Source organism: Anolis carolinensis, chromosome 3 (assembly GCF_035594765.1).
Source record: "Anolis carolinensis isolate JA03-04 chromosome 3, rAnoCar3.1.pri, whole genome shotgun sequence".
Lineage (NCBI taxonomy): Eukaryota > Metazoa > Chordata > Lepidosauria > Squamata > Dactyloidae > Anolis > Anolis carolinensis.
In genome coordinates this window covers 249,072,775-249,144,863 of record NC_085843.1, presented here as the reverse complement: position 1 = coordinate 249,144,863, position 72,089 = coordinate 249,072,775, and the positions used below count along the sequence as shown (strand labels likewise).

The following is a 72,089-nucleotide window of genomic DNA, read 5'->3' as shown; positions in this document are numbered from 1 at the left end:
ATGGGCTGGATGAGGCCAAACAGGCTGAAGCTTAATCCCGACAAGACAGAGGTCCTCCAGGTCAGTCACTCATTGGATCGGGGTATAGGGTAGCAACCTGTGCTTGATGGGGTCCACTCCCCCTGAAGACACAGGTCTGCAGTTTGGAGGTCCTCCTGGACTCAACATTGATGCTTGATGCTCAAGTGTCAGTGGTGGCTGGGATGGCCTTTGCACAATTAAAACTTGTACGCCAACTGCAAACGTACCTCATGAAGTCGAACTTGGCCATGGTGGTCCATGCCTTAGTTACCTCCAGGATGGATTATTGCAATGCACTCTACATGGGGCTGCCCTTGAAGATGACCTGGAAACTACAACTACTCCAACAATCAGCAGCCAGACTGCTCACCGGAGCAACTTACAGGGAGCGGTCAACCCCTCTGTTTAAGGAGCTGCATTGGCTGCCGTTCACTTTCCGGTCCCAATTCAAGATGCAGGTGAGCCCTGAATGGTTTGGGACCCATCTACCTTCGCGGCTGCCTTTCCCCCCGTGAGTCTGCACAATCTCTTTGATCTTCTGGGGAGACTCTCCTCTCGTTCCCACCACTACTCAACAATCATCTCCATTTGGCAGAGACAGCCTCTATTAATCCTCTGTTGTTAACTTTTTAGTTATTTTTAAAATGTTAAAGTTTCTCTTACCTCCTCTAAGGTTTCTCTTTTAAAAAAATGAATTACAAGTGCAAAAGTAGTTTGCACTAAATTCATCACAGCATGGAGAGAAAATGAAGAAGGCAGAGTTGTGATCTTCCCAGTAGATTTACACAAAAGGAAACTGCTGCAGTGTCTCCTAGCTTGAGTGTTCTTCCTCATTAATAATTTTCCTTGTCTTGACCACAGTACAATGAGAGTAAACATCAAACCTAGGCAGCAGAAAGCAGCATGTACCACTCTTATCTGGGCGGGGGGAAGCAGGAAAACCCAGGAGGAACAGATGTGGCACTTTCTGGGTGCTTCCACACAGCCATAATACCCAGAATATCAAGACAGAAAATCCCACAATATCTGCTTTGAACTGGGTTATCTGAGTCCACACTGCCATATATTCCAGTTCAAAGCAGATAATGTGGGATTTTATTCAGCTGTGTGGAAGGGGCCTCCATCCCACTCCCACCACCCTCATTTGCTGCCTGAGCCAATTGTTTACTCTGGCTAATTTTGCCTCCTGGCTGCTACAGTTCTACCAGTTGCAGTTTCCAAACACTCTCCAAGGGCAGCTGCACAAGTGTATGGCAGTAATCTAATCTGATCACATTTCAGTCAAATGTTTATACAGAATTATACTAAATTACTTAATGCCAAGAAAGGATTACAGTATTATTTGCGTTCTTCCACTTCAGTGCTACTGAATTTAATTTTTAGAATAGCAAGGAATCTTAATTTTTAATAATATGTTATGATGCTATATTCAGAGCTTGGTAAAGTTACATGTGTTCCTCTTCTCTCCATAATCTCCTAGCCAGCATAGCCACTGGCCAAAGAGATGTCAGTTTATGGAAGTTGTAGTCCAAACATAATATTTTAAATGATCTTCTCATGCTGTCTGAAAATCATCAGGAAGCACTTCAAGCCTCTGTTCACATTCCATTCAAATATTTGTATTTGAGTTTGTGTGTGTATGTATGTGCCCATATTTCAACTATATAATGTACATATTTAAACTCTCTAGTTAGTGAGCTTTTCCCAAGGCTGCTATTCTCTAATTGTCCCACAAATGTACCGTGATGTACTAAGGACTGTAATCATTGAGTTTACTTTTGCTCCATAATTATGGATCTTTTGGTATTGTTCTGCATTCTCTTCCTCTTTGTTGCCTGAATTTTAAAGTCAATTTCAAAGTAACGTTTTATGTTATGGTTTTAAATAGGCAAAAAAAGATGCCATCTTCTGCTGCTGGGGGCATCAATCATCCTACACATATGCTTCTCGGAAACCATGCAGTCATCTGCCCTGTTTCCTTATATGATGCAGACATAAAGCACAATTGAATGCTATGCTTCATATGTTACCATTTTAATAGGCACTCAACATGTGGTCATTAGCAAGTGGTCTACAGAAACAGACGCTGTGCCGGTTAAATACTTGGTGCCCATCACCTTATGTTTTGTTTATACACAATGGGTATTTTAAAAATGTCAGTCATCAGCTAGAAATAAAACATAAACATTTTACAGCTATAATACCAAGACATTTATTCCACAAAAAGAAAATAAGCTAATTTTTTCTCAGTCATTAGGAAAAAGCCACCAGTGATGTGTGAGCAGCATTCCTCAGTAACACTGAGCTAGAAATCACATCAACAGATCATGGATTGCACCACGGGATTGTCTATTGGGAGCCAGGGAAACATTTCCTTTTTGCATGCTACCAGATGGTGTTGATACAAACACCTTTGCCAAGGCGCTTGATAGCTTGTAAGAGGAAGTTGAGCGAGGTTGAAAGGGGAGAAAGATCAAAGGAAAGAAGTAATAATGAAGAAAAAGTCTGCTGGCTCCCTACTAGCAAGGTACCGATAAGATTGATTGTTGCTCTAATGCAGTGCTTTGCCCAACTAGCTTACGGGTTGCTATTTAATAGGACTTAGCTGTTTCCAACAGGAAACCTCAAAGTTAATACTTTCAGTGTATTGCTGGCATTTTGTGACTGAAGACATACAAGGGTGTTTTATATAAGACTCCAAACTCAGGTCTCTAAACTTTGTTCTACCAAACAGGAGATGAGGTAGTAAATCTATATCTAGACATTACCACTCCAGACTTGCATACCCGCCTAAATGTTTCTTCACTGGAAAATAAATCCTCTCACCTAGAAAAGTAGCTATGAAGAATAAGGACTTCAGACTTTCTTACCAACACATGAATGTTTGGTATCTGGGGACAATGTCCTGACTACATACTTATGACTGCCTTTGCTATTTGTGAAAACTGGACCAGAATTTCTAGGTCTCAGCACTGAAATCTTTCTTTCATTACATTATAAAAATAAGTTGTGGTGCATTAGAACTTATGTTGACATAAAGTGATCCATTTGTTAATGTATGAAAATATTAAACAAGAGAATGAAGCAGTCTCCAAACAATTTTGCTCTATCTTTTACTGGCCCACACTTTTACAGAATTAGAATTGGGATACTTCGTGACCGTATCTCCTATTATAAACCAGTCCGATCCCTTCGATCGTCAGGGGAGACTCTCCTGTTACCATTGCCGATGTCTCAGGCCTGCCTTGTGGGTACAAGGGAGAGGGCCTTCTCCGCTGTGGCCCCCCGATTGTGGAACTCACTGCCCGGTGAGATTAGGCAAGCCCCCACACTAGCAGCCTTTAAGAAAGACCTGAAAACATGGCTCTTCCGCTGTGCCTTTGGAGAGTAATTGCTACATATATCCCTCTTGCTGCTCTCCTTCAATATCTGTCCTCCAGATTGCCCCACCACTCTATAACCCTGTTCCTTTCTCACCCTGAGTTTTAACCTAGTGTTCATGTGGCCCGCCCTTGGTTTTATTGTTCTACTGTTCTTTTGATTTTGTTTACTGTAGTGTATATTTTCTTTTATTGTATTGTTTAATGCATTATGATTTGTTGTTTTATATTGTATTGTTCTGGGCATGGCCCCATGTAAGCCGCCCCGAGTCCCCGTTGGGGAGATGGTGGCGGGGTATAAATAAAGTTTATTTTTATTTATTATTATTACTATTATTACTTTCACTGCCATGAAAGCAGAGTGGTTTTCCAGGATCAGGTTGAAAAGTTCCAACATCAGTTCCAGTCTTTCTTCTATACCCCAGCTACTTTTAATTTAATTTGAATGACAACAGTATTTACCCCTGGATGCCTGTGGTGGGCCACATTCATGTATTTCTCAAAAACCATCTTGAGTTCCTATATCAGGTGGGATAAAAAATAAAGTAAATAAATATAAATAAATGACCAGAAGTGATGTCATATTGTCCTGCTTTTACAACTTATTATTATTTTTCAAAGGGTTGGTCCTCATGAAAGGGAAGAAAGCTGAATTGTCTATATAGTTTATAGCTTGATGGTACAAAAATTCTGCAAATTTTATTTTTTATACTGGGTGAAGTCATGCAAACCAAAAAGAGTAGTAATAAAATCTCAGACTTTTCAATTTGTCTGGATGCACCCGATGTTATACAATAATATTCTGTAGTATATTAACAGGGTTAAAGTTGGATAAGGAGAGAACTTTAAAAGAAATTCAGGAGGTAAGAACAAAGGCATTTTCTGGGATTACTGGAAGACCAGGTAAATGTGGTCAACACATAACCAAGAACAAGGAAGTGTCACTTTGCAAGTTTGCAATGCTGTATAGGAGGAAAACCTTTTTCTTTATGATTATTTCCAAAAAAGTAGAATTACTAGACTATAATTAGATCCATTAATGATATTGCACACTAGTAGTTTTTATTCGTTTATTTGCAAGGCTGATCTAAGTGATGTGTGATCAAAAACTAGGCTTCTTTTAATCAAAATTTTGAGGATGTTCCATGTATTTGTTTTTCTTTTATTCTAAATCAAAGCAAGCCAAGCATAGACAGGATCAACATGGTATTAATTTTACTTGCACATTTTACTTATTAAAATTAATTAATCTTTCTTACTATATTTATATAAAACCACCCAATGACATTGTTCTCTGGGTGGCTTACACCATGCAAGAAATAAATAAAAGAACTGCTTCCATGGACATTCTAACATATTTTAGAAATGTTTCAAATGTCAGCCATTGATCGGCATTAGTGTCAACTGAACTGCAACAAACAGAAATCTGTAGACAGTTTCGGAGAAAGATTACTGGTTCATTGAGTGGAAATGTTCATTTCTCTTTAGGTTTCTACTGTACTTGAGTTTTTCAAGGTTTTGTATTGTCCTAATGCTGTTTAGGACAATACATTGGAGCCCACCGTGGTACAGTGGGTAATACTACTGAGTTGCTTAACTTTCGAATCCAGTGAGCAGGGTGAGCTCCTGCTGTTAGTCCCAGCTTCTGCCAACCTGGCAGGAAGATAACGATGCTACATGCAGTCACGTCGGCCATGTGATCTAGGAGGCATCTACGGACAACATGGGCTCTTCAGCTTAGAAATGGAGATGAGTACTACCCACCAGAGTTGGACACGATTAGACTTAATGTCAAGGGGAAACCTTTACCTTTTAAAATGCTGTTTAAAATCTGTTTAGTCCAGTGGTTCTCAACCGGGGGTCCCCAGATGTTTTTGGCCTTCAACTCCCAGAAATCCTAACATCTGGTAAACATAACTGATGGGGATTCACATTTAGGGTCATGGGCATAGGATCAGAACTCATCAGCATTTTGACCAAAGCATTTCTGAGCCACTGGAGATCATGATGCTGGAAAATACATATATGGCATGCATCTGATTATGGGGCACTTTGGGACAAGCAGTTGTGCAGGAACTTGAAGTTTCTCCAGCTGCCTATTTTTAAGGCATTCCATGACTGGAAGAGCACTGGGGACATCATTTCCCTTTGCCCTGATTGCTAGTTCCTCAGAAATGTTTCACTCACTAGACTGCTGGGTTGTGAAGATAGGTTTTGTAGGGGCATCATCAGCGGTACAGTGACAAAGTTCTATACTAACAATGATGAGGCAGGATCTTCACCATATTTTTAAAATCAGGTTGGGTGAAGATGAATCCTATATCCAGCAGCTTATTTTACTTGGTGAAGAAACTCAAAATAATTTTGTTTCACTTGTATAATCCTTTTTGTCTCCTTTAGGTAGACAAAAATAATAATCAAATGCATTGAGTACTTCAATATGTGACATTTTCTGACTACAAATGAAGTTCAATGTATTATTATTAAATAAATCCTAGGTTCACGGGATAAATTTGTCAAGCAAAATAAAAGCTATTGTATGGTAACCAAACACTATCTACATAGAGAGGATGTTTGTTTTAAACAGCTGATCCCCCTTTGTTTGAAAAAAAAATGTATTGAACACCAATTGTACTTTAAAAATACTAATATTTTATTTCCAGTTCAAAACAAACAAAGACAATTGTTTTCAATCCGCTAAAATTAGAGATAAAAATAAATCCTGAAAAAATACCTGCTGTTTTTGCAGGAAAACAATAGATTTGTGACCACAAGATAATATTCTAATAACATCAATTTTTTTTAATTCTCTGCTGAAGGAAATGCTGCAGGTTTTTCTTGTACCATGCCATCAATAAATGTTGGGCCTCTCTGACTGTTTCATGGTTTATGTGGTAAAGAATGCTTTCTGTGAAGAGCAGTTCTAATTTATAGCACTGATTCTTTTCTTATGTATCACTTTTTGACCCTAGAAATTCCTGCAAGCTGTCTCTGGCTAGTCAACAGAAACTCTCTGTGGATGTCTGCACCACATCCTTCCATCCTTGTTTCACATAACATCACTTTCTCCATTTCATCATTTTGGACAGGACTAGTGAGCATGAACATGTTGGACTCTTAGTTTTGAGTCTTCTGACCCTTGGATGACCACTACCATGGGATCCATCTCTTTCAGGGCACTTCAAAACAGTTAGACAGGCTGCTATTCAGATGCACTTGACAAAACCTTTGTGCGATTTGGGACTTTATAACAAGGCAAACTGGAATTGCAACAGGGTAATAGCATTTGTTGCCAATAGTTATCCCACAGTCATATGTCCTGCTACCCTTTTGCCTTCCATCAATTCCTGTGGAACTTCTTTTCATTGATGGGCAAAACCTTTAAATGGCTATCCATACTTCTGCCTCCGTATTACTTACTTCAGTGTAATAGATCCCTTCCACTTCTGTTTCAAGATGCCAGTTTTCAGCAGGTGTCACAGTGTTTTCATCTTCACTTCTTTCAATTGGCTTGCAGTTTCCTTGCACTTACACACTTCAGAATACAAACTGCACATCCAAATGATAGAATGCACAACTACAATGAGCGATCCTATTCATCATATTGAGCCATACAATCCAGAGCATAGTCAAGTAATTTTAAAATGTGTTCAAAAGTACATATGCTAATTGGGCAATCACAAAACTAAAGTCTGTTTCTCCCAGGTAATCCTGAATGCAATTTTTTCCAGCTACAAAGGAACTGGCATTACATTTTCACCTCCACAAACAGGACCTGTCGCTATTTTAATTAACATAGGTTTATGTAGGTAGAAGGGTTTCAAGTTACATTTGTCCTTCAATTTCTTCCTGTTTGGGTAACGGGACAGATAGTTTCTTGGTAAACTACTTTTTGACTAGAAATGGGATATGACTTCTTTATTGGCACAATATATTTTCTCTTTAGCTCTTTTCTCCCTGTGAAGCTCTGAGACTAGAACTGACCAGTGGAAAGCAAGGTGAAAAATGGCTGAAGAAAAGCAATGTTAGGGGTAAATTCCCTGGGGGAAGTTTGAACATATCTACATTACACTATTGAAAACAGTCCACCCCACACTATGGAAATTTTTAATACCTGCAGCATCACATTGACAGTCTCACCATTACTGTATGTTGGTCATATAAGCAGATCAACTGATGCATATATACTCTTGAGCAGCTATTGGAATTTAAAACAAAACTGAAGATCCATCTCTTCTGACAGGCACACCCAGTTGTGTATTTTAATCTACATTTTATCGGTGGATTTTAACTTGTATTTTAACTCTATGTATCTTGTTGTATGTTTTTAATAGTGTTTTATCTCTTGTTTTAGTGATGTATCCTGCCTCAAGCCACAGGGAGAGGCATGTAATTAATTCATATATATATATATATATATATATATATATATATATATATATATATATATCTCCTTATAATCTTAATAGGACCATCCATGGTCAGTGGCATGCTTACACATGAGAAGCTAGTTGTATCTGTGGCAAACTCTCACATCTGCCTAGCATATGGTATGCAAGTATCATCTTAAATGCCATGAAATGTCAATATTAATGCCTGGTGGCATTGCAAAAATATTTTTGAAGTCAAGCAAGGCTAAATCCCACTCAATGGCTTTGTTTATATTCTCTAACACAGAGATATGGGCTAAATCTCATACTGCCTTTTGACTTATGTTAGAGATATCTTTTCCATATCTCCTTTACAAACTCCCTTTGCTACACTCTTCTTATCGGCTCAAGAGCTAAGTCTAAAATTAACATTGTTTCCGTGTTTCCCAGCTGCCCTAGTGGCCTCTTACTAGAAAGAAGAAGCCATGATTTATGCAGGAAAATAATTTATGCTCTTTGGCATCCCATGAAAAAAGAAAATTAGTAACCAGATCCAGCTCTAGCAAACTTGAAAAACAAACTATGATTGCAAGCTGGTGGTTATACTGGGTGTGAACACATTTATGGTCGAGTAAGGGATAATCCTAACAGATTTAGTGAGACTAGTGAGACTGACAAGATACAATGTGACATTATGGGATCTTTTTACAATACGTTAACGGCTGGCAGGCCCTTCAAAAGGCCTTTTTATTTCCACCTGGCTGTGGATGAATAAAAATATACCCACTCGTTCCTGGGTTGCATTAGTGCAAAAATGATCAAAAGATGATATCATGACAAGGAGAAAGGGGGGCAGGACTAAGACAAATTGTGCCAGTTCACTATATTTTAACCCAAGGCTGGGGAGGGGGGAGAAAATGTCTTATTCCCAGGCCACAACATCTATATACTCAAACGATAACAGGGCTGCAACAGCAGTCCTATATTAAAAATGAGTCATAAGAATGATATTCAACATTATAACTAAAAATCAGCAGGAACTGGATCTATTACTGACATACAGAAAATTACCCAATAGATTTGTCAGGACAGGAGAGGTAGGTAAGAAATTATTTCCTTATAGATAGGGGCTTCAGAACTGGTTTTAAGGTTGGGAAAAAGGCTCAACATTAGCAGGCAGGTTGTTATTAATTCTCCCTATTTCCAGGTACTGAGAAGGGGAAGGAAAAGTTACTTTCCCCATCCTTTTATCTTAAATATGAAGGCTGCTATAACCCTTCTATTTAGAAGTTCCCTCCATGTGGGGCATTTAGAAGTAGCCCAAAACTTGTTGGGGCCAAATTCAGTCCTCCTGGCCCCCATTTCATAATCCAATCTTATAACATCAGGAGAGAATACTTCTGGAACATGGTCATACAGCCCGGAAAACATAAAACAACCCTGTGATCTCGGCCATGAAAGCCTTCGACAACACAATCTTATAAGAGTTTAAAATCAGAAGAATCAATCCAGAAATTGGACAAGGTCCCCCATGACCTTCTGGCAAACAAACTAGTCAAATGTGAGCTAGGCAAAATTACAGTTAGATGGATCTGTAATTTGTTTGTTGAATGAACCCAACGGGTGCTCACCAATGCTGTCTATCTCACAACCTCTGAGGATGCCTGCCATAGATGTGGGCGAAACGTCAGAAGACAATACTTCTGGAACATGGCCATACAGCCTGAAAAACACACAACAACCCTAAACTGCTTATTTATTGCTATTTGAGTCAAAAGGAAGCCAAGCCATGCAGAGCTGTGAGCGGCACTGAGAATCAGGGCCGGCCCCACTATAGAGGCACCTGACGCTGACGCCTCGGGCGCAGGTCCGGGGGGGGCGCGTCAGGCTGGGCGGGAGGTGGGGCACAGCCCTGATGGTGCCCCGCCTCCCGCCCAGTGCGCCCTGGCCCGTCTGGCCTTTTCTAGCTGGCCAGACTGCAGCGGAGGTCCCTCCAGGCCGCAATCGCAGCCTGGAGGGACCTCTGCTGCAGTCTGGCCAGCTAGAAAAGGCCAGACGGGCGAGCGGGAGTAGCGTGGGAGGCGAAGCCAGCTCTGGCCCCCCCGCCCAGCGTGCCCTGGCCCCACCTCCCACACAGCATGGGAGGCGGGGCCAGGGCACGCTGGGCGGGGGGTGGGGCCAGAGTTGGCCCCGCCTCCTGCGCTACTCCTGCTCGCCCGTCTGGCCTTTTCTAGCTGGCCAGACTGCAGCGGAGGTCCCTGCAGGCCGCGATTGCGGCCTGGAGGGACCTCCGCTGCAGTCTGGCCAGCTAGAAAAGGCCAGACGGGCGAGCGGGAGTAGCGTGGGAGGCGAAGCCAGCTCTGGCGCTGCCCCCCCCCGCCCAGCGTGCCCTGGCCCCGCCTCCCACACAGCATGGGAGGCGGGGCCAGGGCATGCTGGGTGGGGGGGCGGTGCCAGAGTTGGCCCCGCCTCTCACGCTACTCCCGCTCACCCGTCTGGTCTTTTCTAGCTGGCCAGACTGCAGCAGAGGTCCCTCCAGGCCGCGATTGCGGCCTGGAGGGACCTCTGCTGCAGTCTGGACAGCTAGATAAGGCCAGACAGGCGAGCGGGAGTAGCGTGGGAGGCGGGGCCAGCTCTGGCCCCGCCCCCCCACCTAGCGTGCCCTGGCCCCGCCTCCCACGCAGCATCCCTCACTATTCGCCTGGCCCCGCCTCCCACGCAGCGTGGGAGGCGGGGCCAGGGCACGCTGGGCGGGGCCAGGGCGTGGGAGGCGGGGCCGGTGGCGGGGGCACTTTTCAGCACCCCCGCTTCACATTCAAAAATATCTCCGGCCGGCCCTGCTGAGAATTTAGATCACTGATCAGAAGTCTGCTTGCAACAGAAAAATGAAGATCCAGGTTAGCTAAAAGACATTTAATGATTTTCTTCTGTTCTGATTGGCTCAACAGGCAGGGCTCAAAGGGAAACCTGTGTCCCCACCCACAGCTGCCTTTCCGTGCTTCACTTGTAGCCGAAAGAAATTGAAAGCAGCCATTTTCAGCAGCCACATGCTCTGTTGCAGCGAAAAACAAAATGGTGTTGGAGCCTATGCTATGACAGCTGGCCAAACTGGTCGAACCAGTTGAAACCCATTTTTTTCAAAACAGATCCATGCACAGTATCAAGCCATGGCAGATAAAGTGGTGTCAAACTGCATTAATTCTACAGTGTAGATGCACACTGATTCATTTCTCTTCCTAGGTAGGTTACCTTTCCATAATATGGCAGTAACTCTTCTCCACAATAATTGGACTATAATAAAAGGTCTTGTCTTTTAAGTAATTATGCATGACAAGAATCGCAAACAATTGCATATACATGATATGAGCAGAAAACATTTCTCTTCCTAAATTCTCATTATAATCCTGTCAGCCATCATAGTATTATTCGCAGTGGGGAAAGTTTAAAAAATGAAGATGGGCTTAAAGAGCTTACAGAAGAACAGGTTCCATGCTGAGGTGTGAGAAATGGAGCCACTGTTTTTCTATTTTGAAATGTCATGGCTATTCTTTAAAATATAGCCATTTGTGGCCTCACAACCTTGTAAGAATATTTATTATTATGTCATTATTTTATTAAAACATTTATATATCACCTAAAAGCCAAGGATTTCAGGCAGCATACAATAAGACAGTCTTATTTGAAAATCTATTTCACAAAGTGGTCTGGCATCTCATTTATTAGAAAATGTCACTTCACACATGTTTAGTGATTTGTGTTTTGGAGATATGGAGATCCTGGTACAGAAACGATTGCCATAATATTTCTCTGAAACTGTACTGCATAATGTTACCACCTGCATTATGTAATGCTGGTAGTAGTGCAACATTAGTCTTCTACTTCTCTGTTCTCACACTTAACTGGTAAAAAAGAAACATAGTTTTTGGTGCTTTTTTATTCTGATGTTCAAGTGAAAGAATATGTTTTTAATGTACATAATATGTCCTACTTGGAGCTAAAGTGATTTGCCTGTTACTGAGGTTGGAACATATAATTTTCACAATTTCTATTAGCTCCACGTAGTACATATTATGAACATTAAAAAAATATTCCTTCACTTGAACATCAGAGTCATACAACACCAGAAGCTATGTTCTGAAGTCACAACTATACACATTGTTACAATAGCATATGGACAAAGATTAAAGAACTGTTTTTAAGGTTATGGTTGTAAATCAACATTAGCAGATTGGTCATTAGCAATGTTAATTGCTTGGGGTTTTTTTTTCCACAAAACATGACAGCAGAAAACATTAAAACAAACATTATCATCAACACCCAGCTGAAGCTGTAAACAACCAGAGTACCATGAAATCAATGGCAAATTAATGATCACATTGAACATTTCTGATTGATAATTCCTGCAAGGATTCAAGTACACTAGTCTTAGGATTACATCACATGAAAGCGGGGAAAATGGAGGTAACCATCTTCTTTTGTTCCCTGTTGTCAAGGTCCTGTGCCTTTCCATCTTCAGGGATGGCAACCATCCCATGTCCTTTTCCCATCTCTCCCTGCTTTTCTCCATCTTCTCTCCATCTTCTGTTTTTGGGAGTTGGGTAGTGAGCAGAGCCGGCCCTAGGCAATTTTCAAGTGTAAGCAAGCAGCATTTTGGTGCCCCCCCTCCTGAAACCAATCACTGAAAAATAAAAGGTAGAGGTGAATAGAATATATATATGTGTGTGTGTGTGTGTGTGTGTATAATATATATACATACACATACACACAATGTGGAGAATAAGTGGAAAGGTAGATAGATAAGTAGGGAGCCACAGTGGAGGAACCTTCCCAGGAGCAAGGCCTAATAATAATAATAATAATAATAATAATAATAATAATAATAATAATGTGTTGTCGAAGGCTTTCATGGCCGGGATCACAGGGTTGTATGTCTTTCGGGCTGTGTGGCCATGTTCCAGAAGTATTCTCTCCTGACATTTCGCCCACATCTATGGCAGGCATCCTCAGAGGTTGTGAGGTATGGATAAACTGTTTATGGATAAACAGTTTATCCATACCTCACAACCTCTGAGGATGCCTGCCATAGATGTGGGCGAAACGTCAGGAGAGAATACTTCTGGAATATGGCCACACAGCCCGAAAGACATACAACAACCCAATAATAATAATAATAATAATAATAATAATAATAATAATAATAATAATAATATAAAAAATCATCCCTTGCAATATCCAAGATGGCTCACTGCTACAGAATCTTGGGAGTTGTAGTTTGGTATGGTACCATTATTGGCAAAGAAAGCTAAGCTGTAGGAATTGAAATCCAATCATTTATCCTCCCTATAGAATCTATTTTATATGCACTTTTAGCTATGATTTATTTGCTATTTTATTGTGTTGTGTTTTTATTATTGTATGTGGCATTGAATATTTGCCTTTGCATTTGGAAACTGCCCTGAGTCTTTTTGGGGAGAGAGGGCAGGTTAGAAATAAAATAGAATAACTATTATTATTATTATTATTATTATTATTATTATTATAAAATATCTGGAAGACTAAAGTTTGCCCATGCCTACTCTATACTGCACTTTCCAGAACTTTCCCATCACAATCTGCTATTGAGCTGGCTACATGATTAAGACATTATTTCCAGCTTACTGAAGTTGGCTGTATATGTTTTGGCTGAGGGGGCAGAAATTACCTTAAAGCCATCTTGTGCAGCTTCCAAAGCCCAACACTTGAGACCATTTTGCACTATAGCCAGATATTTCCAAGGTCATACCCAAAGGGCTTGGCAAATATACCCTTTTTTGAGATGGATCTAAATCAGGCATGGGCAAACTTTGGCCCTCCAGGTGTTTTGGACTTCAACTCCCACAATTCCTAACAGCCAGTATTTGAGAACACAGAAATGCTGGACCACTCTAAAAGCCACCATGTCAGACTACACAGATAAGCCATTGAAATCCACAAGAAGCACATGGACAATTTCAACAGAAAAGAGGAAACCTTGAAAATAAACAAAATCTGGCTACCAGTATTTTTTTTAAAAAAGCTAAAATCAGGACAGTAAATAAAGAACAACACCCAGAAAATGGGAATTTCAGACAGGGAACAATCAGGGCCAGCTAATCCCTCCCAACAAAGGATTTCCCCAGGCAGGAAGCAGCCAGGCTTTGAAGCTGCAAGGCTATTCAATGCTAATCAAGGTGACCAATTGCAACATTCACACTTGCCTCCCACAGACAAGAGTTCTTTCTCCCACCCTGGACCTTCCACAGATATATAAACCCCACTTGCCTAGTTTCCAACAGACCTCATAACCTCGGAGGATATCTGCCACAGATGTGGGTGAAACGTCAGGAGAGAATGCTTCTGGAACATGGCCACAGAGCCCGGAAAACTTATAGCAACCCAGCTAGTAGGTTGTTGCTGAACAACCTATGCACTTTTAGCATTAAAAGGAAAAATGCCCAGGATTTTCTCAATATACAAACTGTTGCCATGTCTAGAGAAGAAAAATAGAATGCTTCTATACCAGGCAAGGGCAAACTTTGCCCATGTCTGGTGTTAGGAATTGTGGGAGTTGCAATCCAAAACAAACTGACAGAAAATTAGGAGTTGTAGTTTGGCATGGTACTGGCTCTCTTCTGCAGGGAAGGCTAGGGACTTTGTAAAACTACAACTCACATGATTACATGGCACTGAATCTATTGCAATTGAGCTGGTGTCATAATCCTTTCCGGGAGCAGGAGCCGTTTTGGATTTGGCATCTCCTCCTGGAGATATCTCTTAAAGGGATATCCTCTGGCTCTAAGGATTCCCATTAGAAAGGCTCACCTGCCTCTGGTGTTCCCCTTTAAGGCTAACTGGCTCCTGGGTGAAGTCTGGAGGGAGATACTTTTTTTCTTAGAGGGAGAAAGAGGCTGTTTCTGGTTCCCTTCTCTCTTTCCTTCCATCCCTCCCTGCTTCTCTCTCTCTCTCTCTCTCTCTCTCTCTCTCTCTCTCTCTCTCTCCCGACCTTTCAGAGAAGCCTTCCACCTTCCGGCAGTGGGCATGGCTCTCTCTTCCCTCTCTGCTTCTCTCTCTCTCTCTCTCTCTCTCTCTCTCTCTCTCTCTCTCTCTCTCTCTCTCTCTCTCAGAGAAGCCTTCCACCTTCCGGCAGTGGGCATGGCTCTCTCTTCCCTCTCTGCCTCTCTGCCTCTCTCTCTCTCTCTCTCTCTCTCTCAGTTGAAGCCTTCCACCTTCTGGTGGTGGGCATGGCTCTCTCTCTCTCTCTCTCGCTCTCGCTCTCGCTCTCGCTCTCTCTCTCTCTCTCTCCCTCTGCGACCTCTCAGAGAGAGAGAGTGAGAGAGAAGCAGAGAGGGCAGAGAGAGCCATGCCCACCGCCGGAAGGTGGAAGGCTTCAACTGAGCCGGTGGTCCCCGGTGGGGGGGGGGAGACGTCTCAACGGCGCCCCAGGGGACCCTGCGCTCCAAGCGGGGGCCTCACTGGCCTCCATGTTGGACCGGGCCTGGTAGTGAGTTTCCCCCTCCATACCCCCTTACCACTCCAGACTGCAGATGTGTGCGGGGAAGCATATATTAGCCCTTCCTCTTCTATTGCCTCTTATTCTGTAATGCTGTTCCACAAGAGGCATACTGGCCATCAAATTTTCTTGGGTCCCTCCCCCCACCCCTCAATGCCAGGATACTTTTTCACCTAGACATTTACAAAAATGAATGAATGAATAACTCCCAAAAGAAAGATGCCACTTTTTCTTAGGTTCTATGAGTGTTCTATTCCTATTAGTAAACATCAAACCAAGTGATGGAAATCATGTGACCCTCCAGATATTGTTGGATTGCAACTTCCAGTATTCAATACCATTTATTTTGGTGCTTGGAGTTACAGTCTCAAAGCATCTGCTCCAAAACTTTGTATTGGCTCAGTGCGATACAGTGCACACATCAGTACAAATTCATCCATTTGCAAATTTTGAGAGACTTGTGAGAAATAAAACAAGCACAAATTCAAGTTCATATTTTAAGTTATTAATAGGCAGATGAATAAGTAGATGTATGCATGCAGCTGAAATATGCTTTAGTCAATGGGAAAATACATTACAATTTTTATGTTAGAAAAATGTATACAAAATAAATGTATTATGAAAAAGGTGGGGAAACTTTAGAAGTTTTCCTGCAAGATGAATGAAAGAAGTCTTGTGACTTGACAGAAATGCATGCATTATGAAAAAATGCATAGATAAATCTTTAGAAGTTTCCCTGAAGGATGAAATGAGGAAGTTCTGTGACTTGAAAAAAACAAAGGGCGAGTAAAGAAGACAAATGGGATATAGACAATTACAAATGAATGATGAATGACCGAATGGGCCAATGAATATAAAATCAAGAGATTTTTGTAATCCAATTTATTCGTCTCATCCAATTTGGTTCCCAATGTTTTTAATGTAAATGGCATGCCTTTGTCCCAGACACATAGGTAGAGGCAGACAGGCACCTGATTGTCTGTGAATGTCTGTGATTGCCTTTAGCTTCTCTACCTTTCAGTCACCCATCTATCTAGATTGCCTGAATATATATAAACACACACACAATAGCAAAAGTAATAATATTGATAATTAGGTTTTTACCAAATAAACTCCACATTCCCATCTAAAGTGTGTAATTGGAATCCTATCAGCTCTCCTGGTGATGGAACTATATCAGCTGAGCTGACATTGATTACAGGGATAAAAACACGGTAACAAGGTAAGGAGGCAAAGAGTTACAATGATATCAGCAAGAGCTCCATGTCTTCTGTTTCTCAAATACCTGACTTTTATGAGAGGCCATGGAATCAAGGCAAATGGAAAGGATTGGTTGAATAATTGCATGTCCAGTGGTGCAGCTAGTAATCCAAAACCAGTTATCTTGTACTGCCTTGGCTATGTGGACAAAAGTTTCACATGCAATTGTTTCCAATAAAGTTAAAGAAAAGCAGAAAGATTCTGTAAACTGACATGAAAGCCAGTCATGGAAGAAACTAGATGGAATGGAAATGGCAGCTTTTTCCCCCTCCTGGCTTAGTTGCATGATGTCATACAAGTGTAAAGTACTCAACATGGTTCTCCTTTGAATGGTGTTGGTCCCCGAGCCATTGACCCTCCAGATCAATGGTTAGAAAGTTTCCAGGAGAAAAACAAACAATTGTAGCCTGCAAGCACAAATATGGTTCCAGTCCCAGGCACACCGGCGAAAAAAAATGCTGGCCCCTTACATCAGCTAGCCTGAGAAGATTAGGATAGAGGACTTTATTACCACTATAGCAGCCTGACTAATGTCACCTTTCCCCTGTCAATCCAATGCTTATATTTTAAAGAAGCCAAGAGAACAAGTTAGAGTTATGCTAGCAGAGATGCAACAGTGACAGAAGGACATAGAGTCTTTCATATTTCTGTTGGAAGATAAATACCTTTTTTAAAAAAGTTACACCTTTTTATCAGATCTACAAAGCTAGCAGAACTGACAAATCAGTACAACATAGTCATGTCAATCTAACATTTGATCACAAATATAGGATTTTGGGTTCAAGCAAAAGTCAAGCTGAAGGACACAACTTTCACGTACAATCACTTCCAATAAAGTTGAGAAAGAGCAGTGAGAAGCAGTATACTTTTATGTCTGGTTTTTCTGAATAAATTGCTCTCTAGTTTAGAAAAAAAGATAAAGTAAGATACAGTGAGGCACATTGCAGCACATTATACACTAAAAATGTGTGGAAATATTACATGTCGGAATAACCTAGATTTGTCTTTATAAGAAGAAAGCTCAGGAAAGCAGGTCTCTCTCTGTACCAACTTCCATATAGGGGAGAAACCCTTCTTTTCATCCCACTGGTGAGGGAAATACAGTAGATGTCATGAAAGGCATGGCCTTTTCTATAGTAATACCCACTTTTGGAATGCTCTTTTTCAAGACATATATTTATATTGGCATTTTGGTGTCAATATAAGGCCTATTTGTTTATGTAAGAATATAGGATTAGCAACTGTAACTGAATTTCACATGTACTTGATTCTGTTTCCTGGTTGTGATTGGTTTCATCAGATGTATTGTATTTTAAAATTTTAAGATTATTGTCCAGTCTGGGATTTTTATGAAAGGCATAAGATAAAATGAAATGCATGCCTGCACATTCAAAGGAAATATTAAATACCCAGTGTTATTAAGTAGTTGCTATGTAGGACTTATTTCTATCAGTGACTGATGTAAAAAAAAAAAAACCCAAACCCTTGAATTGCTATTGAGGGCCGGAAAAAGCTGTTTTCTGGATTTCTGGAAAGAACCAAAGCTCAAATGTGAAACAAAGGCATTAAATGGGAAGTTGGAATCATGTTGTCAATGGCTTCCACTCCAGGATTTAGCCAAAGCTATTCAAGTTACTGGATTTACTTTACTTTACTTTAAAGGTAGTGTTCAGGACAATAGATAGTTACTTTAAATATAATTAAAATCCATAGTAGATTCACCCTTTTATTGATATAAAATCCAATAGCCACCAGATATTGGAGTAAGAATGAGATGATCAAGGATGAAATTCTTATATAAAACTCATTGCTTGCCTTGTGGTAGTTCTCAATAAAAGTTCAAAGCCTGATTTAGCTTGCAGGGTTGTTGTAAGGATAAAATGATGCAGGAATGGCAAGCACAGAGATCTCATTTCTTATTATTAGAATGTAGGATATAAACTACTGGTCTCCAATCACCAGACCTAGTTCTGCCTTTGTTCTTTCTCCAAGACAGGAAGTCAACGTGGAGTCATATGCAGTAAGAACGCCAGTTGTGATTGAAGCTTTCCTGCCAGTTTCATTTTGGGTTTGTTTTGTTTATTGTTATATACATTTATTGTTTTCCCCTTTTGAAAAAAAGATTACTAACAGCCATGTCTGTGAAACATTTAAAATGTGTAATTAAATTGGCTGGAATCCAGGTGTTCCAGATTAACCAGCTTGTAGACTGCGTTGTTTTAGTTCTAACGAATAAACTTGAACAAGTTGTGATGTTCATCTGGATTTCTGCTTTTTAGAGCCAGTGAGAAGTTGTCTGGGACCCCAGCAGCTGAATAGAATATATGGTCCATGGAATGCTAGACTGACAGCAATTGTGAGGTGTTTGTCTTTTGCTGGTTGAATGCAAACTTCTTCCTCTGTGAGTGAAATGTTGGGATTGCTGAATACTGATGACAGCATTGTTATTATTTGTTGTTTATAACACTGAGAATTCCTAACATGATTCTGAGTGGTTATCCAATAAGAGACTCTACCAATTGAAGAATATTTATAGAAATAGAGCTATAAGCCATGTCTTTTTAGCCAAGGAACTCCTGTGAATTGTACAAACTCATTCTCAATCACCAGAGAGTGCATTATATCAAATGTGTGGTGGTTTATTTCACTTAATAAGGTGAATAAGTTTATTTAGATTAAATTAATATTTGAAACTGGAAGAAACAGAATTACTAAGATAATAAAAACAACTGTCTTACATAATATATAATTTGGTTTTATTATATCACCAGAAAATAATATTTTTTGTATATCTAAATCTTAGAATGAATCTTATGTGGGCGTATAAAGTGGTATTCTGAAGAAAAAATGCAGAAAATATATTTTGGGTATCAAAGATGGTAGTTATTACTTCCTCCAATCTGAGTGTAAATACAAATACTAGTTTTAAGGAAGACTGAAGTAATTCCTATTCAGTATAATGGAAACCTCTAGTTTTGTACCTTCTCACAGCCTACAATTTGCTATTTACAGTGTGCATTTAAGAATAATGTTTTTCCCCATTCTTCCTAGGGAACATTAAACCTGCCTATTACAAAGAACTCCTGCTAGTATAAACAGAATTCAGTCACCAACCTTTTCTAGGACATGTGAAAATCCAATAATGTCTTTCTGTGAGTCATCATGCAGCTCCCTTAGAGCCCAATTTTGCAAGCTGCCAAACACTTTAAAATGGATACGAAGCTGCTTAACGTGCCTTTGTTTTAGGAAGGGTTACTGTAAATGGAAACCATGGCACACCTATCTTGCTCCAACTTTTGTAACATACACAAGTGAAGAAACAGGTCTTTGGAGGATAACCAGGATGTGAGACATTGCTTTGGCAACTTGAAGATTAAATATGGGTGTAGTGAGCTGGACAAAAAGAAAAACAGGAGTTAAAAACATAGATGATTATGGAATGAAGATATGTCTGACACAATTGGTTGATGAGAAAGAATATCAAGACACAGGTCTTCTTCTGGATCCAGATAAATGCAAGGGGTGGCTTGAATGTCTAGCCTGAATGTACTAGACAAGGTTACCATAACCACCATGTATATTTAAGTATTCCCATTAATCTGGAGACTGCAATACTTGGAACATGTTTGGCTATGATAGCCATCTTGTTAAAAGAGAGCAGTTCAATATGGATTTTTTTTTTACAGATGCAATTATTTTGCCAGGTTGTTAGGTAAGGAAGATTCTTAGCTGTAAACAGGACTTTGAAGAGCTTTGAAAACTACAGCAATCTTGCCTCCTAATTGTGACTGTCATTCATTTAACATAACTCTTAAAATCTATATTCCTCTTAACTTCCCTATTATAATTAATCAGAATTTATTTTCAAGTGGCATTCAACTTCCTTTTGAATTAATTCAGACAGATTACTCAACTGTTGAGCTTCTCAGGTGTTTGCTGTGAAGAAGTCAATCCACAATCCTGTTCTTCACATAAAACAATGTTGTTAACATTTTAGTCTAAAACACACAATACGAATGAGTTTCTCTTTAACCCCAGCACTTTATAAAGCACATTCATTGTTAAGGAGAGACGTGTGACATTTTGTGAGACAAATATGGGATTTTATTATTTTTTAAAAAGCAGTAAGTGAAATAATTATCCCTTAATAGAATCAAGCACCGAATAATTCCACAGATTAGAATTGGATCATATCAGCCTGAAAAATGAGATGGATTTGAATGGATACAGAAGATGGTTTCTCTGAACTCATTGCAGAGAAAACTATATAAGACAGAACCAGGTGGATGCATTAATATTTTAGCTGACAGATTTGCTGCACAATTTACATGTCAGGTATCACTCTGATAGGCTGCCTCATGCCTACTAACCTACACTGCTCCTTACTAAGAAGAAGAAGAAAAATGTTTGACATTGCAGATTTCAAAATTGCCCATCTCTTCACCTCCCTCCCTCATTTCCTCCCTCTCCCTTCTCAGACTTTGCTTCCAGATGAGGCTTTTACTGGAATGATCTACTTATTCCACATCCCCAAATATGAATATAGTTTCTTGCAATTTCTAATGTCTCTGCATTTCACCTGTTAGAGCCACAGATATTTCTGTCAGGACATTATACATTATATAATAATATAACACTGGAAATCACATTGTAAATTTCCTAATTCTATGTGTGAACTAGTAAAGGTACAATATTTACCAACAGGCAAGTGCGATCCATGAAAAAAATGGTTCAATACTCACTTTCAAAGTAGGGGACTCTGGTGCTTCATTTCTAAAGTCATTTCTGATTTTTGAACAAAAAAATTCAGAACTTTATGAAAATTTATAATATTCATAATTGATTCGTTAATGGCAGACATGCATGTGCAATGGCGAAAAACAGCACTGGGGGAAATTTTACAGGACTCTCCCACCATCATATTTTGAGCTATTCTGATCAAATTTGGTACAGTGGTATAACACATTTAACACTGCTAGCTCACCAAATTGCAGGATGTTTCCATTATCCTCTGATTTTTGGCGAATTTTCATAGCTATATAAGAAACCATTTTTCAATAATTGCAGAAATCTGTTCCTGCTTTGAAAGTCTTATTTCCTGTTTCATTGGGTTGTCTTTACTTTGAAAGTTCTTGTTCTACTTGGGGAACTGTTTTTGTGGCCGAAACTCTATGAAATTGGTGGACGCAGTGTCCCAGCAATCCGTAATGTGCTATCATAGCACCATGTCCCTTGCACAAAGACAAAGTACAGGCCATTATCAACACTATAAATTACTAACATTATAAATCTACCTTTTCTAACAGTATCACTAATGTTACTGATATAATTGTTTGTCCTTGTAACTTACTCTATGTAGGTTACATTAGTAGATTTTTTAGAACCAGAATTGTTGAATACAAAGTAGAATAAAGATCAGTATCTGTGACACTCTATGAAAAGAACATTGTGGACAGGTTAATCAACACAAATATTCATTCCAGGTTTGTTTTTGTTATTACAGTAATAAATAAGTGCCTATACCTGGGAGTAGGTTTTCAATGGTTGTTACTACAAATAGAGAATGACACACAAGGTGACACACAAGTAGATTTAAACTAACATTTTCATTATGGCTGTTTTTGTAACATTACCATCCCAAATGTAGAAATCCCCCTAATTTATCTCTCCCTCACTGTAAGCCACCGGACTCATTGGATACAGTCTTGTGTGTCTTTTCCTTTCTTCCCATTTGACTTCACTCCTCCAACAGTGGCATTCACCAATATGGTAGTGAGTGACCATGCACACTTTAAGGGGCTGACTCACAACATTGTGTGGGCTCATGGCCTCATGGACAGTAACTGGTACACCTCCTTCTGCATACACAAAGTGCACACTGCACAGCAATTAAAATGTAATTCTTTCCCCCTTGGCATTAAGTCTAGTCGTGTCTGACTCTGGGGGTTGGTGCTCATCTCCATTTCTAAGCCGAAGAGCCAGCATTGTCCTGTCACCTCAGAGATCATGTGGCCGGCATGACTGCATGGAGTGTCGTTACCTTCCCGCTGGAGCGGTACCTATTGATCTACTCACATTTGCATGTTTTCAAACTACCCTGTTGACAGAAGATGGGGCTAACAGCAGGAACTCACCCCACTTCCCAGATTTGAACCGCCAACCTTTCAGTCAGCAAGTTCAGGAGCTGTCACGTTGTTATGGTTGAGCCTTATGGCTCCAATTCTGGGAGACGTGGTCGTAAGACTCCTCGAGAGTCAGACTCTCTTGAGGAGCGAGAGAGGAAACGGCTGCGGGACTTATTTGCAGAACCAACAGACGAAGATTCCTTTGAGGGTTTTACCGAGGGAATGGAGGAAGAGGTGGTTAGCTCAGAGGAGGATGACATGGAATGGACTCGTGTGAGGGAGGAATTGGGTGTTCCTGGTAATGATAGCATGGGAAGCGACTGGCGGGTTGCAGGATCGGACCCGTGGACGAGTTGGAGGGATGGAACGGGATCCACAGCTGGGGATGCTGTGGGGCATAGTCAAAGAAGTTTTAGCTCTGATGAGGATGATGATGATGAGGCACCTGGAATTAGGGGAGCAGCTGATAGCGATGAGGAGTTGTAAACTGGCATAAAATGGGGTTTTGAATCCAGGGCTAATTGCGTTGGGCAAGGTAATCTGGACGAACGCTTGGGCTCTTGTTGGGAATTTCCTGAAGACGGGTGTGTTTCGTTTGCTGAATACGTAAGTTACCAAGGACATTGGGCATAGACGGCGGGAGGAACTGTGTGGGCTTTTGTTGTGCAACCTGTGTTTAATCTTATTAGCTTGGACCTCCGTCGTCTTCTTGACGGACATTATTTACCTACTCTGGATTGACGCTGGACTGACTGACTGACTACGACCTTGGACTATCCTTTCTGTGGCTATCGGTGGAATTCGTGGAACCTTAGACGCCTGCACCTGGCTATCGACCTCGGACCGGATTGGGACCCCGCTGACCGCTGCAACCCTGATTGATGTATTTGGACCCGGAGTTCGCCCGCTGCACGGAGGAGTAACAACTTAGTTACTCAACCACAGCTGTTGAGTAGCAGAGAGGAATCTGCTGCCAGTATTTATGTTTTATTGAATCTTTGTTTACCAGCTTTTGTTTGTTTAAAGTGCCAGGCTGAAGTAAGCATTTTTGGTTTAACCCGGATTAAACTCCTGTTTAATCCGGTTTATCTTTTGAACCGTTTTTGAGTGACTTTTCATATTGAAGGCGAGTGTTTGCCTAGCCCTTTGTTTTTTTACGAGCATTTTTTGGTTCTGTATCTTTAATAAACTGTGTTGAATCTTATCTGGTGGCGTTCTGTCTGTGACACACGTCCTGGGCAACGAGAGCACTAAGAACCGACACACGGAGGCCAAAAACTATCTAATATCTTTATTAAGGAAATATGTAAGAATAAGTAAGAAATATAGTCCAGTATAAGACCTTTCAGGAAAGGTCAGAAATAGTCCAAAATTATATTGTCCAATATTTTATATTAGAGTCCAAAATTGTAAATCCAAACCGAAACACACTCTATTTACAAGCAATAGAGTGGGGAAACGTCCAAAATCTTTCCAAAGTTCAAAGTAAGTCCACGGCAAACTAGAAACAAGGCTTGATACTAGAAGCAAGGTCCAAGGTTGGAAACAAGGCAAGATAGTTCTTGAATACTTGGCTAGACAAGGCAAGGCAAGGAACTGGAGTTGCGGACTTTGCGAAGTCCACACTTGGCTGGAACCACGAAATCACTCCCAAAGTTGATCTGTTGACTCCGCACGGAATTCTTTGTGTCCAGCACTTTTATCCCGGTTTCATTTCTCTGCAAAGCAGGTGTCCAGCTTCCTTTCCCAAGGGAAAGGAGAACGAAACACATCTCCCTCCAGATGCATTCCTCCCTAGAATTTCCCAGGGGAACATGGCTAATTAGCGTCTTGTTTAGCTGCTATTCTCAAGCTCCGCCGAACCTGCTCTTTCTCGCTCCTGCCCGCCGCATAGGACTGTTTCCTGGGAAAAGGAGGGGAGGCAGTGGGAAAGGCCTGGTCAAGGTCTTCCGTAATGGGCTCTCGGGTAGAAACATCAACAACAGGCATCTGGAAAGATTCCGGCTCTTGCTGAGCCGGCAAAAATCCCGTTTTCCTCCTCATCAGCCACAATGGCACTGGGATCAGGACTCCATGGCCCATGGGACATCACAGGAGCTCAGCAGTTTAACCCGCTGTGCTACCAGGGGCTCCCTTTTGCACAGCAATTAGTACTACCTTATTGAAGTTAAAAAAAAAACCTAAGCATTTCTTGTGGAGAATAAGCATGGAGATACAAACCTTCAATATGTTCCAAGTGATAATTCTAATGGATAACAGCTAAAGGCAAATGGCATATCTGTAAGGGCAGGGCTCCATATAATCTTGCATGATAATTGTTAACACAAACTACTATAAAGTAGCTTAAAATTTACTCAGATGAGTGCAGAAGTACTGGACAGGGAAACTTTTCCTTATTTGTTTGGTTTTTAAAGTATTCCAACTATCTGGCAATTTTCTTCACTGTTACAAAAGCTTTCCTGGCTCGCTAATTCCCCATTTCAATTGAAGGGATGGTACAGAAAATTAGACATATCAGACCTTTGGATTCCTGCATAGACATGAGGATGGGATTCCTTTTAAAGCTAAACCCACACCTGCAAAATCATTTATTCTTATTTCAATCCAAGTACCATTTGAAAATTTTTAAGAGTGAAAATACTTTTTTTAGACAAAAATGTCTAATAAAATATTCAATAAAAATGTTTTGGAATGAAATTAGCTTAAAATACATATTGTTGGGGGAAAACGCACAGGTGTCATGAAGAAAATTATGTATTTTCAACAGACTGATTTAGACTACAACCTCATACACTCTTGCATCTCTGAGAATTATTTCTGAATAGATAGCTATATACTGGCCTTGGTAATTTAAATGGAAATTGTGCTTGTAGAGGCAGACTCTAATCTTTTCCCCTCCACACGGAGCTGCACAAACACTCTCACCTCTGCTCTTCTTCTTTCTCCCCACCTCTTTCTCTCATACACATAGTTCTCCCTATGTTTCATACACACATTCTCCCACTTCTCTTGCACAGAGGCACTCATGCACTCTTCCCTGTCTCTTTCTTGCACAGAGAGATCCACAAAAGACATCAAACTATCTGCAATCATTCCCCCACAGTTCATGCAGCTCTCAGGGATTTCATGCCTGGCAATAAAATATCAGTTTCTGGCATTTCTAACAGAAAAAAATGTGATAAGATAACAGATTATGAATAAGATATCTGCTGGACATATGGTATGGTCATTGACAGTCCAATGAAGCAATGTTTGGCTAGATAGACAGTCAACTTTGCCTAAGTCAGTTCCCAGTGTTGCTATGAAAACTTCTTTCATGTGTGCAAAGGCGATAGTACTGCCCAATCTCTAATCCTGTGCTTTTCTTTCCATCAGCTAGCTTCTCTGCTGTCTCCCCTTGGGCATATTTCTGGAGCAGGCTGTTTCATTTCCAGTGATGATCAAAGTTCAAACACAAGGCATTCTTGCTGAATGCACCTTGGAAAAAAATCATGGCAGCCATTTCTTCATGAGCTAATTTCCATGTCATGGACTAGTTTACATGTATTTCAGATGATGAAAAAAGTTGGGGTTTTTATTTGTAGTATTGATCCCTTATATGTCCAAGCTAGCTGGACTAAGAAGGCTTCTGGATTTATAGCCCTTCCATGGATACCCAAATCCTTGGATGTTCAAGTCCCATGATATATAATGATGTAGTAAATTGTGCCACTTATATAAAATAGCCAAATCAAGGATTGCTTTGGGGGATTTTTAAAAATATATTCTCAAGCCACGGGTGGTGGAATTGGCAGATGAATCCCATTTTGAGAGAAAGGTGGGGTATAATTCCAATAAATAAAAATGAAGGGTGAACTATATTTCTGAATTTGTATTCTTCATTTCTGGCACTTGGTGGAAACATCTGACCAGCTGGCTGTAGTCCTATTTCAATATGTTATTCTCTTTTTTTCTGGCTTCTCTTAGTATCCCATTCTCAGTCATATTCACTGAGATTTCCCAGGACAGGAACAGAATGTCATTGAATCAGTATCTCTTTTTAATGTATTTTGATGTTAGCCTTGCTCTGCCCACAGAGATTTCATGAAACTGTGTCTGTAATATTTTCAAAGCTAATTTTCCCCCTATATTAGATTTGGACTGACAGCCATCTGGGAAGTTCTGTCATAGACATACAACCATATAAAGTTGAATTGCACCTTTGCTCAATGTTTATATTCTCAAGAGTGGAGTGGAGACATAACTACACCATCAGAGCCATTGTGAAAGGGGAGCTGACAATCTGACTGTTGTAAAATACTCCCAGTCCACAATGTACCCCAATGCACAACATTTCCTGTTATGAAACAATCCTGATGGGGATATCTTGTGTGGTGCCATCGGGACTCCTTTGCCAAGGGGATATTTTGTGTGGTGCTCCATTGTGCATCATCACAAATCACAAGTCAAAAAGTTATAGCTCTCAAACTTTGATTTCCACCAATGTGGGATTAAATATAGACTACACACAAATGCTTCAAGTTGCATTGTTGGCCATAAGAAATTACTAGAGTTGAAACACACTAAAGTTCTAGAACACCCTGATGATAAAAGTTCATTTTGTGATAAAATGCGAATTTTGTCAAAACAATTAATTGCTCTCCTCTCCTTTTTCTTATCTTGCATATTTGGTGGCATCAGAAGATAACTAATTGAATCTAAAAATCCAATATATGTACTCAAAACATATTGATCAACAACTGTCAGAGACAGAACGCCAGCAAGTAAAACAAAACTCAGTTTATTGAGGTTACAGAACTAAAAACGCCCGTAGGAAACAAAGGACAGGGCAAACACTTGACTTCAGTGTGATAAGTAACAAAAAACAGCTCAGTTTGAGCTTTAAACGGTTCAAAGGGATAAACCGGGTTAAACAGAAGTATAATCCGGATTAAATCAAAAGTGCTTACTTCAGCCTGGCAAACAATGCAAACAAAAGAGGATCAACAGGAGTCAGAATGTAAACAACAGACTGGTGGCAGATTCCTCTCTGCTACTCAGAAACAGCAGGAGAATAAACCAGGCTTGTTTATTCCTTCCTGCAGCGAGCGAAAAGCGTGGTCGTAGTCAGGATTCAGTTTAAGGTTCAGCGGCCAACGACATCCAGGTCCAGGCACAGCAGTCAGGGTAACGGCAGTCAGCAGGGTCCCAATCCGGTCCAGAGGTCTATAGCCAAACGTAGTCGTCTAGAAATCCAAAGGTCTCACCAATAGCCAGCAGAAGGGATAATCCGGAATCGAAGTCAGTCAGTCCAGCGTCAATCCATTGCGAGTAGGTATTGCCCGTCAAAAAGACGACGGAGGTCCAAGCTATCGAGATTAAACACAAGTTGCACAGAGAAAAACCCCGCACAGTTCCTCCCGCCGTCGATGCCCAGTGTCCTTGGTAAACTTACGTATCCAGTAACGAATCACACCCGTCTTCAGGAAGTTCCCCAACAAAAGCCCAAGCGTCCGTCCAGATTACCTTGCCCAACGCAATTAGACATTGGTCCCAAACCCCATTTTATCCCAGTTCAAGCTCATCATCGCTGTCAGCTGCCATCCCAATTCCAGGCGCCCCAACATCATCATCCTCATCAGAGCTTAAGCACCTTTGACTACGCCCCACAGCATCCCCAGCTGTGGATCCCGCTCCATCCCTCCAGCCAGTCCATGGGTCTGATCCTGCAACCCGCCAATCACCTCCCATGCTTTCATTGCCTGTTTCCCCAACACCCAAATCCTCCCTCACACGAGTCCATTCCATGTCGTCCTCCTCCGAGCTGGCCATCTCTTCCTCCAAACCCTCAGAAAAACCCTCAAATGAGTCCTCATCTGTCGGGTCTGTAAACAAATCCCAGAGCCGTTTTCTTTCACGCTCCTCGAAAGAGTCTGACTCTCGAGGAGTCTTATGACCCCTTCTTCTATTACGGAGCCCGAAGGCTCAACCATAACAACAGTTTTGGAACTAATCAAAGAATTGGCTAATCTGGTGGAGTAATGAACTATGGATGTATTTCACAATCGCCTTGGAATACACAATAGATATATATATATATTTATTTATTTCCAATATTTATATTCTGCACTTCTCACCCCAAGGGACTCAGGGCGGCGTACAATAATGGCAGCAATTCGATGCCTACCGTGTTTCCCCGAAAATAAGACAGTGTCTTATATTATTTTTTACTCCCAGAGATGCGCTAGGTCTTATTTTCAGGGCATGTCTTATTTTTCCATGAAGAAGAATTCACATTTATTGTTGAACAAAAAAAAATGAACATATATTCTATACTGTACAGTAGTTGTCATCATAAACTAACATAACCAAACCAGACAAACTCTGACTCCTGTCAATAATTTCTTGTTACTACCATTATTTCCATATATAACTGGTATGTACATTTACCAATACTGCATGCTATGGTGCTTTGTTTGACGGGCGCCGGGCATGCTTCCAAACAAAAATTTTGCTAGGTCTTACTTTCGGGGGAGGCCTTATATTTAGCAATTCAGCAAAACCTCTACTAGGTCTTATTTTTTGGGGATGTCTTATTTTCAGGGAAACAGGGTATATGATTAAATTCCAGACTGCAATCTTTGAGAAATTTGTCTGAATGTTGGTATACACAAGGGATGCATCTACACTGTAAAATCTGTCAGGGTATTGTGTATTGTGAAATGTTAAAATCAATCTGGGTTGTTAGAAATGCCTTCTGTGTTAGTTTTCGGCAAGGCATTCCAGTAGTTATGGAGTTAATGAGAACCTGCTATGACTGACGTATCACAGGACCAATGGGGTCAAGTTTGTTTTGACCGGGACATCCTTCTCGGACTGTGGAATGCAGAGGAGTTTCTTGTGTGTGTGTGTGAGTTGCTTCGGCGTGAGCACTCACGGAGGAAGGACTGAATTGCTCTATTTGTATATAGTCATGTAAATAAAGATTTATAGCTGTTGATTTACAACTGAACCCTCATCTGCTGGAGTGTGTTTGACCAGTGCTGTTTATCCACGTGGGAAGACAGTCTGGAGAAGGAGGTGAGACCGGGATGATGTTTTTGGAATCCACTCTGAACCCCATCATCCCCTGACAAAATCAATGCAGTTTGATCCCACTTCAACTGCCATGACTCAATCCTAAAGAAGCTTGGGACTTGTAGTTAGGTGACAATCATTTTTGGGTGTTTTTATGCTGCCATTTAATGCATTGTGGGGTTCACATCAGCCTGCATGTGTCCATACACTGCATGCAGGCTGATGTAAATTAACCTTTAATGCAGCTGTACCATGGGTTTAAAAAGGCAGGGAAGGTCTGGATCCTAGAGCAGAATTCAGACCTTATCCTGTGTTAGGTCAATGGAGACAATGATCCTGGATCCCTATGCTGGATCCTGGATCCCTATGCCCACAGCCATTGCATGCTCCCCAGGCTCAGACAGCCTGGGAGATGAGGTAGCTGTCCCTCCTACCACCTAACATCCTAATTCACCCCCCCCCAAAAAAAACCCACAAAAAACCAGAAAACCACATTTTCTTGAATTCTGGGCTGTGTACTTCCTGGTCCTGCCATATGGCTGAGCTAGAAGTGCTGTGTGTGTGTGTGTGTATGTATATGTGTAGAATCCCAGCCATGTTGAACCAATTTCAATACAGCTGGCTAAGTGTTTATAGGGCTGCTGTCTCACCACAAAGGCAGTTGACACTGATAGCACTCCTTTGTGGCCACAATGCAGACCTGAATCAGTATGTTACATAACGATTCAAAGCTGAAATATGTGTCTGTATAGAACCACTGTCTGTCAGGAAAGACTAAAGGTTTTGTAAAACTACAATGTTTCTGATTAGTTAGCACTGAGCCAAGCAATTAAAGGGGTCAAACTGCATTAATTGTACAATATAGATGCACTCAAGGTTAGCAGCAAGTGATAACATGCCTAAGTTGTATTCAATCTCTTGGTACTTACAGGTGAGAAATATTTATGTCCCTGAGCACAAACTGCTTTATAACCAATGTGACTACTCTTATTTACTATTATTTATAAATATAGTTTCCAGCTAGTTTCAATCTGTAGCTATAAAGTATATGTTATTTTTAAATGATGGTTTAGTTAGAAAGTTTAGCAGATGAAAGTCTTCAGATTTTAAGAATTTTATTGAACATTGTTAAATTCCACATAAAAGCTTTAAAACATTAATTTCCATGTAGTGTTCCATTACTTTGATTGGCCAAAGTTCAGAAATAAAATTCTAGCTTGCTGTTTTCTTATTTTAAAAAGATCTAGAACAAAGAAATCAAAATATCATAATCATACGTGAACAGAAATGTAATTTTTTTATCATTGTTGATACCAGATTAATGTCAGATCAAAGTGGTTCAAAAATTACAAATTATTTTGGAATTTTATATCAGCACCACCTGTATGAGTAGATTCTTAAATGTGTTTAAGGAGGTTTCAATAATTCATGGCATAATGCCTTTTCTCCTTCTATACAATGGAATGCAGTTATAACTCTTTCTTCCAGTCCAAATGGTCATGAGTTGGATTTTGTATGGTTGCAATTGGGAAGCCAGGAAAAGGAAGCATTTGTTCTTATGGAACACTTTTATAAGTACATTACTAGAGTTTTATGTGCTTCCAACATCAAATAGGATTTCTTGGTATTATGTAATTATGTGATTGACTCATAGTTTAGATTAAATCAAAGATTAGAGACTTTTCCTATAACTTAAATGATGTATTCCAGTTAAGAATAGAGCCCATGGCAACATTGTTATGAAACTGGCTGACCGTATGTCTGACTTGCATATCCACTGTTTACGCCTCTATGAGTGCATCTACACTGTAGAAATTTGACCCCAATTGAACTGCCATGGTTCAATGCTAAGAAATCCTGGGACTTCTAGTTTGATGAGTCACCACCACTCTTTGGCAGAGAAGGCTCAAGACCTTGTCAATCTGCAATTCCCAGGATTCCACTGAGCCATGGCAGTTCAAGTGGTGTCAAACCACAGTAAAGATCTGGCCTCACACTTAGCACATACTTCCACTTTATGCCATCTTACTCATCTTTTATCCTTTGAGTTAAACAATTTTTAAAAGATCAGGATATGGACCATGAATTTGTGTGCAGACACCCTGACATGAAGCATCCTCATATAATCATCTCATAGAAAAGATCACAACTACTCTTAATTACATAAAACCAGAATTGTCTTATGGAGAACAACCAGCTGAAATGTTCCTCACAGCACAGCTTTGGGAACTTCTATTCATTTAAATTAGCCTTGTACAAAAGATCTTCCCAATGGGATGCATCCCCTGTTAAATATTTTATGAGGGGTGCCATTTGGATTTTTTTTTTTAAAAAAAAAAAAAACCCCACATGCCATGCAAAGGGATAGGATGTCTTTAAAAGGGCTGTTGGTTTAGGGATATATTTGAGCATTGTGTCATCAGTGCTAAGGAAAGCATTTACATTGTATAATTAATGCAGTTACCACTGAACTATTTTCTCCAAAGAATTTGCCAAAATCACAATGCATGCTGCAGGTTTACCAAATAAATATACATACACACATAAAATGTGAGATATACAGATGGTCCCTGAGCACCACAACAGTAAGATAACCATCTTTCAAAACTGTAAAGGCCTATATACATACAGATTTAATTTTACATGGTATCAGAATGATGAAATCTTACTCATGTTCAGACTGTTTCTCCAAAGGTTGAAGGGTATCACCTTAGTCCATTCTGTCACCTCATCACTTGTGCATGGCTTTGCTCTTGAGAATTGTGAGAAATGCTAGAAAACCCTTAATATTCTTTGAATATGCTCTGCGTATGTGTATGTTTGAAACATGAGAGAGTTTACAGACACATTATATACATAAACCCTTATGATTCTGGAATGACACTTCTCAGATAGAATGGCCAGTCAATCTCACAGTGTGATGGAAAACAGATGTAAGATTAGGATGCAAAGTAGTTTTCCAGATACTTGGTCTCAGCATGCCATACAACCCAGCCCCAGAGTTAACCAGCCAAGTGCTGACACATGTCTTACAGCAAAATATCACTCACAGCCACAGTTCAAAGGGCCTGCTACCCTCCAGGGCAATTAATACAGCATCACGTTCAATGGTGCTTGAATCAAATCCATTGAAGTCTCAGGAGAGGAATAAAGAAACAGTCTCAGAGCTCAGACAAGAGCAGCATGCAGCAGTAGTCGCGGATTCATTCTTTCAAAAGATGGCCTGTCCGGAAAAAATAAGTCTTGCCGAAAAGTATGTGTTTAGGAATTCTTAAAAGAGATTTTAATGTGTTTTTTTTTAAATGTTCTTATCTATGTATTGTTTTACTTGGTTTTTATTCATTAATTACCCTGAGAGTCTTTGTTGGCTGGGAAATTCTTTAAGTGTATCAATGGCTATATAGATACAAATGTGAAGTACATATCTCTTTCTTCCCACCCTAACTTCCCAGTACAGCCCCAAACAAGTGAAGGTTTGGACACCAGTAGTACCAAACTCATGATGCTGTCAGACTTCGTTTATAGTAAGCAGATAATTCTAAGTCCAAAGCATGCATGAAAAACCAGAGTACTTAGCCAGCAAAATGTCTGCTCTGTTTTACTTGGCATAATTCATCTTAAGGAAAGTTGGCTATAATATGGATGTTTAAAATCCTGTAACCTTCATTTAGTGCTATGTACTACCCACATGTATTTGTCACAGGATATCCTCTGTTGGTGTGTGTGTGCATGAGTAATTGTGCATGTGTGGACACATGGGATTATACCTCTAGGTCTCTGTGAAGAACAGCCACAAGATTCTTTAAGCAAATATCAGTTCTAGCCAGAATACTCAGTGGTAATGAATGGCCCCGGTGGTGCAGCAGGTTAAACCACTGAGCTGCTGAATTTGCAGACCTAAAGGTCAGCGGTTCAAATCTTGGGGGTGGGGTGAGCTCCCGCTGTTATCCCCAGCTTCTGCCAACATAGCAATTCAAAACATGCAAATGTGAGTAGATTAATAGATACCGCTCTGGTGGAAAGATAACAGTCCTCCATGCAGTCATGCTGGCCACAATATCTTGGAGGTGTCTATGGACAATGCTGGCTCTTTGGCTTAGAAATGAAGATGAGCACCAATCACCAGAGTTGGACATTGGCTAGACTTAATGTCAGGGGAAAGCCTTTATCTTTACCTTAATGCATGGTAGGTGCTCACTCCAACATTTCACAGACAAGGTATTTGAGGCCAAGCAACATCAAAGTGCAGTTAGGATGGCAAAATTTGCAAGCATGGAAGGTAAAATTGGATACCTTTCTCCAGTGGCAAACTGCTGCATAGTTACAATACTACTCCATATCTACACAACCAATATCTGTAGTTTCATTTATCCAACAAAATATGTGCATTCTAGACATTTTCTAGGTCACTCAGTGTGGCTGTACACTATTCTTTGACAATAAGTCCTTCACTTCAATGGGTTTTGCTATTATCTACACTTTTGTGTTTTCATGTAAAGTCTAAGAATATAGCCCTTACAAATTGGAGGGTCATGCTATATACTATTTTTGTCATGCTTAGTCTTGGAATTAAAACAGTCAGTTTAGGTATCAAAGGGAAGGACTGTACTCACTGCTGAGCATGAAATTCTGGAGAACTGCCAGTCAATGTAGATAATGCTGAGCTGGATAAACCAGCCCAGAGTTTGGAAAAGTAGCATTTTGAAACAAAATTCCTAGAGTCTTCCAGTCAGACGGCAAACAGATAATGGGAACTGGAATCCAAAAGATTAACCTGCCTTGTGTGATTTCCACTGTGATTCTATATGGAGATTTTTCCTGCATGTCCTGAGGTACAGGTGCTTATGTTACATTGCTTCTTTTGAGGTAAGCTGGGAACCATGATTTTAGTTTAAACAGTACTATCTCTACTATGATACTTCTTTGCCATTTTGAATGTTTAAAATTAAGCATGATTTATTTCCTGTGCATTCAGAGTTTATAAACAATTGTCTATGCTTTTGAACTGTTGCAGCTGTTTCTTTAGTGTGTTTCATGTATGTTCTGTGCATCTATACCAAGTGAATTCTTCAGGATACACACCAGTGTTAAATCCAGTGCACATACATATTTGTGTGCTGTCAAATTGAATCCAATTCACTTTGGCACCTGCAATATGTAGGAGACCATCTGTTTAACCCACCTGTGTCTACATTTGTTCATTGCTTGGATGAGCCTGATTATTCTTGGGTATTTTCTTTCAACTGTGTAGATTGTTCAGAACACCTGGGGCCCTGTTTTTCACCTATGCACAAAAGGTTGTTTTGCCTTAAGCTTTTCAATTATCAATGAGTTTAAACTAGGACCACAGTAGATACTATATCATATTGTACATCCAGTGATAATACGCTTAATTGAACTCTGATTGTGTTGTTATATGCCTTCATGTTGACACTGAGTTATGGTAACCCTATCATAGTACTCTCTTGGATTTATTCAGAGGAGGTTTGCCATTGCTTTCCTTTGAAACGTTTACTGGTAGTTTATCAAGCTCGTTTAGACTCATCTACACTGAGTAGTTTAGCTTGGTGTAAAACTTACCTGGAACAAATCTGGATTCAGCACATATCTGTAGTCATTGTCTAGATCATGGTTTCTTAAACCTTCCCACCCAGGACCACATTTGGTTTGGGAAATTTTAAAATAACAACAACAACAACAACAACAACAATAATTTTATTTCTTACCAACCACTCCTCGTGGCACAAGGCGGGTTACAGAATAATTAAAACACATAGTGTAAAAAAAATACTACAAATACACATATTAGAATGTATTTCTATGAAAAATATATATTAAAACATAATTTTAAAAATACATATTAAAATGCACAAAACAGGGATGAAACAGGACATGAGTTTAAAATTCATGCTTAAAACTAGCTGGGTAGGCATGCTGGAAGAGATAGTTCTTTAGATGGTTTAAAAAATTTCAATAGCTCTTTTAACTGTTGGAGCTCTTCCAGCTGGTCATTCCACGGCCAATGAAAAGGTCCTCTGGGTGACAGGCACCAGTCATGTTCTAGCTGCTTGGAGTAGCCGTCCCTCAGAGGACCTAAGTGTTTGGAGTAGATTGTATGGGTTGACTGTATACCTTGATGCCAGGTATATAGGTATAAAAAGTATATGAAATCAAGCATTTACTTATAACAATTCAGCATTTGTAAAGCTTGCTGAACAGGCTGATTTTTCTTTTTTATGAAGTACAGTTGAAACTTCTCCTGCAGAGTCTATAACACTATACAACAGATTTGTGTAAATATCTAAAATATCCAGTAGGTGACATTCAAAAAACCTTTACTGTTGCCAAATTTATGGGACCCTAACATTAGCTAAGGGGACCCCATTTGAGGTTGGACTAACAGTTAAAGAAGCAGTGGTCCAAATGGCCCTGGGAAGTATCTGCCCCACTGTTGTGGCTTAAAATTCACCTCCTATGTGTTGTTGCTGTTGTTCCTAGCCAGCTATTCAGGAAGCAAAGGAGCTTTGGAGGAGGGGAGGAAGCTTACTCTGCCAAAGTTCCATTGCTCCCTGAATGATGAAGAATCAGGAAGTAAAGAGTATGCACCACCAGTAAGTGTGTGTGCGTGTGTGTGTGTGTGTGTTGGGGGGGGGGGGGTTGGGGTGCAGGAAGGGTGAGAAACAGAGCCCATGGCGAGCCCTGCTGAACTGGTTTCATCACAGCTGGGCGGTTGTGCCACTGTTCTGCTGCAGAGGTGGCTTAGGACAGCCTTGTGTGGCCTCAATGTAGCTCAGAAACAGCATCTATATAAATTACCAGAGTATATAGAAATTAAATTATGGCATCCCTGTCTACTTTTTTGAGTGAAAAAAGGAAGAAATTGTTGTTGTTGTTGTTGTTGTTGTTATTTTTATACTCTGCCTTTCTCCTCAAGTGGATCAAAGCAGCTAAAAACCACACACTTCGATCAATCTAAAACAAAGCAAAAAATTTATTAAATATAATTAAATAGTACTGTGTGCCTGGTTAAAAATACAGTTGAAACATAATAAATATAATTAAAATGCATTTTAAAGACACAGAAGGTAAAGGTAAAGGTTTCCGCTTGACATTAAGTCTAGTCATGACTTGAGGTGGTGGTGGTGTTCATCTCCATTTCTTAGCTGGTGTAATCCATAGACACCTCCAAGGTCATGTGGCTGGCATGACTGCATGGAGTGCCATTATCTTCCTGCCGAAGTGGTACCTATTGATCTACTGACATTTGCATGTTTTTGAACTGCTAGGTTGGCAGAAGTTGCGGCTAACAGTGGGAGCTCACCCCGCTCCCCAGATTTGAATGGGCGACCTATTGGTCAGCAAGTTCAGCAGCTCAGCCATTTAACCCACTGTGCCACCAGGGGCTCCTTTAAATCTCCCCCCAGAACCCACCCACAACCTGCCCAGAGGCATGGCCATTATCCTTTTCCAAATGCCTGCTGGCAAATAAAAGTTTTTAACTTGCTTTGTGTGTGCGCGTTTTGAGATTTATGTTGTAGATAGACATAATTGATAAATATTATTGGTTATTGAGTATTCAACAACTAATGGCACTATGTCATTTATCATTGTGCTTAGCAATGGGGGGTGGGAGTGGGTTAGCCTGAATTCTGTTGGCAGGCTTAATTAGACTCGACTCGTTAATTCAATGCGAATTATGTGTTTGCTCACAATTTAATAATCAACAGGATTTGGACCATGTTGTGTGTGAGAGAGTGTTTGTTTCCATGAGATCTTTAGAGGAATTGTGAAATCTAAATATAATAATAAATAAATAGCAAAGAATATCAGTACTTATAAACCAAGGTTAAATATAGCTTCCTTGGGGTTTATATATGTTCAGAGAAATTAGTGCCAGAAGAAAAATTCTACTAAATTTCTCCAATTTTTAAAGATCTAGACCATTTGCATCAAAACAAGACAAGATGCATATAGTGACAAGGGAAGGTGGGATGACAGTTCTGAAGCCCATTAATCATACTAACAAATTGAAGCAGAACTTGAGACTGAATGTTCTAATTTAGATACTGCTGATCGCAGCTACAACATGTTCATCTGGAAGCACCTTTAGAGTTTGGACAACAAATTCAGTTAGTTAGCAGAAAATTTAGATTAGGCTATTTAACAGCTTCAGATGAAATTATGTGTTCTTCTAATCTGTAACATGGAAGCTGTCACAACCTCTCCCATTACTGAGATACATTTATAGTGGGCTTGTGCACAGATTCCGTTTGGCTAATTTGGCTTGTTTGGTTTGGCTAGATGGCTGTAATGGTAAGGGCTCAGCCATCATGTTTTTCATCCATTATGGGACCACGTGGCAAACAGTCACAGCTCCTCCTCCCCTATTTGGCACCATGTGGCATGGAGTGGCTGCTGTGTGCTGCTCACGTGGGGTTTCTTTGTGAGCCCTGACTCTTGAGTCAATCAGAATGGAAGAACGCCATGACATGTCTTACGCTAGCTGTGTCTAAGGAAAGGGTCCCAGGAAGGATGCTTCCTTAACCCTGTTCTTCAAACCCAGATGCCCTTGAAAGGTGGATAGGAACGGGTCCCAGGAGAGGTGCTTCCTTTATCCCGTACTTCAGACCCAGACTTTCTTGAAAGGAAGATAGGAACGGGTCCCAGAAGGGGTGCTTCCTTAACCCATTCTTCTAAACCCAGAGTCCCTTGAAAGGAAGATAGGAAAGGGCCTCAGGAAGGATAATTCCTTAACACCATCGCTCAAACCCAGGCTGCCATGAAGAGAAGAAAGGAAAGGATCCCAGGAATGGAAAGGGGAGCCTTGTAAGTTCCCCATTCCTGCCAATGGGCTGGATTTTTCTGAATCTTTTACCTGCTGACCAGAAACGGCTATTCAGCAATCCTCCTATTTTTAGGAGGTGCGTGAAAATGGATCCACGGGTCTCCCAGAATTCGGCCAGCAGAAACGGATTGAGGATCAGTCAAAATGCACAAGCCTAATTTATATTGGTGTGATTTATTTATTTATTTACAGCATTTATATTCCGCCCTTCTCACCCCGGAGGGGACTCAGGGCGGATCAGATTACACATATAGGCAAACATTCAATGCCTTTTAACATAGAACAAAGACAAACAAACATAGGCTCTGAGCAGGCCTCGAACTCATGACCTCCTGGTCAGAGTGATTCATTGCAGTTAATTGCAGCTGGCTTGCTCTCTCGCCTGCGCCACAGCCCGGGAAGGTGAGAGGAACAGTAATGAGAGAACAGAAGCTGAGAGGAACAGTAATGCTTTTAATGATGCAATATCTCTGTGTTGATTCCTGGTTTGAAATTTCAGTACTTTTTGGCTTTTTGAGATTGGTGCCAGGAATACCTTGAGTTAGTGATTAATTAAATAGAACTTTGCACTGTGGCTTGACGCTGCGAAAAAGAAGATGCCCCATTTACTTCAATAAAATGAGCAACTAAAATTCAGATGGCTTTATATCCACAAAATGCTGCTTTTAAGGAGATCCTAGCTCCATATCTATAATTGTTATAATGCATGAAACCAATAGTTTATGCAGGAGAACTTGCCCATGCACAGTGGACATTATGTTCACTGTGGTTATGTGTAGTAAAACAGTGTAATGCTAATTAGCCTTCTGTATTTAATATCAATCTATAGATACAGTCATTCTGCATTTATGAGAGACTTGCTAATTAAGATTAATTTAAATCTTCATTAATTTAACTTAGGCTGGATATACACTGCCGTATATCCCAGGACCTGATCCCAGATTGTTGGCTTTGAACTGAATTATATTGGTCTCCGCTACTATATAATCTGGGATAAGCAGATCAGATCCCAGGATATAGGGCAGTATAGAAGGGAACTTAATTACTGCTTTTCATAACTATACCATATTATGTCATAGGAACCTGTTTTAGAATATAAAATATAGTAAGCTAAAAACAAGAACAATCCAGCATTTATATTAAGGTACATTATCATTAGCTTTGTTTCCATTTTCATTTGCTTAACTTCTGTGCATTCAGCTGTTTTCCCAGTGTATATATATATATATTGAAGAAACTTAAGAAAATACTGGTGGCAGTTGCCTTTATGTTCTTTTCTTAAAAGTGAATTATTGTATGATGCTGGAATTCTAAGCACACCTACCTGGAAGCACACTTAGAACATCAAGAGATTATATACAGTATGCAAGGAACAGCTTCTGTCCATAAAGTAACATGTGTTTATTATCCAGTTTATTATCCAGTCCACCAAACCTTTTATGATCAATAGAACCGAAATTACCTCTGTCTGTAACCCATTCCTAGTTTATTTGCAGGTCATACTACTAGAAACATTTTGAAAACATGAAATATAAACATTCTCCTAATCTCTCTCTATCATCTAAATAGTATTTTCTTTTCTTTTTTAAAGCTGATGTAAATACCTATAGTCTAATTTTAATATTAATTTTTCACATTTGAAATAAAAATCTCAATATGAATGTGAAATTTTATTTAAACATTTAAATCTTTCAGGATCACCTATTTTTCTGTGATTACTTTGATTACCTTCCTTTCTTCCTTTCTCTCCTATCTTTCTCCTCCATTCCTTTATTTCCCTCTCTCTCCTTCCTTCCTCTCACTCTCTCTCTGGCCCCTTCTACACTGTCCTTATATCCCAGGATCTGATCCCAGGTTATCTTATTTAAACTGGATTATATGAGTCCCCACTGCCATATAATCTGGGATAAACAAACAATCTGGGATCAGATCTGGGATATAGGGCAGTGTAGAAGGGGCCTCTCTCCTTTCCTTTCTCTTTTCATTCTTTCTCTCTACTCTTCCATTCTTTCTCCTTTCATTTCTTTCTCCCCTTCCTTCCTTCCTTCCTTCCTTCCTTCCTTCCTTCCTTCCTTCCTTCCTTCCTTCCTTCCTTCCTCTCTTTCTTCTTTCATTTTTTCATTCTTTCTCTCTCTCCATCCTTTCTTTCTCTTTTTTCTTCATTTCTGCTCTGAGAATTTCTGATCTGGTGAGAAAGAAGCAATCTCAACCTTCACACTGATGTTGGCTTTTTATGCATACTGTCGCAAAATGTAGCAATGTACTATACTGTTGTTATATTAAGGCTGTTACCCATGCTACACCATGCTTCAAGACAAAATTTCATTTATTTGTAATTAGAAATAAATATTTCACAATATATAATTACATATTGTTTTTGTGATTAATCACTATGCTGTTGTTGTTGTTTATTCATTCAGTTGCTTCTGACTCTTCATGACCTTATGGACCAATAATAGCATCCAAGTCAGAATGGATCTGAGCAACTTAGAATCATAGAATCATAGAATAGTAGAGTTGGAAGAGACCTCATAGGCCATCCAGTCCAACCCCCTGCCAAGAAGCAGGAAATCGCATTCAAAGCACTTTATCTGCAACGTGCCATGCAAATTCTTCACAACAGGCTGTTGAATGGCCTGAATTTGAGGACCAGTATGTAATAGCCCTCTGACCATGGCTATTATTGTGAATATCATCAATATCATTAATATCTTCTTGAATGCCATTCAGGAGAACACTACTAAATACAAAGTTACTTTTTCTTGTGTGAGACACAACACTTACCCAGTTGCAAGCTTGAAGAAGTGACTTCTCCATGTAGTTATCAATGCCAGGTGGCAAGCTTTCAAATGTTACTGCATAGAGGTTTACCATTTGAATTATTTCTGAAAGATAACAACAGAGAGTTATAAGACAGAGGTTCATATATTTGGCACCTTGAAAGGATCCCATAAAAATGATGTTTGAATCTATAAACCTTTTATTTCTAGCATTCATCTATAGCTATAAAGGTATTTTACAGATGTTTTTGACAGAGAGCACATTTCAAGCTGGTTTCCTTCCATATAGCTATGAATATATTTCCTCTTATGTTCTCTCAGAACATTTTGTTGCTTCTTCCATTGCCAAAATTTAGATTGCAGACCTTTTGAATGCAAGACCTGTCTGTATGAAAAAGTGTCACATATATTGGTAATAAACACATATACTGGTGGCACAGTGTGTTAAAGCACTGAACTGCTGAACTTGCAGACCCAAAGGTCCCAGGTTCAAATCCCGGGAGCGGAATGAGCAACCTAGCAGTTCGAAAACATGCAAATGTGAGTAGATCAATAGGTACCGCTCCAGTGGGAAGGTAACGGCGCTCCATGCAGTCATGCTGACCACATGACCTGGAGATGTCTACAGAAATGGAGATGAGCACCAACCCCCAGAGTCGGTCATGACTGGACGTCAGGGGAAAACTTTACCTTTACCTATGTGTTTGATATCAAAATCATCTTGGGTATGGTGTGGATTGTAAGATTACACAAAGCTGGTCCTTGAGATTTTACCATTTAAGGATAAAATGAACCCTGCCTGAGATATGAAAGTGTTGAAGCCTTCTCCAACACTTACAGTGGGACAATGGTCATTTAATATATCTGAGGCAGAAGGCTAGTTTATGGACCTGGGACATTTTGTGTGACATATCTGACAATTCCACCAAGGGAATTGCTAGAAGGATGCCACTCCTGTCCTCCAACAGCTACAAGATGAGGAAATGCCACCACCAGCCCCGCCGCCCCCAGTTGAATGGTAGGCTTTGCCTTCCACTGCTAAAGGGATGGGAAGAAATTATTATTGACATTCCAGCCAAAGAAAAAGTTTTTGAATGCTGTGGAAACCATGATGAAAAGAAATAAGTATATTTTTTCCAGCACAGAAAACACTATGCAGGAAATTGCATTCTTTTCTGTGCAGAAAATCCATTCATATTTCTGTGCAGTTCAATATTTCCTGAAGTATGAATAGTAATTGATAATGCATATAGTAATAGTAATTGAAATTTGAGAGAATAGTAATCTGGCACAGTTCTATTGTCTGGGCAGAGGCCAAAAGGGGGCTCTAGACAGAGAAGGATAGTCCATTTACAGGAGGGGGTTGAAGGAGGAAAACCATTTTCCCCATTTTCACTGGATATTTTTTCCCCAGTCACATGTCATAAACAAGAGTTGTTTCCAAACAACAACATGTGTGGTGGAATAACAGGAAAACAGGGGGAAATAGTTTTATTTCTTCAAACCCCGCCCCGTCCCACCTGTAAAATGGACTATCCTTCTCTGTGTAGCTCCCCCCTTTTGGCCTGCACTTGAATAATGGAACAGAACAAAAAATCTTTGTACTGTTTCCCAATGGGAAGTTAAATGCAGGGATCATTTTTTATTCTCCATGAGGATAAAAAATACCCAGATTTGTGTCCCTACAGTGCACTTTGAGGTACAGTTTTGAAGGATTACATGGAATATGAAAGCATTGCATGGATGAGCAATCCTGCTGTGTTTGGCATCCGATGGAACCATTACAATTGCGATAATTCCCAATCATAAATGCATCAAGACCACATTACTTCAACAGAATGCTTTTATAATCATATTACACTTGTTTCCATAAGAATCAAGTGTTGATATTGGGGAAAATCTTATACAACTTTTATTTGTTTATTTATTTTATATTCTGCCTTTATCTTCCTATGGGATTCAAAAGGGCTAAATCATCTTGGCTTTAATAAATGATGAACCATTGTTGCATTTCTTTTCTTGAAAAGAAATAAGGGAAGGGAAGTAAATCAGTTCTGGGGTTTAGTCTGAAATGTACAGGCACTGTCCAAGGTGCTGAACCTTGTACCTCTGTGGGTATTGAGTACAAAACCTTGGATAACCATTTGATGATTAAACTATGTCCTAGCATGGATCAACACCCATCCAACAAGTCAGTTATTAGTTGCCACTAGAGGAATCTACTATATTTCTTTATGTGTTCTGGAAATATATAGATGCATACCTTTGAAGGGTTATTTTTTAATCCTTTCACCTTTTGTTATTAGTTTAGTAACATATCGAAACCTTAGGTAAAGTAGAAGAAATTCATTTCTCATGGATTTGACCTTCTTCTATGTCTTGCTTGATCCAATTCTGCCTTGTGTTACAAATCTTGGGTTCCTTTTCTGATCTGAATTCATCCTTTGAGGATAATATAATGATATTACCAAAACATTACTTTACAGCCTGGAAATAGCTTTCATTTCAGCTTTAATGCTATTATACGGAATTAGAAAAGCTTTTGCTTGCTTTGTGTCCTGTAGACCTTTGATATGTCACAAAGGTTATTTGACATCTTGAAGCGGGTTTAGAATTGTTACTGCACAGCTCTCATCCCTTCTTATGTGTAATCAGCCTAGTATTTAAATATTCTTTCATTTGCATTGGGTCTGTAGTGAGATCTCAGCTTGATTTTTAAAGACCCTGCAGATTAGCAGAAGGTTACTGAGGTAACTACGAATCATTCTCCTAGTCTAATTACTTTACACCATGCAATGATTTAGTTTGCTCCAGCCAGAAATCCTTGTTAGAATTAGCGGGAGACAATAATTTATGGGAAATGCTACATTTGGTGGATACAGGGAGCTGGCACAATCTTTTAATACAGTGGAGGAGCAATGAGGCTTTAGATGGTTGCTCTGAAGTTATTTCCCAGCATGCCAATTTGTGGACTTCTGTCAGTTATTGGGTTAGCAGACTGTACCTCAGTTCACACACATTCAGTTTCTGCATTGTAGAAAGCACATGGCCTATTTACAAAAGTCCATAAACAGAAATGTAGCTTTGTTTTGATCAGAATAAAGGGAAAAGCTTTCCTTTTTGAAAAAAGAAGATGCAGCACACAATTTTCTCAAAGGATCACAGCATTTTATAAAGACTGGAACCCTATAAATGCCTTAAGGCTTCAGCTACCCTACAGAAGTCATTGCACATCTTCACCTGAGGCAGAATGGATGGATTCATTTCAAGGTTTAAGGTAATCATAATTTGAAAATAACTTGAAGGCACACAACAACAAGTCTTGGGATACCTGATATGGAACTACATTGGTATACTTAGGATCTCATCACATTGAGGTTTTTCAGCATTGTAGGATGCTTCCAGGATGCTCGAAGGGCAGAGCCTGCCAAAGCCCATCAAACAACACAAGGCTACTTCTGGCAAGGCTCACTGCTTCCAGCATCCTGGTAGCACCCTAGAACTCTGCCCAGAGAACACGGGAGGCTTCCTGTGTTCTCATAGACAAAAACGGGGTGAGCACAGGGAGAAGCTAGATGGTGACACTTCTTCCCATGAGATGGGTAAGGAGGTGATGCTGGTGATGTGTGGCCCAGGGCGATGGGTTCCCCTGCTGCTTGTCAGATTCACAACACTGCTTGGCAAATCCCTCAAATTTTGCCTGCTCTTTGGACCTCAATTTGATGAGGTCCTAAGTCAAAATCTATAAATAATAAAGAAGAGTATTGCTAAGTATATGCAAAGAGCCTTTTTTAACTTATAAGAAGTCCTATTTGAAAGACAAGACCTGTCTAAGTTTTGAAAAGCCATATGATCAGGAGAAATTTCTTGATGTTTAACCTTACTAAATCAGAAAATATTTTTATATTATGGCAATAAAAAGTTATCTAAATGCTATTATTATTACTAACTAGGATAGCGCCAATGAAACAGAGTAAACTCTCTGTTAATTCACAGAATTGACTCAGTAGGCCTGTAACACGGGCTAACCAACAGTATACCAGAAAATATTTAGGATAAAAGGTAAAGGTAAAGATTTTCTCCTGACATTAGGCCTAGTTGTGTCTGACTCTGGGGGGTGTGGTACTCATCTCCATTTCTAAGCTGAAAAGCCAGAGTTGTTCATAGACACCTCCAAGATCATGTGGCCGGCATGACTGCATGGAGAGCCATTACGTTCCTGTCGGAGCGGAACCTATTCATCTACTCACATTTGCATGTTTTCGAACTGCTAGGTGGGCAGAAGCTGGGACTAACAGCAGGATCTCACCCCTCTCCCTGGATTCGAACCACCGACCTTTCGGTCAGCGAGTTCAGGTCAACGGTTTAACCTGCTGCGCCACCGGGGCTCCATATTTAGGATAGACATTATTAATATATAAGATACTTTGCTATTATTCTTCCTAGAGGTAAAAGTGATCACAAAAAAGCTTTACTAACACTTAAAGCTGGCCAATAAAACTGTAATAGAAGCTCAGGGAAGTGAACCTTATAATTGAGCCTGATTGTACTATAAAACCAACCATCTTTACCTTATATCTATATGCTTCAAGGATTACTCTTCCATGGTTGCTGTAAACTGAGATTGAAAAGGAGACAGGATTTTATTATTGTGAATTGGAATATGCTTATTAAAATCAGTAGAGCTATCCATATTTATGTCTGTTAAAATGTTAGTCTTTTATGGAATGACAAGTTGGTGCATATCCTTACATTATAAATAATGATTTGGTTTCTAAAAACAAGGATTATTTTGAATAAATATAATCCTAAATTGAGTAGACATATTACAGATACAGAGTCGTCATACCTGATTATAGAATTATGCAAATCTATGATGAAAGGAGGGGAGATCACTGTTTGCAGTTTCATAACACTCCTATTTCCATGTCAGCACTGTATATTACTGGCATCAATCAATCCTGTTATGCTCATTTTCTTCTTACGGAAAGACAATTTGTATGATTTGGGGAAAGTATAGAGAAAGTGGTATGAATAAAAACATTGAAAAATTAATTGCAAATCTGTGTTATCTGAATGGAATTTATAATGAACAACACAGTGCAGAATCAAAATTTAATGAACAGGATGATGGCACTTGCTAAGAAATGAGAGATGGTTAAGCATTTTCAGTTCCTTATTTCACTCTATGATATAGTTCAGGAAATTTCTTCTGTTATCTGTAACTTCAAAAATGCTCTCATGAGACATATAATCACCAAACTGATATAATTTTTAATTGCTTGAACCAACATCAAATAGTCAATACACATATAACTTACAAGAGTTTTTAAGAGTTACAAAACTGAAGTTACATGAATTGCTTGCCTGCATAGTTTTCATTATTGGGCTGTAGTCGTCTCTTGTAATACACACTGCATCAATATCTTTATATCAAAAAATTTCATATATCTTCTCAGAGAAACCGTTAATAAACATTTAATAATGTGGCTGCAACAGTGCAAAAAGAATTGCATAAACACGTGTTACTCTAGGGATGCAAATCATGTGAGTGTTAACAAACGTTTAATTATATTACTGTGAAAGTCCAATAGCATCTTCATAACCATGTTTTACCCTGGGATGGGAGTCATGTCACTTTCTAGATGTCGCTTCACTGCCCACATGTCATAACTGTGATACAGCAATGATTCCATGCTGGAAATTTATCCTGACGTTCTGGTAACCAGAGTTTTCCCAAACTACTTAGACTAAAATGATTAAATTTTAGCATATTCCATACCTTAGATGAAGATTTACTACCATCATGCTGCTATGGCAACAGTTCAGATTATGGATGGGTTCGAGCCAACATTGCATGAGCATAAGGGATACTTGAAATAAGCAATTTTCCTGCCTACCATAAATACCCCCCTCCCTACTGCTTCTGTCCCCTCAGCCAAGGATTCGCTGGTGGGCTGATGAAATTTCTTGAACATCATGGCTTGAATAGGCATGACAGAATAGAATAACTTTAAATTGACTGAGAACATTAAGTGAGAGTGGATGGTCCTTCATGTATGGTGCCTCTCACTGTTTTAAAGAAATCTTTCCTGCTCATTGCAGTTCACTATGACAGCCCCAAATCTTCAGCAAATTCATCCTAGTTCTCCTGATAGGGTTTTGGGGTGGGGCAAAGGGAGTTACATCATGGAAAGAGAGGAAGAATAGTCAGGGCCTCTTCACACTTGAGCATTTACCCACTTTAATCCGCTTTAAATGCTGTGACGGCTGCCTGTAGAATTCTGGAGTTTGTCATTTAGGGAGGCCCAGGGCTTCTCTGGATGAGGAGTTAAAAGGCCCCTCCCTAAACTACAAACTCCAGAATTCTTCAAGAGGCAATCACAGCATTTAAAGTGGATTAAAGTGGATAAATGTTCAAGTGTGAAGAGGCCTTTTTCTCACACATTGTTTAGAATAAACACTAACACTTTAGAATAATTCAAAGAGATATGATATCAGTAGGGCTTGCAACCCATTAAATCTTGCTTGCCTAACAATTTCAATATTTTGTAAATGGACAGAGAAACAGTGGATGAACTAGTGAAATCACAATATAGATGAGAACTTTAACTAGGTAGGGCTTACTGATTTACAGTTCAGCAGCCTGCTAACTATTATATCATATAGGATGGAAGGTGAGAGGAAGTTCTGATGGATAATGACCATGCTGATTTTTCTGAATTTATAAGAGTGTGAAGTGCAATAGCCCATGTTTCCACCTTGGGCTCCTTGGTAATACCACAGTAATATAAAATTATTCCTGAGGGCAGATTACTTTTCATTTCACCTGGCATTTTCTTTGATTCTAGAAATGTCTCAGTAGGATGACTGTAAAATTAGAAGGAGGATTGAACAGTTTGGCAGTCCCACAAGATTGCATTGCTCTCACATAAAATGAGAACATTATTAAGATTTCTGGCTCCATTCAGGAGAAGACAGCACTTTCCTTACTGCAAATTGCTTCACACTCAAAAATGGTGCCAAGATACAAAATTGGATTTCTTTAAAGCAGCCAAAATATAGTATTTACATTATCTAAGTGTGATAATTAAGCAATTAAACAAAATGTTTCCTAATGGGGCATACAGTGGGAGAAGTGGTAACGAGTTTAAACTATGGTATTGCCGAGACATTAAAAGATGCACAATATATACACATTCCAAGTGGTATAAAGTTTCTCTTAAAGAAAATAGATTTATTGATATAGCAGAACATAGATTTTCCCTTTTACATAGAGTATATTCTTTAATGTGGTAAGATTGCTGGCTATTTCATCTTATATAAAATTGATTCATTTTCCTTGGGTTGTTTAATCTTAGCATCCTTCTCTGTAAGGATGGAAAGAAAATTTAAAAAAATATTCAAAACATGGATTGAAAAACATTTTTCTTTAATATTAGGAGAAAAAAAGAATCCTGATAAGAGTCACATTTCAGGACTTTTTATTCACAAAATTCACATTTAGTTGTTTTATGCAGAAAGTAGAATTTTATGTATATAAAATAGCATTTTCTACACATAAAATAATATTTCTGCACAGAAATATCCAGAAGATACAATTTTTTGAGTAAAACAACCACCTAAAAATTAGCAAACATTGCTTTTCTATGCCAGAAAGAAAATTGTTGGAATTACTTATTATTTCTTTGGAGGAGAAAATGAATGAGTAATTATATCCCTAATTCTAAGCCTGTCCACAACTTACTGAAGGTCACATACCTCATTCGTAGCTCTGTATTAAATATTTTATAATCAAAAGTGGAACATTTAATGAAGAAAAAATAAATAATTTGTAGAGAGAGTTCATATTGTTAGCATAAAGTGCCAGAAAACTGATTGGCATGCAGCTGGATCTCATAAATGTATGTACCTCCAATCACTGGTGGGGCTACTAAGCAGCCATACCTTGTACAAAGGAATACCTTGTACCTGGTACAAAGGAATGGGTGTAAAGCAGAGTTTCTTTCAGTAATTTTTAAATCAGTGCACTATGTGGCAATTTTTTCTTCAAATAAACAATATTTAATATCAACCTAGATGTTTATGCATAGATACTTCCCTCAGATGGTAGTAATTTTAAATGTGATACACATCAATGTTAGTTAAAAATGAGTTTAATTTAATCATTCATCATAACTGATCAGATATGCTGACAAAATAAAGCTTGTATAATCGATAATAATAAATTATTGGGTATGACATTCATAAATAATGATGGGTTCACCACACCAACCCTTTCGAAATAGTGGTGACTTCATCACATCAACCATAACCCCTGTAGATAAAGGGATTTCAGATTCTGTCTCATTAGGACTGAAGGGATCTATCTGTTCATTTTCTCTCACATTTCTTTTAATTTAATTTCATTTGTAAAAGTGCCATTCTGTTTTGTGAAGAAATTGGTGAAGTTTGGTGTGGTTTTTAAAAGAAAAATCTGCAAAAAATTATTGCTGTTATACATCATCCAAATTCACTAGGTTCACCTAGTCCAAGCATTTGAACAAGTATGCTGTTTCCCCTCGTACCATCTAGCAATTAAAAAAAATGGACTGTTAGCAGAAAGAAGTGGCAATCTTAATTCAGCAGCACCATGACTACATACAGAGATTTCAGTCCTTAGTAGTCCTTAGAGGACTTCACAATTTTATTTTTTCCTTGTTCTTTTTAATCTCAATTTCTTCCTGTTCCTTTATGAAGCAACTTTTGAACATGGATAGGTAAGTTTTAAAAACAAGTTGAAACAACAAAATAAATTATCACTTTTTTGGGTTACTTAAACAAAAGTAAACAAAAAGTCAGATTTCACACTTTCATCCTTTCTTACCTTCTTCACTTGTTTTCTGCATTTGAGTTTGAAACCATGTGTTTAAAAGATGACCATCTTCCTATACAGACAAGTTAAGTACTACTGTTGTCTTCTGACATTGCAATCATTGGGTTGCTGTGAATGAATTATGTGAAGCTGTAGTTATTTCATTTCACTTGTGTGTTGTGAAGTTAGAGTTTTCCATGCTGAGCCATGATTTATGCTAGGTAAAAATGGAAACAGAAACCTACTGTTAGAGTGCCCTATGGTGTTGTAGTCATCTGAAATAATGGCATTTTTACAAAATGCAGGCAGTCTTTTAAATGAAGCAAAAACTGGCAACCCTGCCTAGGGTGGCTTTGACAGGTACTTTATGCCTCACTGCTGTTTCCATGTTTGAACTGATTCTGTCCTTCCTTCTTTGAGTTGTCTGGTTTCTTCCTTTACAGATTGCTGACCTGAAAACATTCATGCCAATGCTTTCTTTGTTGGAAGCCGCCACAGTGGAGTGTAGGCTTCCTAACAGCTGGCCATACTTCATTGTAAAATTGTAAATGCTTAAAACTTTTGCTCCCGTTCCCAGGGGATCCCCTATTAAAATGATTTTGCATTCATGATGTGCCAAGACTTCCTGTAAATGAGCCAAAGAAGCAGCAGATTAAGCATAACTATGAATCTTGAGTGGGTTGGAGTAGATTGTTTCTCTTGAAAGACTCATTTCTTTTTCTGCTGAAAATTCAAACCGCCAGCGACTGAACGCTCTATCAGGACTGTGGTAAAATGCAATTCACAATTAAAGTCTCCTAGATTTTCTCATCGGGAACAGAGAATACATTCATAAATCCAATTGTTCCTTTATTACAGCAATAGGATTCATCTTTTGGGGTCTTTTGGGTTTCTTATTCCATTTGTTCCTTTCCTAGTGAAATAAGTAACAGTGACTTCAAAACATGTTTTTTTTTTTTCATAATGGAGACATGGAGTGACTTAGTCTACTGATTAAGAGCCTTAAATGGTATAGTTATAATTCTTTTGATTTTACTACCCAATAGAAGTGAGTAATATGAAAGAAATTCCTTTCAATGCCTTCCACTTGATGTTATTCCTGCATGCATTTTCTGGACAGATGGATATTTATTTGAACAATAAAATCAATATACTCTAGTAATCTTGTACTGATGCGTGATCAGTAATGGAATATACATTTCAGAAATCCAAAAGGGTATTAGCTACTTAACACAAAGCCCATTTGAACATGACCTTAGAAATGCAGTAATCATGAAAACAAGTATGGAATGGGACATGGAAGTGGAATTCACCAGATTTTTTTTATTTTTTACAGAACATTTATATACATCACTTATATTCATCATGGAACTAAGGGTGGCAAACATGAAATTTCCATGATTTTTACCAGTCACAGAGATGTTTGGCTTCAGCAGGACATCTTGATTAAGACATGATGAAATGGAATGGAGCTGAGCAACTCAAGCCAAAACTAAGGGAAAATAAACATCAGAGACTAAGGGAAAGCCTCGTATGGGATTTACAAACTGTTAGGCTTATGTTTTGTGGATCTATAAAGAGGTCCCTTCAGCCTGATGATATATATGTTAACAAGGCTATATTGCTGTAGAGATAAGATAATACTGTTATTTGTCTATTGATATGAAGTAAATAATTCATTTATATGATCATTTCCATCATTTATAGATGGAAACAGTTGTTAATTATTAGATTTGCATCACAAAGACATTAAATATTTAGTATTTCAAAAATTATTATGTGGCTAAATGTCCTTCATTTGTAGTTTCAGACATGTGTCTCTGACAAACCAAAGAATATATGCAAGTAAAAATCTAAGATCCTACAGGCACAAAAAGATCAAGGCTAGGAGAAAGTTTGAAAATCAAAACTCTTGAGGTGAATTGGGACAAAAGGAGGAAGTTAATTTATGTAACATTTATCTTTGGAGACTGTAGAGAAAAGAATGATATTTGAAGCTCAAAGATGTAAGGGGGGAAACCTCAATTGCTAACATATGCAGCGAATGTAAATATCAGCTAAGCTACAAATGAAATGCAAAATAAATTTAACAAGAAAATAGCAGATTATTTTCCTGTTATTAATACACTGATAACACTTACCAAGAACATGTATCCTTTACTGTGGAGGAGACTCATTAATTTAAGCAGAAGTACAATATGGTCAAATCTTTAAATTGGTGCTTCATTTGATTTTAATATTTTAATTATATGAATAAATTAGAAGAAGCTTCACTTAGGAACAATATCACTTGGCTCACTTAAAAATCATAGAATCATAGAGTTGGAAGAGACCACATGGGACATCCAGTCCAACCCCCTGCCAAGAAGCAGGAAAATCTCCAAGGACAGAGACTCCATCACAGTATGCTGCCTTGGAGTATAGTGGAATCTCCTTCTCTGGAGTTTTTTTAAACAGAGCCTGGATAGCCATCTGTCTGAATCCTTTGATTGTGCATTCTTGAATGGCAGAATGCAGTTGGACTGGATGATTCTTGTGGTCTCCTCCAACTCTGTGATTCTATAATTCTAAGATCCATGTGTTGATACAATAGGTCTACATTTGATGTACTGGCTGAGACTAGTTGTCCTGGAGATGATTATAAAATCTCATTATCTAATTTTCTCACTAGATTTGAGAAGTTCAAATTATTTTGTCTTCTTTCTAAGGGAGAGAGGTCAAATCAGGGCCAAAAGCATCCACAGAAGGTACAGAGAATGTTGTTCCTGAGCCTGAATATATTGCATTAGATTTCCCTTTATGGTTCCCGTCCCCTTGATCTGGTCATGTAAGTGTGATTTATTGTTATAATTGTATTATTTTACTTTGTTTAATAATGTGTATTATGTTGTTATGTAATGTTTGTGTTGCTTTTATGACTGTAAACCGCCCTGAGTCCCATCCGGGAGATAGGGCGGTATATAAATAAAGTTTTATTATATTATTATTATTATTCCTCAAAGGAGGGAGTTTTACAGGTTGGGACCAGTTACTAAGAAAACCCTCTCTTGTGTCTTCATCAAGTATTCCTTTGAGCTCTCTAGGATTCTTGTGATTCATGGCTTTGGATTACATCTAGACATTGACGTGTATCTAGTGAAATTAATGCAATGAGAGAGGTATATGCAGTTATATTCCTGTAACCCGCTCCAGTAAACCATTGCTGAAGCATTTTGGATCAATTGAAGTATTGAACACTTTCCACATGCAGGCCACATACAGTGCATAATAGTAATCTAAATAAGATATAATCAAGATATGTGTCACTGCAGTCAGGCTAAATGTCTCCAGGAGCAAGTGCAGCTGGTACATTAGAAGTGCAAATGCATCCCTGGCTATTCCTGAAACTCAGGCATCCATGCTTAGTCTAGGAATACACTCAAACTTCCAACCTGGGATTCAGGAGTATAATATATCCAGCTCAGGTAGAATCACCGTTCCCTGATCAGGAGCATCTCCATCTTGCTTAGAATAAGCCTCAGTTTATTCACCAATATTCAGACTATTACTGACACTTGTTACTGATTTCACAGGAAATAGCTTACTTGGAAATTCTCAATAATTCTCATTGCTTTCATCCATCTTTTAAACAACATGAAGACAAATCTGAATTTTGCTCCCCAGTATTCAGGTTATTGAACAAGAATCATTTAGTCAACCTTCTAAGCTTGCCACACCAAGAAAGTTGAGAGCCACTATGAAACAGTCCATCCAAGTCCTATCCCAGAGAGGTGGCCCAGGAAGATCCCATGGCCATTGATCCTGAAAACTGCCATCCAACAGAACCAAGAGGATCACATTCCTCCCTTTTCAGATGCAGTGGTGGGACCCAGGGAGTGTGGTTTTACTAAATATCATTTCCTTTTTTAAGGCAGACTGGAACTCTATGATGATCAACCATGGAATCGTGAGATCAGATAGGGAACAGAGTTAGACAGTCATGGGACCAGCTGAAGTCCAGCATCGCTCCTTGACTACCTCAGCTTTCTCTTGTGTGAAACACTGGGATATAGGTGCAATCCAAAAATGGGATTGTTTTGTGGTTGACCATTTACTGGAAAGCAAGCCCAGGGAACTTCAACCCATCCCAGTTCGGCTTAAAGTAGGGGCTGCAAGGTATTGGGACTCTTATGGACAGACAAAACATTAGAGGAACAAAGGAAAAATTCCTTTTGGTCTTATGATAACTAGCAACACTGACAATATACTGAGGTGGGAGAGTGGAACATTGGAAAATGAGGGGAAAGACACATGGAAAATGAGGGGAAAGACCAAGGTCATACATTGGGTTTCCATGACTAAACAGATTTGAACTCTGTTCTCCGAGTCATAGTTTGATGCTCAAATCACTACACCATTATTATATATTATTAACTTTATTTATATCCCACCTTTCTCCCTGTAGGGACTCAAGGTGGCTAACAATCCCGCCTCTTAGTCAAGTTTTAAAAGTGCAATACAAAAGTTAAAAAATAGTACAGCATGCTAAAAACAGATTAAAATATAATAAATACACTTAAAATAGAATCATAGCATCATAGAATAGTAGAGTTGTAAGAGACCTCATGGGCCATCCAGTCCAACCCCCTGCCAAGAAGCAGGAAATCGCATTCAAAGCACCCCCAACAGATGGCCATCCAGCCTCTGTTTAAAAGCTTCCAAAGAATAGCCTTTAAAACTCGCAGTCCCGCTCCCCAGTCCCACTCACAATCTCCTTCATCATTCTTTAAATGCCTGCTGGCTGAAGAAGGTCTTAACCTGCCTGCAGAAGGTCATCCTGGTCTCTCTTGGGAGGGAGTTCCTCAACATGGTAGCAGACATCTAAAAGGCCCTTTCCTGTATTCCCACCAAATGTGGTGGGACAGAGAAAAGGCTCTTCCTAGTAGATCTTAGATAATTACCAAGTTCATAGAAAGATTTATGGCCCATAGCCATATAGGGCATTGTAGGTCAAAATCAGTACTTTGAATTGTGCCCGGAAATGTGTTGGCAGCCAGTAGAGCTGTTGCAACAAAGGAGTTGTATGCTTCCTGTAACCAGCCCCAGTTAGTAATCTGGCTTCTGCTCTTTGGACCAACTGAAGTTTCTGAGCACTTTTCAAAGCCAGCTCCATGTAGAGTGCATTACATGCTTGGTCTGGGGCAGGGAGTAGTACACAGGGGAGGAAGGCCTTGCTGGTCTACCTCCCTTTGCTATGCTGTATAGTTAGGGATTGTTAGAACAGTATGTGCTGACTGTAATGCTTCCAATTTATGACATCAAGCTAATATATTGTGTTTAATGTTCCAAAGGACTAGTAATAAAATACAGTTTTTAAATGGATCATGGGAAAGAAAGAAAGGTGAATATTAATTTTTTACATATTTTAATATGGATTTTGCTGTAAAAGATTATAAATTCCACATATTAATAAAAATGCAACACAAATTTCATAATTAAACATTGCAGTGACAACCTTACTAAGAAATAAGACATCTAGAGGACTGCAACTAAAAGAGTAAAATATGAAAACTTCCTGCAGTATTATGCTCTGCAAACCACATGCAATTCTTATCATTTCCATACCTATACATGTGAATGATTAAGATTCAAGATGGGATTTTATTTTCATATGACTTTCTCTTGGGATCCTGCGTTGGGGAAGGATTAAACCAGTTAAACGACAGGTTTCTATATAGCTACAGGCCTTGCTAGTCTATCAGTGCTATGGGAAAGCAGATAGAAAGTAAGCCTTGGTTTCTGCTGGGGACCTCTCTAAAATCTGTGGATGTTCAATTCCAATTGTATATAATGGTGTAGTAAAATGGTGTCTCTCATATTAGATGGCAAAATCAATGTTTTTGTCTTTTAAAAAGAAAAGAAAAGATTGATTGTGCCATTTTATAGAGATACACCATTTTAGAAGAATAGAATCATGGTGTACGGTATCTCATATTAAATGGAAAAATCAATGTTATCTTTCTTTTTTAAAAAAAACAAGTCTGTAGATTCAAAATCCATGGATACGTGGGTTTGACTGTACAATCATCAGAGCTGGTCCTAAACTGCTGTGAAAACTTGGAAAAAAACACTTGCAAGTCTGAATATGAGAAGGATTGGAAATGTACAGTGGGAATTTCATAATATTTTGATAACTCTGTGTGTGTGTGTGTGTGTGTGTGTGTGTGTCGGGGGGGGGCAGATATATACATGGTAGAACTAATGCAGTTTCACACTACTAATTGCCATGGCTCAATGATATGAAATCATGGGATTTGTAGTTTAGTGAGGCATCAGCCTTCTTTGGTAGAGATGGCTAAAGATCTTGTTAAACTGCATCTCCCATGATCCCATAGGATTGTGGTTAAAGTGATGTCGAATTGCATTAATTCTGCAATATAGATGTACCCTGGCAGATGGGGATTTTAATAGAATAGTTCTGCATATGTTATTATGTTGTTTTTGCAATGTGTATGCCTTAAGCCTTTCAATCCATATCATTGCTGTCCAAGTGTTGATCGTAAGTGTCCAAAGAGAATCATGTTTCATATGCTTAAAGCTTCGCCATTCAATTGGGAGCCCTGGTTTTCCTTAGGTTTCTCTCTTAAGTGAAAGTTTTTACAAGTAGCAGAATCTCTTTCTCCAGACTCTCTTTATATAAGCAGAACTACAGGAAAAGTAATAATGTTTTATATGCTTTACTTCTCATTCCTGATATCAGCACTCTTTGCAAATGCCTAACAGGGCATGCCTTTGTTTTCCTTTATGCATGTAGGCACTATGTGAAATAAAGTATGTTAAACTATGACTTTAGAGTCACACTGATGCCAGAAAGATGAAGTATGCATTTTGTGAGAATGCCAGCATATGTTAATTAGAGCTTTTTGTGCTTAAAGATCTAAAAATATTACAGGACAGGTGAAATGAGGCAAATAAATGACTCTTAAAAACATGTCAAGATGAATAACACATACTGTTCAGGAACACAATATTCTGTTGTCCTTGAACAGACAGAAGTGTTCACTACTCTGAGTGAGTCATACAGTTTGCCAGTCGAGGCATCTCAGGACTCTACATACTTAGAGTTGGTGTTGTTAAAAGGTGGTGGTGAGCTCACTGGAAACTGAAAAATTCCTACAGAGCTTCGCATATTTGTTAAGGCCAAGAGATTTATAGAAGTATCCATAAAATAAGACAAGGGCATTTAAGTTACTGGCAGTGATAACAAAAAGAAACATTAATAACAGATAAAGGAGTTCTTAGTTAAACAAACCAAAGCTTATTTAAAGAGACCAGATTAGATCATAGATCAACTGGGGCTTCAGTGAGAGGAACAGTTTTGTCTTACACATGGGATGTGTACTATAGCTCCGCTTTGCTCAGGCTTTATGGAGATAAAACTGTTTGCTGTTCAAGCCAACCTTGAGATGACTTTCCCATGTTAGAAACTTGGCTTCCCTTCCTCTCCTTTTCAGGTTAACATCTTATCTAATCATTCCACCCTATGATCCCAAATAGAATGGTACAGAGGTTGCGGGTTGAGCCAGGTGAAATCATCAGAGAGAGTGACAACAACTGTGACGATGGGTAAAGAAGTGTGCACGGTGGAAGCAAAAGCATTGTTCCTTCTGTTTACTGAAGCTTTGCTCCTTCTGTTTACTGAAGGCAGGAAGGGGAGAGCTCTGGCCTTCCCTCTCCTCTAAATTTCTTCATAGTGATTCAACTCATTCTTGCTCTCCCCTGATATCAGAACTGTATAACATATTTTGTTATTTCTCTGTATGTTTATGCATGTAAATTTTGAAGCAAAATTGCTGTACTTGCATCCTTTTTGGCCAAATCGTAATAAACCTCTGTGGCTTGTTTTCAACTTAGTGAGTTGGTTTCTCTGTCCTGACCTATCTGTTTTTGGCATAGCTCATGGATCTTCTTTAATTGCGGTCCTAGTTAAATCACATGCCAACACTCCCCATTTTAGCTCACCTTGAAACACATACAGCTAGTATCTTCAGAAAATAAAATAAAAGAACACTAGTGGGCTTTCGGACCACCTTTCTGACCATCTTGTGAGTGCCTTGAAATTGAATTCTATATCAATATATTTTAGGGAGTGTTTTTTGGTATTGTTTGGAAATCTACACAAAGTGCTTATCAGTTATTAAACACAAAGCACACACAAACTACATCAAAACAGTTCTATATCTTCATATTTCTATCTTTTCTTTTGGGAGACTCAAGAAGATAAAACAAGATTCTTATTTCTAAGAGCATGACCGCTTCATCTTCAACAAAGTTGCACCATTTGCTTTAAAACCACATCTAATAGTAAAAATTTGCCATTGTGTACATTACACACTCTGCAGATACAATTGCCAGAACAAGCTGCTCTGTTCTTTAATCAGCATCTGCCCCTTTAAACAAATCCATAAGCCAGGACGGAAAACAAAAGCAAGCTTTTTTGTTATTTACAAAAGTCTATGGTTGCAATTGCCATAATATAAACTGCTAGACATTTTCCTGGGGCATAAACACCATTTATTGAGGGGCGTTTCCTAGACCTCCCTTTCTGGCTCTGACAGTTGCACTCAAAAATCTATCTACAAATCACCCCATGATCATTTTCTGTACTTTTTCTTCTATAAGGAATCTGCAATTTACCTTCTGGTCTCAGCAAGTCCGATCATGTCTACACGTATATTTCTCACTAAAAACCCTAGTCCTCTTTAATAGAGACTTTTCAGCTAACACAATTTTTTTTGTTAACAATTAAGGTTTAAGTACTGTTTTTTTTCCATTGTTTTGTCAAATGTGGGCGGAGCAGAATTTGGGAAGATTTGATCATTACTTTACTAGAACTTCCAGGATCCCTTAGCCATTTTGGAGCATTTGAAGTGGTGTAATATAAAAAGTAAGTTTTCCAACCTCAGAGGGATGGGGAAAGTGAGTTTATGCACAGAGACTGGAATGTTAATTGAAAATACTTTCATTTCATTGACTGTTAGTGATCTGTTTATGTGAACACTGGCGTGGAGTTTGTTTTTAAACATGTAACATTGTTATGTTCAATGTTAAAGTTAAAAAGATAAGATTGACAATGATGTATAATGCATTGTTTGGTGCAATTATCTGAAATAGATTGGTCCTTGGTCCCCCAGAGTGCCATTTGGGGAGATAAGGGCTGTATCCACATTGCAGAATTACAGTGGTTTGACACTAAATTAAATGCCATGGCATAGTCTTATGGAATTCTGTAATTTATAATTTTGTGAGATATTTACCCCAACTGGAAAATGATGGCATATGTCATGTTGGTGATATATGCCGACATCTCAACAGATATTCTATACTTCCTCACACAAGCCCCCTAACCCTCCAAATATCAGCTTTCCAGAACCAAAGAGCATCGTAATTTAATGACTAGAGGAATGTAGGGTACTCAGGCAGCATGTTGCTACCATTCTGTGGCTCGGATGTGTTCATGTACCTTTCAGGAGTGGTGTTTGTGTAGCAAAATGAAAGTGTGTCATGATCTTGAGCATTACATTACTTTTGAAATATAACTTTGTTACATCCTTTTTACCAGGAAAAAGTGTTCCATGTAAAGTGGACCCACTGTATCCATGTAGGGCTGAAATATGAAAAAAGAACTGGATGATCACAGCCCATATTATTAAATACTGGCAATATGAGCATGCATGCTTCAGCATTTCTTTGATCATGTCTCCACCATTTAATAAAATGGGACATAATGAACTATTCTCTGTTGAATTCATCGATCCACAACCCACAGACCTGGAGGGCCCAAAATACTTGCATTACTCGAATTCATTATCACATTGCATTTACACTGAGCTTTGGTTGGGAAGGAGTGCTACTTTTATTGCCATAATGCTTCCATATACTTGTTTCTCTAGTACATTACAATTATTCTAAAGGACCTACTTCAAGACAGCCCTTTTCTTCTTATGCTGCATATCCTGAACTGCACATGATTTTTGCCATCCCTTGTTGCCCCAAACCTTTTTAGAGTAATCTGCCTCGGGCCATTAGGAGAGGCGAGTAAGGAATAAAACTATTATTATTATTATCATTATTACTGACACAAAGACAGAGTATGACACAGCAAACGAGATGTATATGCTGGATTTCATATCACAAAATCACAAGTCAAACACTTCCCAAGTATTTAGGACTGTGTGATTATTATTACAGTGGAGTCTCACTTATCCACGACTCACTTATCAAGGGTTCTGGATTATCCAAGGCATTTTTGTAGTCAATGTTTTCAATATATCATGATATTTTGGTGCTAAATTCGTAAATACAGTAATTACAACATAACATTACTGCTTATTGAACTACTTTTTCTGTCAAATTTGTTGTATATCATAATGTTTGGGTGCTTAATTTGTAAAATCATAACCTAATTTGATGTTTAATAGGCTTTTCCTTATTCCCTCCTTATTATCCAAGATGTTCGCTTATCCAAGGTTCTGCCGGCCTGTTTAGCTTGGATAAGTGAGACTCTACTGTATTATTATTATTATTATTATTATTATTATTATTATTGACACAATGACGTTGTATGACACAGCAAACAAGATAGACATGCTGGATTTCGTTTCACAAAACCACAAGTCGAACACTTCCCAAGTGTCTAGGACTGTGTGATGTATTTTCGGATGATGCGTGCAGATCCCAGCAGGGTGGCCTTTTGCAGTTGGCAGATCGTAATTTTGTCAATGTCTATTGTTTCCAAATGCCGATTGAGATCTTTTGGCACAGCACCCAGTGTGCCCATCACCACCGGGACCACCTGCACTGGTTTCTGCCAGAGTCTTTGAAGTTCAATCTTGAGGTCCTGATAGCGGCTGAGTTTTTCCTGTTGTTTTTCGTCAATGCGACTGTCACCTGGGATGGCAACATCAATTATCCAAACCTTGTTCTTTTCCACAACTGTGGAATTATTATTATTATTATTATTATTATTATTAATATTATTTGAAACACAACAAGATGAATCCACAGCAGACACTCTTCTGACTGTTGTACTGGATCACACGCTGGACACTTCCCAAGTGTCTAGGGCTGTGTGAAGTATGGGCGAATAATGCGTGCAGATCCCAATAATAATAATAATAATAATAATAATAATAATTATAATTATTATTATTTTGCTATAATAGGCCCTGGTTTCCAGTATGGATGATGATTATGATGTTCTATAAAGATGTGTGTTCAAACCTAAATAAGGTAAAGGTAAAGGTTTCCCCTGACGTTAAGTTTCCATTTCTAAGCCGAAGAGCCGGCGTTGTCCATAGACACCTCCAAATCATGTGGCCGGCATGACTGCATGGAGCACTGTTACCTTCCCGCCGGAGTGATATCTATTCATCTACTCACATTAGCATGTTTTCGAACTGCTAGGTTAGCAGGAGCTGGGACTAACAGCGGGCGCTCATTCTGCTCCTGGGATTTGAACCTGGGACCTTTTGGTTTGCAAGTTCAGCAGCTCAGTGCTTTAACACACTGTGCCACCAGGGCCCCCAAAACCTAAATAGTATACATCAAAATATTTTCCAGATGTCAAAAATTGTGAAAAATGTACCAATATATCAAAAATCTAACAATTGATCTGGCTTGTATCGCCAACTGACTTACACTCTCCATCCATCCATTCTTCTTCATTCTTCCAGACTGTATAAGAATAATTTTGAATGTTAACTCAAAGAAAGTGAATAAATTGAGCACGCTAACAATCTGTGATTTCCTCAAGGTCAATATTCCTCCATGGATACAGATTTGAGCTATTCTTTATTTTTGTTCTGTTTATGGTTGCCTTGGACAGTTCACTATCTGGTAGCGAATCTTTCTGAATTTGGCTAGGCTAGCTCTTGAAAAACAAACACACAATCTGCTGCTGGAATTGCACTTCAAGTCTACCTTCTTGGGAAACCTGCACAAGTCTACCCCAGTGGTTCTCAAGCTGGGGTCCCCAGATGTTTTTGGCCTTCAACTCCCAGAAATTCTAACAGCTGGCAAACTGGCTGGGAGTTATAGACCAAAAACATCTGGGGACCCTAGGTTGAGAACCACTGGTCTACTCTCTCCTGTTATAGGCCCTTTCCACAAGCTGTATAAAGTCCCACATTATCTGCTTTGAACTGGGTTATATGGCAGTGTGGACTCAGATAATCCAGTTTAAAGCAGATATTGTGGATTATCTGCCTTGATATTCTATGTTATATGGCTGTGTAGAAGGGCCCATAGTCTTCAAGATCCCTCCTTTGTACTTGCAGAAGAGCAAGTTTCTAATAAATAGCAGCACTTCAGCAACAGCTACCTAATCATAAATGCCAAGATGAGGATATGGGTCTAAGCTGAATCTCAAAATATCAGTACAATTGGCACCATTTGTAGTATTTCGATAGGGCACAGCAAATCCAATGAGGAGGAGATTTTTTTGCCCAGCCTCTGTAAAAATCACGAAGACTCATATGCGTTATGTCCATACTCTGCAGCCACCAACATAACCTGTAATGAGATTGTATTTGTAGGTGGTATGTTGGGGAGACTGTCTGACAAAACCAAGAGAATCTATTTATTTTCTATTGGTAAAAAAATGAATTAAAAAATCTTGCCATTTTTGAAAGCCATTTTGTGACTAAGCAACTCATTAGGAGCTATTTTATAAAGTTGCCAGCATCACTTTTTCCACAATTTCAAATGAAACTATGAACAAAAAGGCTTGTGGGCCTGTACACATATTGCATAGGATCTCTTTGTGTTACGCATTCAAATATCTTCATCTTTCATATAGATAGTACATATATGCATGCATGCATGCATGCATGCATACATACATACATATTTATTTATTTATTTATTTGAAGTATATATTCCCCACCATTCAACCTGTTCCTTAGCAACTTACTGTCAGAAAGCATTTGTCTATACAAAGCCATCAAGTGAAGAACTGGTAATATAAACACATGTCTTTAAAAGTTAGCTCTTGGCTAGAGGAAATTGTGAGGAATTGCCAAATGACCTTATCTACATTCATAGGGCAGGGTAGAGAGGAAGTCAGGTACACCATGCATTTCTTCTCAAATGTGCCCTCCAGAAAGACAACACTCCTGAAAAACTCAACCACCAGTTAATCCCACCCAACACGGAGAACTATTGCTTCAGGGGTGCCCAAAGGGTCTTTTTCATTGCTCTTAAGAACTTGTAGTATTTGTTTAAAGAGATGTTCTCTAGATAAAAAAGTGGTAGTATGGAGAGAGAGAAAATAATGAGATTAAGGCAGGTATCAGAGCTGAATTTCTGAACTTGACAATAGACTCTGATCAAAACTTTTTCTTTGCTCTGGGGAGGGTAGAGTCATTCCTTTTTTCATTTTTCCAAAATTGTAGTTTGTTGATTGTTCTGATGTTTTGTTTGCTCTGACTATTTGTGGGTTTTTGTTTTCCTAGTAATCTTCTCGGCAGAGCAGGGATCAGAAATGGAAAAGGAAACCTCAACAATGTAGACTGGCCCCCAGGGAGCCAAGGGTGATTAATGGATAATTTTATGGCTCATTTGTAAAATGGGAAACTCTAACAGAGCGGTCTGTTTACTTTGTCCATACGATTCATATCAGGAAGTAGGAAACTGGGGGGGGGGGGGGAGAGAGAGAGAAATATATATCAAAGCATCTGATCGGCTTGTGAAAACAAAAGCAAACAGCTTTTGGACATTAGTATTAAAAGAATCTAAACTACTAGAAGAATTATTACCAATACTCTGTAGTGGAATGAAATAGCACAACATTTTTCTTCCTATTTATTTGTGGAAAATAAACTTAAACTTAATGATACATGAAAGCTCAATGGTGGCAGTTTCCAAGCTTTTTCCCTTTTCTGAGGAGATGGCTGAATCCTGACTAAAACCAGCTTGGTGGCTTAATGACTTTTTGGAGTTTCTCCATATAGCCGCACACACTTGAGGCATTGTGTCTAAATTCTCAGACAATGGGAACTGAATCAAGAAGTCACTCATGTTTGTAAGTCTCAGTAAAGACTCATTTTGCAAACCCCCTAAACCAGATTTTAAAGCCAATTTTGTCCCAGTCAATTCAGTGGAAATTCATCAGCTTCAAACCAAACATTCTGCTTTAACTGAGTGGATGATGTGGTTGTGATTCAAAAGAGCTGCCCCTTTTTTCTTTACTTGCCATTCTTAATTCTTCTCCCTAACTCTAAAGGAATGAAAGGGAGAGCCAGGGGAGGGAAACAGATGGAAGGAATTAGATCAGACCTTGCCAAGTCATGCTGTCACAAGAGCTGCTGCCAAATATACTGCTGCCACCACACAATGGCCATCAGATGTTACCTGGTTTTGAACCATATGGGACCTACCACAGACAGTAGATGAAGGGTAAGTGGTGATAGGAGGAAAAGGTGCGACAAAGAAGGGAACTGAAGAACTGTATTCTGCATGATCCATTTACAGATTTCCATGTCTCAGTAAAAAGTGATGAATTATTACTTTACTGGAAAAAACTTGGGAGGGGGTGCATTCTCAGCATTTTGATTCCAGTGTAAAGGTATATCTTAATGAAGTTAATGTGTTCCTGGGCATTATTTCTTTAACAGAAAATTGATACCAGAGGCAGAAATAACATGGAAAGATTAGGTTCCTACACCACACGAAAGACCAGTTCAACATGTTTTAGCAAACTTCTATTCAGCACAAACAATATGCACATGTTTAATGAAATAACCAGGTAAGGGAAGCCTTGCATAAATAAATAAAAACATTTTGACCCTCCTATTAACCACTTGAAGGCTTCTTCCAAAATTTATCCAGGGAGGAGTTTTCATTCATTACTCCCCCTGGTTTTAATGATTCCCACTTACAAATTTATTTATTTATTTTATTTACTTATTGGGTAACCATACTGAAGGTAGTTGGTAAAGCAGGCTTAATTGCTGTCCCCCATTGTCTCTGTTTTGTCTGTCATCTTCTGTTCTGGTCAAAGTACATGTTAGTAATTTCATCTCTTTTTCTGTACAAAGTTATTTGGAATAGTGATATTTTGATCCTGTGTTGCACACATGGAAAATATATTTGGAAGTCATTAACATTGGTCCAACATTCCTTCCAAGTCAAATTCTATTTTAGTTCTATGTAATTTGCTACATGTTGATAGATCTCCATGATGAAGTTTCCAGCACTCAGAATTTCTGTATGAATGGCATGCTAAATAAGGGTTGAAAGACAAATCTACTATTACTATTTTTGTTACTAAGAAGAGCTCACATGATACGTCTTATTGCCTTAATCCTCTTGTGTTGGAGTTTCTGCCTGAACTGATTTCCATTCTCACCTGGTGCTAAGGATTTATTATAATATGAGACACAGTCTGATCTGAAAGGAAAAATGCTATTAGGTCTAGAGTAGTAGATCTCAATCTTTTGTTCTCCAAATGTTTAGGGCCTCAACTCTCAGAATTCCTAGCCATTGACTATACTAGTGGGGACTTTTCAGAGCTAAAATCTTCAAATATCTGAAGGACTAGAATCTGAGAACTAATGGCATAGTAGTTGAAGACATTATTCCTTATAGATTGAGGCTGGATGTATATTGCCAAATAATGCAGTTTGAACTGCATTATATAGCCAATGTGGGCCCATATAATGCAGTTCGATTCAGTTCAAACTGCATTGTTTGGCAGTGTAGATTCAGCCTATAACTCACAGTTGTTACTAGAAACATGTTCTTGAAGTAATAATAATTTACTGAGATAAATCTCACATGATTGGATTAATGTAGTCCAACAACTCTTTAGCCTTCTCTGCCAAAGAGTGCTGGTGCCTCACCAAACTACATCTCCCATGATTCAATAACATTGAGCCATGGCAGTTGAAGTGGTGGCAACCAGTATGAATCCTACACTGTAGATACACCCATGTTAATAATTCTTTCCTTTCTGGTATTTGAAGTTTTCAAATATCCAGCAGCAGGCCTGAAATGTGATGAAAAGAGCAAGCTACATAACCTATCTGATTATATTTTCTATCTCACCATCAGGCATAGTTCCAAAGAAGGTAAACTCTGTTTCATACCTAAGATTTTTCATGAGTTTTAAGTAATCTTTTGAATATCTTCACTTCTTCCCAGTAGAACTTTCATTGCCTGGTTTTGTTGCTGCTCTTAATGGTGCATGTTTATGTCATTGACTTGTTTGGGAATAATCATCACAGAGCATTTTTCTTCCACGAGGAGAGTTTATACTAAATTACTTCAGCCAATGTACTTTATTAATTATAAAAAATTTGGCCTACAAATAACATTTTCATTGTAGCTCTCATAAGCTGACCCTTACTGGATGGACATTGGGAAAGAGAAATATGCAATGGACAAAGTTCCCTTTTGGTATTTGCCTATCAACATCTCTTATTTGACTGTTCTTGCCAAGGAGAGCTTCATGGCATCTAATTCTCAGGAAGAAATGACTGTATGTATTGAAAGTTTAAAAGCATAAAGGGATAGAAAAAAGCCTTTCCACTAGAAACCATGCATGAAAGCCACAGTGATGAAAGTATTTGTCAGCTTCCCACAGTTATCTTGTGCCACACACTTCAGAATATTATGGAAAGCTTATAAAAATGACTTAAGATGAATTATTTGGTTAATTAAAACAGTTAAACAGTTTAATTACTTAAGTAAATAAGCAGATGTTGACTGATGTTTGTATGCAGAAAACATCCTCAAGATAGATAAATATAAAACATTAACCACATGAATAGTGGATTTCTTATGAGAAATGTGACATTTGGAGCATGAACTATCAAGGTACATAATTTGCCATTGACCACCCATTAAGATGGAGATGTTAGTGAGTGTCATTATTAAAAGCCTGAAGGCTGTTCATTTTCAGGGAATTAAGCATGATGAGTACATGGATCTGTCTTGTCTTTGGGCAGTAAGATAAACTGTGGTGGCTTTGTGTAGCTGACACCTGAAGAACCTGTGATGTGAGATCTATACATGTAGATATATTATTTATCTATCTGATTTGTCTTTTCAAGAAATTTCTACTGAAGTCTTCAGATAAAACCTCTTTTAAAGGAAACTAGAGTAACAGCAAATATAACAAGCAATAGAAGAACAAAAAGAAATAGCCAGATGAATGTTGTGCACCAGGGTAAGACATTATAGTGCCACAGTCATGTTTTGTTGCAAAATCCATTTAGAAATAAGTATATACAGAGGCATCTTTGGCACTGTTACATGTAAACAGTTTTTCCAAGTGTCAACTACTCCTATGTCCTTTTAAAAAATAGCCAGAAGGAAGGAATGTCACAATAAATCTTGCAGTTGGGATACTTTTTGTTCAAGCCCACGTAATGTTATAGGATAAAAAAAATGCCCCATGATTTTTTTGTAGTGTTCTGTTATGACACAGCAAAGAAGTGACATATTCTGATTGTTTGTGATTTACTCTCATTAAATGGAACACTGGAATATTCTCTAGGCTAAAGAATTACAAGGGGCTTATCAGGTCAGCTCTACTGACTGCATTGAAAGGTCAAGGCATGGACAAACAAAGGAAGCATTTCTAGGCATGGCGGACAAGTGAGGAATAGTAGAACCAGGGGACATTCACAATTCATATTAATACCACATGTATTCTGATATATCTGACATATGAATAAAAAATGTCTATATGATTGAAGCAATACTGTTGTCACTACTAGCAACGTTTTCATGAAAGAAAAGAATCCAGTTCATCTCCCACAAAGACATTCCCCTTATTCTTGTCATGAGGTGTTTGAATAAAAGTCACATTATGGTTCAAAAGCAGTCTGTGACTTGGCACATCGCCTGGTACAAGATATGTTACAACAGGCCAGGGTGTGTCTACCCGACGCAGACTTCTGTAGAGTTGAAGACACATGAAAATGACCTGGCAACCTTTCCAATGGTTTCTCCCTGAAGGGAAAAGAAGTATACTTTATCTGCTTAGGATAGGGAAGAGTATATGACATAATATGGTTTTCAAACTCTTAAATTTAAGAATTAATGCATTCCTTTACATCTGAAAATTTAAGCCCATGAGCAGATATTGGAAAAGTTACTTCTTTGGATTAAAATTTAGGAGCTCACCACACTAGAGCATCTATCTATTTTAAATACAGTTCCTGCTTCTTGCAGAATTCTGGGGTTTGCAGTTTAGTGAAGCCCAGGATCTCTCTAGCCAAGTAGTTCTCAACCTGTGGGTCCCCAGATGTTTTGGCCTTCAACTCCCAGAAACTCTAACAGCTGGTAAAACTGTCTGGGATTTCTGGGAGTTGTAGGCCAAAACACCTGGGAATCCACAGATTGAGAACCACTGCTCTAGCTGAACAGTTTAAAGGCCCCTCCCTAAACTACAAACCCCAAAATTCTGCAGGAGGCAGAAACTGGATTTGACGTGGATGGATGGATGCTCTCTAGTGTGATGAGGTCCTCACAGAGTCCTGGCATTTCTGGTGGTTTCTCTTAGAATTACAATGCATTTTTTTTTCTAATTTCTGTCAGTTACTAACATATATTAACCAGTCCCTTGCAATAAAAAATATCAAAGGATCATTGGGCACAAAGAAAGTACAAGTGTATTGTGTAGGTTTTTGTACATAAGAATCTGTTTTCTAAATGAACTCTTGAAGGAAGTCTGACAACAGAAATTTTGTTTTTATTTGTTGTTCCCAAAAAGGAAGTGGAGGCCCAATCCAGGTTGGAATGTAGGTGTATGGAGCATTTACTGCCTGCTCCCCTATGACCACTATCTCATTCGCAAAAGACGTGTGTGTGCCTGCAATTTGCAAGTGAAAGGAAGTCTCCATTAAATTGAATGAACAGATACACACATTTAATTTTTAAGCTTTGAGAAATTTAGTCTACAAAAGATGAACAATAATGGGTTTCATATCCTATCTTTTCTCCAAGGAGTAACATATGAGTAGAGACTCTATTTCAAACTGCAAGAGTGTACAATTACAGCAGAATCCTCTTACACAGAGGTTTCATGTAGGTCTGGGAGTTGAAAGTGACCAATTAGGTGGGAGTGAGGGAACTGTCTTAGTGCACTTCCATGAACTGGTAGCCATTCAGTGACTTGCACTGACCTGCCTAGTTGCCATCGCATATTTGGTCAAAACTGCTGTGCCAGGTTGTACTGGATACCAACTTGTGCGATTTGCATAATGGAAGATATCTGCATGAATATGACTATGGCCCATTCCACACAGCTGTATAAAATCCACATTGAACTGGATTATGTTGCAGGGTGGATTATCTGTCTTGAAATTCTGGGTTATATGGCTGTGTGGAAGGGCCCTAAATAATGCTTAGAGAGAATAGTGACTAGCCCAAGATCTGATAGTGAGCCTCATAGCTGAGTGAGGATTTTATGCCAGCAAGGCTGTTGAATCTGGATACATGGCCCTGGATTCACCTGCTGGATCTAGGGCAGCTCCAGGGATTAAATAGTCCTGTTTAGATGTGGCCCCAGTCCAAGTCTCACTCCATACTTACAATGACATAAGGTAAAGGTAAAGGTTTCCCCTGACGTTAAGTCCAGTTGTTTCCGACTCTGGGGGTTGGTGCTCATCTCCATTTCTAAGCCAAAGAGCCGGCGTTGTCCGTAGACACCTCCAAGGTCATGCGGCCGGCATGACTGCATGGAGCGCCGTTACCTTCCTGCCAGAGCGGTACCTATTGATCTACTCACATTTGCATGTTTTTTAACTGCTAGGTTGGCAGAAGCTGGGGATAACAGCGGGCGCTCATTCCGCTCCCCGGATTTGAACCTGTGACCTTTTGGTCCGCAAGTTCAGCAGCTCAGCGCTTTAACACACTTCGCCACCGGAGGCCCTGATTACAATGACATACTTGCAATGATATTGTTAGGATTAATAGCTATATTTTAAGAAGGTCAAATATCTCCCAGACCTAGCTCTATTAATCTTCAAAACTGTATAGAAGTCCAAGGTATAGGCTGAACATATCCTTTCAAAACACAAACATAGAATTTAAGAAAGATAGTGGAAAATATGGACAGACTTGCATGTGAATAGTCAAGCCACTTTTCTTCTTCTTCCTTTCAGTAAGGAGCAGTATAAATTAGTAGGCATTTATCAACATTTAAAAAAAAACAATGTTTAAAAAATAGGCAAAAGAGCCTTGGTTTCAAAATATTCTTCTGTATGGGTTGTATTCAAAAAACCTCTCTTGCTGGATTCTGACAATCTAAAGTAAAAAAAAACTTACTGAAAGGAGTCACCAACTATTCAATGGAGCCCTCTAATTTTACTATGTGACAATAGCTTTCTAGGATGAATAGTTGAATTTTCATTTGAAAATATATTTGTATGAATGTTATGGGACTGGAAATAACCCTGTGAATTTTAAAATACTTACTATTAACAGTGCATTCAAGCTATCTATCTGCAGTGTGCAAAGTCTGCTAGTTAAATTAACTTTCACACACACACACAATCAAGAAATGAGAAAATTGAGCTCCGTTTTCATCTCTTTGTGACTATTAAAGTTCACACATCAGTCCCCAGGAATGCAGAAGGAAAGCTAAAATCATGCAGTTTCCATTCCAAGGAGAGTGAGTGAATGAATAGTAGAGCTCAAGGCACCGTTCATAATTAGCCCATTTTGTTTAATCCCAGCTGTAAAGTGTGTTGTGAAGAGATGGAAAGAATGCCGTTTTGAATTTATACCATTTGCCCCAACCTTTCCTTGCAGTTCCAGCTAGCAAATCCATCATCTAGTCTGATTCCAGGGAAGGTTTAGTTAGCCAGAATTATGGGGTGACTGAAGCTAGCCAATATGCAGGTTTATATGATGCAATGTTTTACTCTTCAAGTGTTTATCAAAGGGGCTGAATGTACCTTGATTATTTCACAGTTTCATTTCTGGCATATATAGATCATTCATGTCATAAACCCACTGACGTGCCATAATTCATTTATAAAGGAGTGAGCAGCATGTAATTTTACATTTCAGTCAAATGGTTCTGCAAAATATTACTTTATAGATATAATGCGTTAGATATGTTGGAAGGTTTGTCCACCAAATAATCCCCCTCTCTCTGTATAAATAGATAGATAGATAGATAGATAGATAGATAGATAGATAGATAGATAGTGTATTGCACTGCATTAGGGTGAGCAACATTTGGCCTACTAGATCTTACTGAAATCAAATCCCAGGAGCTATAGCCAAGAGATATAATGGTGAAGGCTCCTAAGATTTGGACTTCATGTTGCTTCCAAACAGGAATATCTTCTCCATATCTTGCCATGCTATAAATCCACAAATAATTAACTCCAATGACATATAATGGACAGAAATCAGCTACATATTATCCACAAAGGCAGGTGCTTTCAACAGTTAATGTGGGACAGTTAATATGAGAAAGTTGTGTATGTGGAACAAAAGGTGCAAGCACCTCTTGAGAATGCATTGTTCTGATAAGCACCACAGAATTGGGGTAAATAAATGCTTAAGGCTCCTCTCTGAATATTCATCAGATCATGTAACAAAGTATTGTCATTGGAATAAATCATACTATTCAGGTACATTGTTAGCATGAGTATGTGAATCTGATAGTGAGCTTCATAGCTGAATGAGAATTTTATCCAGTGTTTTCCAGTGCTGATAGTTTACATGACACAGGATGATTTCTGATAAGTATCTCAATCTTTTTGCCCTTAACATGACTTTGCTCTACTTTAAACAAAGTTGATAAAACTCTGGAGTATCAGCAGGCTTCACGACCAACTGGACAACTGTGTTGGGTCTAGATGGACC

At 39.0% G+C, this 72,089-nt stretch overlaps 1 long non-coding RNA gene across 1 annotated transcript; it reads right to left on the bottom strand.

Annotated features, from left to right (window-relative positions):
• Positions 1 to 35,369: 35,369 nt before the first annotated feature.
• On the bottom strand, positions 35,370 to 47,580 carry LOC134297833 (uncharacterized). The gene is made up of 3 exons (XR_010004714.1): positions 45,937 to 47,580; positions 41,370 to 41,470; positions 35,370 to 35,833 (listed from the first exon to the last, which is right to left on the bottom strand). It is a non-coding gene; the product is annotated as an uncharacterized LOC134297833 (long non-coding RNA).
• Positions 47,581 to 72,089: the final 24,509 nt, after the last annotated feature.